The sequence below is a fragment of the Polyodon spathula genome, chromosome 2, assembly GCF_017654505.1.
Source record: "Polyodon spathula isolate WHYD16114869_AA chromosome 2, ASM1765450v1, whole genome shotgun sequence".
In the NCBI taxonomy this organism is placed as follows: Eukaryota; Metazoa; Chordata; class Actinopteri; order Acipenseriformes; family Polyodontidae; genus Polyodon; species Polyodon spathula.
In genome coordinates this window covers 35,913,806-35,985,894 of record NC_054535.1, presented here as the reverse complement: position 1 = coordinate 35,985,894, position 72,089 = coordinate 35,913,806, and the positions used below count along the sequence as shown (strand labels likewise).

Sequence of the window (72,089 nt, the reverse complement as noted above, 5' to 3'; positions counted from 1 at the left end):
AACGCTTGCTGCTGGAATCAGACCTGACACTACAGAAGGCCAAAACATTAACCTGCCACATCAAGTCAGCCATGGCAGAAGCGAAAACTATGGGCCAAGGTACTGCAACTGCAAACCAAGAGACTACAAGAAGCACTACAAAAGCAATGCAAATGAGAAATACACTCAGTGAACTCAAAACAAACACGGAAAATCCTGCTACAGATGTGGATCTCCACAATATACTGCAAACTACACTAGATGCCCTGCAAAAGATTCCCAATGCAACAACTGCAAAAAGAAAGGATATTTTGCTAAGATATGCCGGAGTGCTGTACACAAACAAGTACATGAAGTATCTGTGCCTGATCTTACTGTTTTGAGCGTGGACAATAATAATTACGAATGCATCGCTGATAAAATAATGTGTACAGTTAATGTTTCTGCTACATTGGCTCAGCAGTCTCCATACTGCGAGAATCTACCTACTTGCGATACGTCATAAATGTACCACTTACTGAACTGAAACTACGTCTTGTGAGTTACTTGAGGAACCAAATACCCGTGCTTGGTTGCCTACATGCAAAAGTGACTTGACAAATGCTACATAGTTGCCAAATTGTGCATAGCGTCTCACCTATCCTAGGTAGATACTTGTTTGCAGCAATGAAAATGCAAGTGATCAAAGGTCTCATTTCAACTACACTATGCATTACTGCCACACGGATGCCAGTTTCAGCAAACGCAAATGACAATACAAAGGACACATTGGGCTGTGCTAAGGGATTTATACATAAAATTAAAATTTGGCCTAATGTGACACCAATACAGCAGAAATTGTGATGCCTACCGTTCTCAGTGAGAGATACAGTCTCACAGGAACTTAAAAAGCTGGTACAGAATGATGTGATTGAACACATTGAATCCTCTGAATAAGTTTCACCGATTGTGGTAGAAGACTGGGGGGTATTTGTCTATGCGTGGACTTAAGAGAGTCCAATAAAGCAGTGGTGATTGACAGCCATCCAGTTCCACACATGGAAGAAGTGTTTGCCGAACTTCACGAAGAAAGGATGTTTTCTACGCTGGATTTACTGAGTGTGTACCACCAAGTGATGCTACACAAGGATGGCAGGGACTTCACGGCATTTATTACTCATGGACTGTTCTGTTTTAAACATGTGCCATATGGATTTGCATCAGTGCCCAGCTGTTTTCAAAGAATGATGTAAAACATCCTAAACAACCAGTCTGGAGTACAATGTTATCTAGATGACATCATTTGTTCAGAGATACCCTGGAAGCACACGAAAACCACCTATAGGTCGTACTTCATTGCATCAATGAGGCAGGGCTGAAACTGCACTTTGCTAACTGTCACTTCAGACAAACAGAACTGTCTTTCCTGGGACATGTAATTTCACGGATGGGACTGAAACCTGATCCAGAACATGTCGTTGCTGTTACACAGACATCCCCACCTAAAGATATGCACACTCTACGTTCTTTCATGGGACTCACCTCCTGGTATGCAAAGTTTATACCAAACTGTGCTTCGGCAGTGGAGCCCCTGAGAACACTGCTGCATGGAACCTCAAGTCTGTCCTGGTCAGCTGCTGCACAACACAGTTTCCACACTGTGAAAAACCTGATAGTAAATAGCCCAGCACTTACCTTGTTTGACTCTGAACTACCTAGTGTTTTAACTACTTACACCTCAGACTATGAACAGGGAGCTATACTTACCCAAAACCACAATGACAACATTGAAAAGACTTTTGCTTTTGTGTGGGCTGCAGAGAAATGGGTAACTTATATTTGGGGAAGAAAGTTCACACTACACACGGACCACAGTCCATTGACAACACTGTTCACAACAAAAGGACTGGGACAAGCAGGTATGCGCATCACCAGATGGTCAGCGAGACTGCTGTAATTCACTTGTGATATCGAGTACAAACCGGGAGCTGAAAATATACAGCTGATTACTTGTCTTGCCTGCCCTTACCTGCAACTAATGTTTCGACAGAGGATGACGTAGAAGTCATTGAGCTTACTACAGGTAGACTTGCTGCAGTTACAGGGGAGCAGTTTAAAGCTACTTGTTTTACCTGTCCAACACAAACACAATTGTTCGAGTTTCTGACTACCTGATGGCCAAACTATTTCTTCATAATTCAAACTGAACTGTCTTTGCAAACTGGATGCGTGATCGCGGTACTCATCGTCTTATTGTTCCAGCTGAACTGCAACCTAAACTCATTCACCTTGTGCACAATACTCACCAGGGGATCATCAGGACAAAACAAAGACTGCGTGACCTGTACTGGTGGCCTGGGATGGATGCTCAAGTCGAAGCAGCTATCAAATCTTGTGTTACTTGCCAGTCACATGACAAGACAGCAGTGACACATGTGCCGCCATTACAACCAGTGCCTTTCCCTAATTCAGCATGGGACATACTGGATATCGACAGTGTAGGACCATTTGAAAGTGCACCACTGGACTGTCATTTTGCCATCACTGATCGACTACTATAGTAAATGGCCAGAAGCTGTTTTTACTTCACAAGTCGCTTCTGCTACAGTGATTACATTCCTGTCTGCTGTCTTCAGCAGAGAAGGAAACCTGATGGAACTATTGTTATCGTATCCAACAACAGATCACAATTCATTTCACTGGAATTTGAAACTTTCCTACAAGAGAGAAATTGTGCTTTGGTCTGCTGCACCTGCATTGAAGTGAGCATACAAGGCAGGATAAAGAAGCCAAACCACTTTGACAGTGTGATCACTAGATGCAACCCACCGGATGCCAAGTACTCTGCCAATTGTCAAGAAGATGATTGCCAAGTCTTCTGCCCAGAAATGCAATTCACGTTGGATTTCTTGGTGAAGTGTGGTAAAGAACATACAGCTTGTCAATTAAGCTTTGAAAATTATTTATTCCAAATATCCCTTTAATAGTGTCGCCCAGTGGAGCTTGCTGTGGGCAACACAGCAGTGCCACACCCAAGATCTGGGTACAATTCTGCTCTTCTTCGTTGTGTTGCAACTCCAGAGACATGGCCTGCATCGGTAGTAAAAGATATCCAGTTCCTATTTAAGGACTCAGACAAATTTTATTAGCTCTTGTGTAATTGCATTGGAAGTAGTGTTTTCTAATTCTACCAAATCAAAAAATACTGTAGCTGGTTTCTCATTAAATGCACATCTAACACATACAATTAACGTTGATTTATGACTAACTGTTGTACATTTGTCAACAAGCACACTAAATTTAAGGTCTTTCTCTATTATATGTTTTACTAACTTTTTCTTCATTTCAGTTCCAATAAAATCACAGATCTCTGCACATGACTTCATTGACTGGAGCACTCTTCCCAAGTCAATTCAATTTCTTGTCTGAAGATCAACCAGAGTTGGCATGTCTGTGAATGGATGTTGAGTCTAAACCAATCTTATATGCAGTTCGAAATAGCTTGTTTGAAGTTTTTTCTTCATGTTAAACCTGCTGTTTCAGAACATGTGCCTCCAAAAGTCCCTCCTTGGTTTGCATCATGATATTTTCTGTGTCCTGGTGTGCTTGGCTCTCCCTGTGTTCCCACATCTTCTTTCTAAGTGCTGTTTGTTGGGCCTTCTTATTTTCTGAATTGGTAATGATCTTAACTTCAGCCCATTCGTTAATTATTCTGGAGCCCTGCATACATTGATGAAAACCTATCCTTCCTACGCTATTGCAGATGTCACATGCTGGTTTTCCATTATTGAATTTTGTGCCATGGGTTTTTTTTTTCTTTAAAATATTTTACCTGATCTTCTGTCCAACAACTTGGTAATTCTCTTGCTTCACTTCAAAACTCTGACTATTCTGCTATTCTCCTCTAACAACTGTTCCTGTCTGAATCTTTTATTTAAGGGTTCTTTCCCTGCTGCTGCTTCTGGGGCCACTTACTGACTCCACTTTTTGAATAACTGAGCAAAGATTTTAGCATTTCTGGATCATTTTCCATTTCCTATTGCTTTCTGTCAATTTCTTCAACACACTTGTGAATTTCTGGGTTTCTCTCTCTCTCTCTAGCTCTATAAGATATAAAAAAGTAAAACAAGTATATATTATAACATAATGCAATTTGAGTCTGTGCATTGGAAAATATAAATGCCTGCAATACAATCAGTGCTGTTAACACGTATGTAACTTTATGTTGACTTTTATTACACTTGAAAAGTACTGATACACTGCCGCATGAAAGGTGTTAGCCTGTATACATACAATAACAACAATAAATACAATATTAATATCAACATTTAAAAACTACTTTACTTTATAGGGTTGCAAACTTAACAAATGCAATTTCTAACTAAGAGACTGGACTTGTTTTGCTGTTCAGACACAGCTTGTTGAGCAGCATGGGGCAGGCAAACACAGAGCCTTAACATTCATATTAGAAAGCTTGAGCTGGCAATGGTTACTGTAGAAGGGTTTGGGAGCTGAGAAAAAGAGGAGCCAACACAGAGTGTGCTAAGGAAAGAGAGTGCCTAATCCAGTAGTACAGTTAAGAGGGGGACATCATAGGCCAGTGGGCTTTATTGTTTTGAAGGCATGGGTCATGGCTGACAGAGACTAATACCTGTAATAATAAACTTAGGACTACTGCAATCCCTGTCTCCTTCTGCTATCATTCTCACCAATTATTATTCAGTATTTATGTTGATATTTTACAGTAGTACTAAAAAATTATAATTAAAAACCTGACAGGCAATTGTTTAAAAAATATGGTTTCAGTTTGTATGGGTGACATATATTATATTAAACACTATGGTTTTAAAAGAACATCATTAAAAAAATTAATTAAAAAAATATATATTTTCTGTCATTTAGTCAAGAGAAAAAGATACAGTAATTTGTTATTCATTAACTTTGTACCAGTTATTTATTTATTTTATTTATTTTTATTTTTTTTTAATTATATACCGGCGGCTTTAGACTAAGGCCAATTGATTATCGTCATCAATCATGAATTTAATACTTCACAAAAGCAAAATGGCTTTCTTTTTTCCCCCCGTGGATGTCCTACAGCTGTCTGTGATACGTCTTTATTTCAGATATTTCTTTGATTAAAACAAATTAAGATAATTACTATTATATTTGACCCACTTCTTAGTAAGTTACTTTCTGTTGTGAAGAAATCTGCCTCGAGCTATATGTGGGTTCTGTTGGCAGGTGTTGGTTGAAAGGGCACCCTCTGTTACTTGGGCATCTCCAAGAGCACTCACTTCATCGACCAATGCACTCTGTTATTTAAAAAATCTGAAACAACCTTTTGACAGCGATATAGTAAATAAATAAATAGCAGAAAATGATTAAGATGTACAAAAGAATATATCCTGTGACAAAATCTTACACCTTACAATATATGTACACATTTGCAACAAATTAGATTTTTAAATTAAGAATGACAGTAAAAACACAGGTTAAAGCTATAATTGTACACAATGCATGTCTATAATTATTTCTGGTTCCACCACTGCCATTAAGAGAAAAAAAGTGATATCTGAAACAAAAACACATTGGAAATGTGAAAATACGGCAAGTCTGTACAGATTATAGAGCAGAGATAAAAAAAAAACAAAAAAAAAAAAAAAAAAAAAAAAAAAAACCTAGGTGTCATTTTTGATCTAGAACTCTCCTTTGAATCACACATTAAAAATGTTACAAAAAATTCCTTTTTTCATTTAAGAAACATAGCTAGACTGAGAGGTATGCTTTCCAAGCAGAATGCAGAGAGATTGAAGCATGCTTTTATATCTTCAAGGACTGATTAATGTAACAGCCTTTTTGCCGGTATTAGTAACAGTGTTGTATCTCAGCTGCAACTTGTACAGAATGCTGCTGCAAGAGTTTTAACTGGGAGTTTTAACTCATATCACCCCTGTGCTGGTGTCCTTGCATTGGCTCCCTGTTCGATTTAGGATAGATTTTAAGGTGATATTATTAACCTATAAGGCTCTAAATGGCTTAACTCCACCCTATTTAAAGGATCTTTTAAAACCATAGGTTCCTAATCATCCACTTCGATCACAGGATGCCAGGCTACTTTCCATACCAAGTATTCAAAAACAAAGCTCTGGTGGTAGATACTTCAGCTACATTGCACTGAAATTATGGAACGACTTGTCTAGTACTATAAAGAAAGCTCCTTCTGCCGATGCTTTTAAATCTTGTTTAAAAACACACTTGTATAGCTTGGCTTACGCAAGTTGTTAAAGTGATATTCTCTCGCTTCTGCATTCTTATTTGATTTGATTTAATTATTTATGTATGTTTTTGTATTGCTGTATTTATATATATATATATATATATATATATATATATATATATATATATATATATATATATGTATGTATTTATTACATTAAATATAGATGACTAATATTATTAAATACACATATAATAACGACTATAATATATATATTATTTATATATATAATATATATTTGTATTGGTTTTTATAGCTAGGCAAGGTTGTCCCAATGGTTTCTTGAAACTTGGCTTTTTTGAAATCTATAGTTCAAATTTACCGCACCGTGAATAACTGTCAATCAATCAATCTTTATTTTTGTATAGCGTGTTTAACGGGGGTCGCCACAAAACGCTTTACATAATAAAAAACACATACAAATATATATAATCAGCAAATAAAACACACATAGAAATCTATATAATAGGAGAAGCCAATTGACAACCTTCTGCCAGATTTGTGTAAGTGTCCAATTTGAAAAGCTGCTGGCAGGTACCATCCATAGTGTGATGTAATTTGACTGACAGCATGCTGGACATGCAAGGGTAGTTATCTTTCTTTGAATAAGACCTGTTATTCATACTAGAGGGTTTCCTTTAATGTATTCACCATGTTGCTTTATTACACTTTGCTATGATTCTACAAGGCCGCATACATTTGTTTTTCAAACATGTCTGACTACTGAACGGGATTTTCTTTTTAGTGTTGTGTCAGTTGTCTAAATTACATTACAGAAGATGCTCTAATAAAAAATACAGAATCTGATTTTAGGAAAGAAAGGGAAGTCACCACACATTACCTTGTCCTACATAACACAAAAGTAATGTGATGCACTAATTAAAGCCACTGTCAGAAATAATCACGCTCATAATGACAAGACTGGGTTTATTTAATCTCCTGTTGATTTACTATACACCGCCTGTATTTTTAATCTAATCCTAATTTCCATAAGTATCCAGATATTGGTCAGAAAACACCTCTTACTGGAATCTGGTAATAACCTATTGCTCTGAGGGGTCCCAGGGGACCAATGATAGAGAAGAAGCAAAGAAGTGATAGGAAGCACAGTGATAGTATATCTTCTGTATTGCCAATGACTAGCTCATGGAGATAATACTGCTGGAAATATAGCTCTGTAAATCACTACAGTATTGCAAATAACAAGATCTACTTATGTTTTAGGAAAAAAAAAAAAAAACTTATTAAAACACCAGGCGTAACAATATGAGTGCAATGTTTTAAAGTTCTGACTTCTCCTGTAAACAATTTTGTAAAACTTGAGGCAGGTCAAACTGTCTAAATGTATGTGGGGTCTGATAAGGGGCAGACAAGATTTCCCTTATCTAGTTCTCTTTGACTACTTCTATGTAACCAAACAATGGCAGACATCTTCCTACTACTCCCATGTAGAATGGGGTTAATACCTCATTTTATTAAAAGCTGACCTCTCCTGGTTTTAAGAACGCTTCAAAGAGGGTTTTACATCTTCGTGGATTGCACGGATTATAAGCGCTATTAAGAAAATCAGATTCAAGCACACAGACTGACCTTTGTGGGTTAGACAATTTGCTTTAGAAGGATAATAGCAGTGATATTAAGTCAAACGGTACTAATGCTAACAAAAACTATGTGTGAGTCGGGACGTTAACGTGTTGTAGTTCAAACTCACTCCAATGGCAAGCTGTTATTAGACCTACAGTCGTAGGTGCCTACTCCGTGGGGCTCCAAAGCTCAAGCACCCATTGGGAAAAATAAACAAGTGCTCAGTACCCATCCCACGACAGTTTTTTTTGTTTTATACTATAAAGGTTATTAATGTTCCGTCAAACTGTAGTGTGGTTGTTTCACAATCACAGCTATGGTAGCTGTTAAAAAGTAATTCACTGGAGAGTACCATTAGGTGGCGGCAGTGCCATGGCAAATTTTGCCCCCCTACCAAATTTTGCTCCCAGTGCAGTGAACATTTTTGGCGTTTTTATTGGTACTTAATCACCATGTTTATACTTGTGTTGCTTTTGTTATTAGGCATCTCTGGATGCTTTACTTTACATTAATATATGTGTGATTAAACGTATAACCTTTACAGTAATTAATGAAAAATACATAAAATAGTTAATTACAATTAATTCAACCATGTATATATATATATATATATATATGTGCATATGCATATTATGCTTTACATATTTATGTGTGGTTCAGTTATTATTTGTAATATTGTATTGAAAAACCTGAACCTAATTTGACTACATTTATTTTTTCAGACACACAACCAATGGTGCCGTTGTTTTTAACATGTATTAAAAGACTTTCGGTGCAATAGAAGAGGGTGCAGTAATAATGTTAATAAAGCTTTTACGAGGTAAGGAAATAGCATTGATTAGCAGTTAAAATATTCCACCTCAGACAATCATCTTTCCTGAAAAAGCAGTATGAGTGGGCTGAAAAAAGCAACAAGAGCCCCATCCCACTAGCATCACAAACCAGTGCAGCAGGACATGATGCTACAACTTTACTCCTGCCTGCAAGAAATGCAATAATCTACTTTTAATTTCAGCAGTACATTAAGCACTTTTTTACAGGCACAGTATCTCTCAAAAGAATATTTCTTAAATGTAGTTTCCCTCCCTTATATTTCTTCTTCTTATTCACAAAATTAATTGTTGAGTTATTCCTATGCATTAAACTACAACCATTAAGCTTTAACTTCTTCATTGTGTTTTTAACCACATCAAAAAGCCAAGTCTTGATCTCTTACAGCTAATTAGGAATTAAGGTTGTAAGACCATTACTTACACTAACAGAGACATCTGGTGGTGAATAATTTGCATTGTTGTAAATTCAGTCATATATCAAAAGTAATCCGTGAGTCACATGTTGAAATTATCTGGTGAAAAATAATTTGTAAAAGCTAATTACTATGGAATTTGCGGGTCAGTTTTAGCCTCAGCTTCATCATGGTTTAGTCTCAATAAAGAAACATGCAGTGACAGTGTACTATACAAATTATTAGTGGTGCTTTCAGGCAATACTATAGGATATTGTTTTGTTTTCAGAAAGAAGAAAGGCACCCATTATGTTTTAAAACCCTTGAATTGTATTTGTTACTTGTTAATGTATGACATTTTTTTTACTAACAGTCGAAGTTGATTGTGATTTGATCGGGCTGGACAAAAAAAAGGAATTTAAAGTGGTTGCAAATCAGGAATGGGCAAATCTACTTCCTATTCAGTCACCTTTCAGAAAATTCAAAATCAAAATCAGAACAATCCTTGTTGCAACTGGTGCCCCCATACCTTAATCAACAGTGTTCTGCTAAGTCAGGATTTTTTTTATTTTTTTTATTTTTTGGTCCAACCCCTTTTTCTTGTGGCATTTCTAACACATTACGCAGTTAATGAGTTTCTTCATAATGCATTTTAATTTAATCTATTTACCCAGCATTCACTACCATTGCCACTCTTCCTATGCTTCACATGAGCTGACTTTCTGTCTGAATTGATTTGCCACTTGATTTGGAAGAGCTGTGAGACTGTTTCAGGTGAGGGAAAAGAGCAAGGTTTTGCTTCCAGGGATAAACCAATGAACAAAAAGTAGGTCAGTGTTGAGGGAAGATGATGTTAAAGGTAAGAGATAAGCTTCAGTGATCCTTATTCTAAAAAAACAGCCTAAAGATACATGTGTAGTAATTTCTTTAAGGGCAGTAAATTGCAACAATATGTTGCTTTATTTCCTTGACTAGATTATGTACAGTCATGACTTCATTTATGTATTCCACACAGGTTGGGAAACCAGTTTGAAAAAACACTGCTGTAGTAAGATATTGTTTCATAATTGACATAATTTGTAGGATTTATCATGTAGAGACTACAGATTATTCTTTTGCATACCAAGCAAAGCTGTTAATCTTGATACTTTTTCCAGAACACTAAAAAGTTAACCTGAAGCACTATAGATAGGACACAATTACTGTACACAGGGATGAACAACCAATTCATCAGCCAGCATCAGCTGAGGAAGGGAGCTAAGGCACATGACACTACATTCCTAGCTGGCAGGGATTAACAAATCATACAACGAAAAACAAGACAAAATGTTATTCAGCTACATTTGGCATATGTATTAAGGTCATTGCACCAAAGGGCATATTGTTTTTATGTGAAAATTTAACTGTTTATGTAACAAACTAGTAGCAACCAAAACAGAAGGTTAATTGAAACACCTACATGTTGTAATTGTGTTCTTTATTCACATTTCCGTTGCTAATGTTTGTTTTCAAGTGGTTCGGGGTTTTGTTGATCCAATATGGCGCTATTATTTTTCTCTATTATCATCGACCTCAGTTAGCACTGATCTTGGACTTCCTGATGTTACCTTAGGTGAGGTAAACTAATGCTAATCAGCGGTCTGGTAAATTATATCGGCCTGGGACAGAACCTTCCCTACATCATGAGACAAAATGGCTTTTCTTAATTTGGCAGGTCCCACCTAATCAGATATTACGCAGAGCAGATTTGGCCATCAGAGTTTAAATGTAACATTGCCACACAGCTTGAATGAAATGAGGAAGTCTGTTCAGTGCTAGGCAGTTGAAATTCTCTACACAAGCTCAAAGCAACTTCAGATATACAGAAAGTGGTCTATTATCCATGCAGTTAATATAATCAGTTATATTTAATAAAATAGTCATTTTTTTTGTTTGTTTTATAATTTAAGTTAGAGTCTCTTAAACACGCTAATTTTTTATTGTGTTTAAAGAAACGTTAATGTGTAAGTGCAAAGCATGCATCACAGAAATATGCATCCAAAAGGAATTTGTATAGACTTGATTGGACTAAGGTATTGCAGTGCCCTAACAATGGTGTGTAATTAATTCAATAGTAAAACTGAACTGTATTTGTGTGACTCCTTCACCTCCAGGACAGGCCTGATCCTAATTATGTTTTTAGTCTTAGGTAATGAAGCTAATTAATTGGAAACAAGCATTCAAAGTACCATTTTACATTCCAAGTACCAGTTTACATTCAGCCTTGTTTATGTAGTACTGGAATGGGGAACTGGCCTAGTCAGGTGCCACCTTTGGGATTACATATGCCTGTCTTTGCCTCTGAGGCAAGAGCTGAATAATTGTATCATCTTCAATGCTGTGTGATTCTCTAGTTGCTGTGACTGAGCAGAAAACCTTAGTCTTTGCAGATTACAGTGAAATGTAGACAGCAGACATCACTTTTACAGCTTTTCTCACGTTGCATTTACTTAATCTCCTGGGCTTTCCACTGGTCAGAGTACAGTTACACTGCACTGATGAGCCCCAAACAGGGTGAAACATGTATGCAGTTGCTGTATAACTTTTAAAACGCTGTGAATGTAGAAGCCTTTTGGTGACATTCTCACGTCTCAATTAACTCTGCAATGAAATGGAATAAATTAGCCATAATTACCTTACAGTGATCATTTATCCACACTCCGTTCATCCGCAACTTCAATTATCTGCGGCTCCCTGACAACTACAGTACATTATTGCCAATGCAGACTTAATACCCACGTTGAACATAGATACACACATAAGGGTGCATGCATCAGTCCAACCTGTGATGCAATGCTAAGAGAGCAGCATTACAGATGCAAGGATTCATGTCTTGGTATGAACAGCAGAAGGAGTCTGTAAAATTAATTCTCCTGAGGCAGTTACTTAGTGAAGCCCAGTAAACATATTTTGCCTCACTGAAACAAGAGACTATGATGAATTTTATCAAGGTTCAAAAGAACGACTTGCAGCAGTTAATTGTTTAAGAAAGCTTTTAGGAAAAAAAAAACACTTCTGTTGGTACTTATTTTGTTGAAATGTAAGACAAGTTTAAATACATAGCAGGCTTGTTTTTTTAGTTATAAATTAAAAAAAAAAAAAAAAACATGTAATAAATACTATTTTATTTTTTGTTTGAAATCCCAGAAAACTAGAAACATTTAGCTATCATTATTTAATATTAATGAGTGGAATAAATTAGCGATAATACCTTGTGATATTTCTAGCTGCTAGCCACATGACTTAGTTTACAGGAAAATTGTGAGCTCTGATGGGCTGAATAGCTTACTCCCACTACTGTTCTTGTAGCTTTGTAGTTGTTTTTTTTTTTTTTGTAGTAGTAGTAGTAGTATATATTTTTTATTAGTATTTATTGTTTTTTTAGATTATAAAAAAGCTTGGGAAAAGGGGTTGGAGGTGTATCGCATTTTAAAAAGATTTTGCTTGGAGTATCACTGTTAAAGTAAACTTATTTTAAAACATTCTCCTGTCTTTGTAATATATTGTATTGCATACATCTCCAGTAAGTGCTAATTTCATTTACATTATTAGATTCTCTATTTTATTCATGCATTATAGTCACACGCAACTATGGTGTTCTCTTGCAGCTTGACATGGATTTAATTATTATTATTATTTTTCATTCAAATCGGCTTATTTCGGCTTGCCGCCTATTTGCCGTTTTCTGGACATTGCTGTCATGATAACGGATATATGTTGGCTTGTTTTCTTGTTGCCTAATTGCTGCTGTTGGTCCCACAGGGGCTTGTGTGCTGGGTTTACATATCCAGAAGTTACTTAGTTACATCTTGTAACAGAAATATAATGAGTTCTGGGTGGAAATCTCCCTCCTGACTTGTGAGGGCACTAAGTAGCGAAAGGGAAAGTCTTTGGACGGGCTAGCCTGACAGTTCATTTCTGGGTTGGGTTGGGTCGGTCAGCCTGAAAGAAGGTGAGACTCTGTTGCAGGAACGTATTTACCCAGAAGGTAAACGAGGTAGCAGCTGTAAGCAATAGAGACAGCTGCAATCACTTACCAATGGGTCATGAGTGATAGCATAAAGGGGCCGGCGAATCGTAAATCTTTTCTTTTGCTTGGTTTATATTGAGAAACTGGAAGGACCGTGTGAGATGCAGAGAAAGCATTGTAAAAGTATTTTGTGAGTGTTTGTTTGTTTTTTGTGTTGTTAGTAATTCTCTTTTTTGTTAAATCACCAGACGGCTAAACACGAATCCGGAGCTGTCGCTACGGGCCTGCACAGAACCGGATCAGCACTGCACTACAGTCACAGTTAACATTGTTATCACCACTTGTTCACAAATATAGCACGTATTATATTGTACTTCACCACAAACACTGAGAGCACTGACTTTGGACTTGTGATCGTGTGTATCTAATTGTATGTGTTTAGTACTGTGGTTATTTGGCACACTTAAAAAAGGAGTTTAAGTGTGCCAAAGTCTGACTGGAAATTACATTAGTAGATTCATGCAAGAAATGTGTAAGGGAGGCAGCACCTGTGTTGAAAACTGGAAGAAAATGGACGGCAAAGAAAACTATGGAAGATGCAAAGGCTGCCCTTCAAATCGTTGATATTATGGAGCAAGTTCAGCATGGAAGAGGGGGTCTTGGTCTCAGTTCAGCTTGTCCTACATGACACAAGGCAACACCAGCTCAACAGAGGAAGCTGGTAGTCAATGAGGTGCAACAGCAGGATGAGAGGATCAGGTGTGTGAAGGCTGTTTCCCATACCAAGCAGGTAGAATGGATGAGAGGGGAAAGTGTGGAACAACGCTACATTGGATGGCAAGACCTATGGACAATGATACACAGCAGGATCAGTTTCCTCATCAGATCAACATATGATGTTCTCCCATCACCACAGAACCTAAACTTCTGGGTCTCTGTCTTAGCCAAGGACGGTTTACTTGGCACCATGACCAGGTGCTGCGATGTTTGGCCTTAGCATTGGAAGACAAGCGTAACATGACAAATAAATTGCCACCAGTTCCATCAAGGCATTACACACAAAAGACAATATTCCTCCATCCAGGAGAGCAACCTCCAAGAAAAGTTGTAAAACCAAGCCTCGCCCAGGACAACTGGAAGCTGCTAGAGACTGGAAAATGCTGGCAGATGTTGGTCATTGGCTTATTTTTGCACCTGAGATTGCCACCACTAACCTTCAACCAGACATTGTCTTGTGGTCTGGATCAGCACACCTTGTTCATCTAGTAGAGTTAACAGTGCCATGGGAGGATGCTGTGGATACGGCGTTTGAGAGGAAGAAACTTTGGTATGCTCAACTAGCTGCTGTAGCGGAACAGCAAGGATGGATAGTCCGAGTTTACACAGTGCAGGTGGGTTGTCAAGGATTTGTGGCACACTTTACAACCCAGTTTCTCAGAGCTGTCGGGGTCAGTGTCGCACAGTGAAGAACTTATCTGAAGCAGCAGAAAGGAGCATGTGGTTGAAACGGGAAGATTCTGGCTGGAAATCTCAAGCACAATAGAAAGGAGTGCTGATGTACAGGTAAGTAAGCAGGGCTGAGTTGAGTGGGGGACGGAGGGGGGGTGAAGCTGGGACGCCAGAATCACTGTCGAGCCCTCTTGAGGTGTCACGGACTAGTCGACGAAACACAGAGGACGAAAGGTGCCCATTTGAACACCCCAGAGATATACCCTACATAGTTCAATCCAGACAGTTGTCATTCTGATGCGCTGGACAGAGCGCACTGTGGTTGATCCCCGGAGGCAGCATCACATCCGTTTTGTGTGTTGATGCACTCGGGAGGGAAAATAAGCTGATCCCTGGAGCCAGCATTACACTTCAGCGATCAACACCAGGCAGAAGGATATCTACATTATCAGATGGAAAGAAACGCAAATGAATGGAGATGCAGATGGATCACATTAGTTTACTGTAAAGCTACGTCTTAGTTGGTGCTTAACTTGGCAAGAGCCGAGTTCAAATCAGCATGAGGTTTTAACATCTACTCTCATGTAATGGAAATCATGTATCAGTGTCAAATAGAACATTCACCAACTTGTTATTTGCTTGTAGAAAAATTTGTTAAGTATGGACTAACAAACAAAGATGACAACTTACATTTGTTTTTATAAAATTAATAATTGCCATTGCTTTGTCTTTGTTGGCTCCCCATCTTTTCTGTGAAGGTTGAACACATGGTCTAGGCCTACATGTCAGGATTTTTAAATAATTTAATGCCAATTATATATAGTATATATTTCTTGAAAAATAAGTTCACTGCACTGCATTTACTTTTCCGTCTTCACAGCTAAAAGGCTTTTGTCTGAAATGTCCTAAAAAATAAATAAATAAATAAATATAATATATATATATATATATATATATATATATATATATATATATATATATATATATATATATATATATATATATATATAGTGCCTTGCAAAAGTATTCAGACCCCTGACCAATTCTCTCATATTACTGCATTACAAATGGTACATTTCATGGATTTTTTTTATTTTTAAACACTTGATATTTTATTTTTAAACACTGAATTCAGACCCCTGACCAATTCTCTCAATATATTACTGCATTACAAATGGTACATTGAAATTTCGTTCTGTTTGATATTTTATTTTTAAACACTGAAACTAAGAATCAATTATTGTAAGGTGACATTGGTTTTATGTTGGGAAATATTTTTAAGAAAAATAAAAAACTGAAATATGTTGCTTGCATAAGTATTCAACCCCTGTGCTGTGGAAGCTCCCAGTTTGCACCAATGAAAGAAATTACCCAAACGAGGACATAATTACCACTGGCCTCCACCTGTGAACCATTAAAGTTGCTGTCACATTTTCTGGATAAAAACCCCACTGTTGAAGGATCATTGGTAAGGCTGTGAAGCTGAAGGAAAATGAAGACCAAAGAGCAATCTACAGAAGTTAGAGATAAAGGAATACAAATGCATAGATTAGGGAAAGGGTACAAAATAATATCATAAGTGTTTGGATATCCCAGTGAATAGGTCTCTACCAACTTTGCACACCTAGATATATTTGACCATTCTTCTTTACAAAACTGTTCAAGCTTTGTCAAGTTCCTTGGGGAGCATTGATGGACAGCAATCTTCAAGTCATGCCACAACTTTTTGATTGAATTTAGGTCAGGGCTCAAGGACATTTACCTTTTTCTTCCTTAGCCACTCCAATGTAGCTTTGGCTGTGTGCTTTGTGTCGTTGTCATGCTGAAAGGTGAACTGCTGTCCCAGTTTCAGCTTTCTTGCAGAGGGCAGCAGGTTTTCCTCAAGGACTTCTCTGTAGTTTGCTCCATTCATTTTCCCTTTCATTTTCCCTATCCTGACAAGTGCCCCAGTCCCTGCCATTGAGAAACATCCCCATAACATGATGCTGCCACCATCATGTTTCACAGTAGGGATGGTATTCTTTGGATGATGCACTGTGTTGGGCTTGCACCAAACATAATGCTTTGCATTTAGGCCAAAAAGTTCAATTTTAGTTTAGTCAGGCCACATGGCTACAGAATCTTTTTGCATACTTCAAAACGGGATTCAAGGTGGGCTTTCTTGAGTAATGGCTTCCTTCTTGCTACCCTACCATACAGCCCAGATTTGTGGAGTGCTTGGGATGTTGTTGTCAAATGCACACTTTGACCAGTCTTGGCCATAAAAGTGTGTAGCTCTTGCAAAGTTGCCATTGGCCTCTTAGTAGACTTTCTTATCAGTCTCCTTCTTGTTCGGTCATCCAGTTTGGAGGGATGGCCTGATCTAGGTAGGGTCTTGGTGGTGCCATACACCTTCCACTTCTTAATAATCGTCTTGACCATGCTCCAAAGGATATTCAAGGTGTTTGATATTTTTTTAAACCCATCCCCTGATCTGTGCCTTTCAACAACTTTGTCCTGGAGTTCTTTTGAAAGCGCCTTGGTGCTCATGGTTGAGTCTTTGGTTTGAAATGCACTACCCAGCAGAAGTAACCTACAGGAACTGCTAAATTTATCCTGAAATCATGTGAATCACTACAATTTAATACAGATGGAGGCTACTTCACTTGGTGTGTGATTTTGAAGGCGATTGGTTACACCTGAGATAATTTAAGATTGTTATTACAAGGGGGGGTGGACACTTATCCAACCAAGCTATTTCAGTTTTTATTTTTAATTAATTTTCTACAAATTTCTAGAATATTTTTTACTTGAAAGTTGTGGGCTAGGATGTGTGTGTGTATGTGTGTGTGTATATGTGAGTAGTTTCTCGAGATTTACAGTATAATTTTTGTATTACTTTAGTATAAATACATGTTAATTTGGATTCATATGTTGTTTTTTTCTGACTTTATGTGAACGAAAAGACACACATTTGCCCGTTTTCTCATTGGAAATAGTGATATTTTGAAATATCACTGTCCTGGTCACAAAAGCAAAGTCTGTGGGGAATAATAGCCATTTTCTATACTTTTGAGGCATAAACAATTAGGAAATAACACTTACTACCCAGGAACATAGTGTTATTATGGAGCTAGAGCAGTCCTTTGATTTTAACTTGCTGTAAGTTTTTGCTACTTCATCTGTGATTTGCAACACTCTTTGTACCATTGGTGTACAAGTCAATTCATGTGTTATTCATCATCTGCCATCTTAGTAAATAATGTTTTTCAAACATAAAAAATATCAGAAAAAATCCTTTGAAATGAAAGTTTACTTTTAAAAAACCATTACATTTTCTTCCCTCTAAAACAAATTAAAAACATCTAGCTCTGGAAGGAAAACCTCTGATCTGGCAACATTGGGGAAGGGAGTGGCCAGCCATGGTAGTGGCGACACGAAAGGGATGCGTCTTCCCCTGTGATATTACCTTGTACGTACGAGATAATCCCATTCAAATTTTTCAACTTGCGATTCAGGGCTTCCTTGCTTTTGCAAATACAACCTATATCATAATATTGCAGACAGAAACAGACATCAACTGACTCGCTTCTTATATATATATATATATATATATATATATATATATATATATATATATATATATATATATATATATAAGTGAGCAGGGAGAGGGTTGCTTGCTTGCTGAAGAAAAAAACGTGCAAAAAAGCACATTTTGTTTAATTGTTTTGTTAATTGTTGTATTAGTAATTATCCCCTGCACCTGGCTGTCATTGTAAATTAGAGCCAGGTGCAGGGTATTTAAAGAAAGCAGCCAGTGTGTTCAGCATATATATATATATATATATATATATATATATATATATATATATATATATATATATATAAGCGGCTGGTAAGAATCCAAACAAATTTTATCTTCCAAAATAGATAGCTCTTTTATTTAATAAATAGAGTGAACAGCATACTAATGTGTGTGGCTCTTAGCTGACAGTCACAGTGCAACAGGAGAACACCCCTCCCCCCCGCTCCACGTCTGCCAATGGAGCGCACGCCCTCGATTTACATCATCAGCAGTGACAAGCAAGGGAAAGTCCAGCAGAGTGAGCACCGGCCTCCGCAACAATATACACTATATAAAATCTCATACAGATAAAATAATTTCTGATAGACATGGACATTTATTTATTGCCTTAGAATAAATGTAAAAAAATGTTTGTTCAGATAATTGCCCCAGCATTAATTTTTGTGCATTTTTTTTTTTTTTTTTACCTCTATCCTATTCAATAAAAACAATTAAACATCTTCAATGTTTACCTAAAATGCATTTATGGTTAATGTGCATTGAATTCACCTGAACAACACAAATATGACTGTGGGTTTACTTTTGGCATTTTCTAGATGTTGCCATTTTGCCCCTGGGACTACCTTTACCTGGCAAACTAACAAATGTGTATTAAAACAAAAAGCAACACAGTTACTGTTCTACATATACAGTACTAGCCTAGACTGGCTTAATATGCTTCCAACTGAATGTGTAACAGAAGCCACAGATTTTCCACTCATGTGACATTGTTGAACTAACAAATTAAAGCATAGCTGGTAACCCTGAACTGCCAAGTACCTGTAAGAATTCAACAGCTTTAAATCACTGTCGCATGACTGGAGTAATGAAATGTAATGCTCCCACTGTCTGCTCCACTCACAGACCTGCACTGCATTTAAAATCACTGTTCTTAGGCATCCATTAAAAATGGCATGTTTGAATAAAAAAGCGTATGTAGTGATATGAGAGACATTTTAAATGTGTATCAGTTTGATCTAGCACACCAGCAACAGCTGACATTGGTTATCTAACAAAAATTCTGCCACTAAAGATTTTGCTTATATAATGTAACTCACATTTCTCTAATTGCTAAGCGATAGTGCCCTTCAATGAAGGCTTTACCCTGTGGTAGTTGAGCGCAAGAATCAGATACATAACGAGAAAGAAAAAATGACTTCATTCAACAAATAACTTTCTACTTGTTGGAACTGCGCTATAATTTATCTGGGTGGTGCCAGATATATGATATCCTTTTCACACTTGCACACCCGAGCCGAGCTGAGCCAAGCCGGAACCAAGCCGAGCCTACCCAGTGCTGCTCGGGCGTGTTCGCACTACTTTTCAAACTAGAAGCTGCACTGTGGAACGTGACATTAAATTCAGTGGACACAGGTTCACAGAGGAGTGGTGTGGATTTATTTTGAGAATGGATCACAAGGTCATACTGTCTGAAATGATAAAGTCTACCAAAAGATTTCACAAGAATTGAGAAATATGGGACTAAACTGTAGCGACAATGCTTAATTTGTAAAGAAAGTGGTGCCGGGGCGCAAGCAATGACAATAAGACCGCCCTAAGAACCGCACATTCAAAATCATAACACGTTTAACACGAGTATTGTACGTACTAGTGTTAAATGTCTACATTCACGTATTCTGCATCATATACAAAGTAGTAGTATGTGCAGAAAATAATAATAATAATAATAAAGGCAACCGCAGGACAAACAATAAATTAAAGAAAGCCTTTATACATGTTTTGTTATGGTTTTGCATTTAAATGGTTTTAAAAAAAATTAAAAGGCATTCAAAGGACATCCAGAAGGATGACATTGATAAAAAAAAAATAAAAAATAAGAATACACGCCCCAACACAAGCATTGGCTTCCACGGTCTGCACTATCAGCGATGTGTATGCAAGAGAACCCGCTGGTAGATTACAAAAACAATGAATTAAACTTAGGTTAGGTAGTTGTTATATGTATGTTTTTTTTTTTTTTTTTTTTTTTTTTGTTCTTTGTTTTGGTTTAATATATCTGGCTAATGATCCTCTTGAAGTAGGCTACAATATATTTTTTTTTCATTAACAAGTTGTCGTTGTTCTTTGTTAAAATTAATCTTCAGCTTTCATATTTTGTTGTGTGCTACTCATTTAATCAAACCATGTAGTGTAAGAATTTGCTTGTATCGCTCATGACATTTTTCAAATTAAGTAAGCATATTTATGAATAAAAAATAGAGTTGCAGCCAGTGTCATCTTACTTAAAAGGCACTCAAGCTGAAATCGTAAAGTAATTTAAAGTAGGCTACAAACGTGGCTTTGGACTGTCTAATAATAATAACTTTAAAACATTACAAATAGTACTTTAAAAATGTCAGTGAACACTTCAGAAAAACAGATTTAAAGTAGGCCTATTAAAAACAAAATCAAAACGAAGCACATTTAAAGATATTTTTCTTTACAACTTGTTTTTATACGTGCACTGTTAATATACAGTATTTTTTTTAAATAACCATATCGGTCGTTGCAGGTCTGTGACCAAGCACTGCGTCGATTAAATTATAATATTGACTTTTTTATGCTGTCTGACTGCTTTATTGTTATGATCTTTAGGTCTTTTGTAATCCTGTTTTTTTTTGTTTGTTTTTGTTTTTTTTTTTTTTTTTTCACAACACTGTTTCGCGCTGTGGTTTAGTCCCGTATTTCTCAATTCCTGTGAAATCTTTCGGCAGACTTTATTGTTTCAGTCAGCACGTGTTAACCCCTTTGCTTAAAAGAACACCTTTTTGGCACTGATAGTGATTCATTCACAACTGATACAGTACTATTTTGTAACCTGATAACTCATCTTCAGACTTATGTTAAAATAGTTTTTTTAATCTTTTCAAAACTGACTTGTCATTGGGAGAGTGTCTTCAGGAACACTGATTGGTTTATTCAATCGTTCAATTTATCATTGCCTCGTTGTGTATTCTGATTTCCACAAGTTCACCTCATCACTACAAAATGGCACGTAAACAAACAAAAGGTGAAACGTGCTGCTGTTTCTCTTGCTACAAAAAGTTGTTCAAGCTCTTGAAAAAAATTGGAATCAGACACAAATCGCTAAGCAGTTTGGTGTTTCCCATTCTGGTGAGTTGCTTCACCCTCCTTCTCTCCTCTCTCAGACTCTGACTTCTCCTCCAGGGCCACCACGTCTGTCCTGCCCCCCCCCCCCAACTCACCACTTTCAAGCTGCTGCTCCTGCTTTACTCCACTTCATCTCCTCCCTTCTCAACACCTCTCTCCTCTATCCTCTGCTTTCAAACAAGCCTCTATACACCCCCCATCCTCAAAAAACCTACTTTTGACCCCACCACCATCCAGAACTACTGTTCTGTCTCCCTTTTACCCTTCCTCTCTAAAACTCTTGAGTGGCCAGTACACTACCAGCTCTCTGCTTTCCTGTCTAACCACTCTCTGCTCAACCCTCTCCAATCTGGTTTCCGCTCTGCTCACTCTACTGAAACTCCGCTCTCCTGTCTGTCACTAACTCGCTAAACACTGCCTATGCTGCCTCTCTCTCCTCTGTTCAAATTATCCTCGGTCTCTTTGCTGCCTTTGCCACTGTCGATCATTCTATTCTCCTATCCTCACTTGCTGACCTGGGAATCTCTGGCACTGCAACTCCCTCCTGGTCTGACTCCCTGCGTCCTCCACCCACCTGCTCTAGCTCATCCAGAACTCTGCTGCTCGTCTGTCTGTTCTCTCTGCCTTGCTTTTACCACGCTACTCCACTGCTCCGCTCACTCCCGATCACTGCTCGTCTCCTGATAAAGACTTGTGCTCGCCTACCAATGCCTTGACCAGACCCCCAGCTGACCTCTCCGCTCCTCCTGCACTAGTAGACTAGCTGTACCTCCTCTATGCTCCTCTACCTCCAGAGCTTGCTCCTTCTCCACCCTCACCCCAAAGTGATGACTAAAACAGAATACAGTACAAGCCAATTCCACTTAAAATGTTTACAAAATGTTTCTCCTCCACCACTCCACCTCTTTCATTGCAACTATAGTTACATCCCAAATTAGGTCGACATTTGTTCTTAAAAGCTTCTGGGTGGATGTTTTTGCTGAGTGAGGAGTTTCCTTCCTCCACAAACATTGTGTCATTCTCAAAGCCTTTAAAAATAAATAAATGAATAAATAAATAAAACAAGCACACAAATGTTTGCAATAAGATTTTACTTATGGTTAAGGTTTATAACCCCTTTTAACAGACCCAGAAACAGAAATTAAAGTTTTAAATAGCACTTTTGTATCATTTTATTATTACAGAAATCAAAGATAAATCAAAACCACAAAAACAAAAACCTAACTCACACAGGCTACTAACTAAACTCTGTTCTGTTCTTAAACTACCAAACTGGACAGCTAACCTGTTTACCAGTCATAAAACATTAACATTACAACACAAACCAAAAAGGTTTACACACTACCTTTTATTTAAACCACACAAGACTCTTCACACAAACTGAAGACTACTCTGAACAAACATTTCGTTGCAGTTATATATCTGCCTGCTAATCCCAGGCAGGTGACACTAATTAAATTAATAATTACACCTGCGGTTGTGAAAACACAGCCACACCCATATTTCTCTGGCAAGGACAGAAATTAACCCTATCCCTGCCAAACCCCAACACATTCCATCCAGGCAGAATTTATCACTGGTGTTCATTGTTAGTAATTGCCTAATCAGTAAGGTCAGTGTTATCATAAGCCCCAACAGAATTCACATGAATGTCTTCTAGGCATAAACATGTATTTTCCTATTGATGCATACTGTAGAGCATATCATATTTTATAACATAAGTTACAGATTTATATTACATCTAGATATAAATGTGTTTTACCCTTATAAAACCTGCAGAAACTTATATGAGGTGGAATATAGTTGCAGACAATAGTGGCACCGTACTCTTCATATAATTAAAGAAAACAAGTTAAATGCAAGCATTTAGTGAATTAGCCACTAATTAATATGACAGAGACCAAAATACATAGTTATGTGTTGATGACAAAAGTATTGGCATCTTTACATTAAAAGTCTGGAAACATTTTCTAGAACTTATTAAAAATATAAGTAATTGATTGAAACCATTACACAGTAATTAAGATACATTATAAAGCTAATAGCCAGAAGAAAATGTAATTCATTACAACATCTGTTCAAGAAGAACGTTTTGGTAACACATCAGGTGATCATCAAAGCAAAAGAGGTTGGATTCACATTTGAGAAAAGCACTGAGAAATGTGAAATACCGCAATCCACAATGAGAGCAATAATCAAGAAGTACAGCAGAAAAACATCGACTCAAAAGCTTGAAATAAGCGGACGTCCAAAGAAAATTACGGGTACAGCAGGTAGGAGAATCATCTGAACAGCATAATTTTTTTTTTTAAAAATTCAAAGATTTAGAAGCATCAGGTGTAGTAGTGCGCAAAAGAACTGTACAAAAGCACATGAACACAGAACAGTTGTATGTATGTAGACTTTGCGGCAAACCACTTTCAAAGAAAATTCAATAGAACGCTTCCAAAAAAATAGACCACAGTATGTTTACACAAAAAATTGAAATCCTTCAATGAAGAAAACCTTGTACCTATAGTTAAACATGGAGGTGGTTTGCTCATGATATGGAGGTGCTTTAGAAGTTAGGGACTGGAGACATTCATGTGATTGAAGATCAGATGAATGCAGCCATGTATCAAAACATTTTACAAAGTACAATGATAGCATCTGCTTGTAGGCCAATTGGCAGACAGTTCATCTTCAAACAAGACAACGACCCAGTGCACACAGCCAAGTCAACCGGAATTCTTGAAGAAAACTGAGTTAACAGTTCTGGAATGGCATTTGCAATCACCAGATGTCAATCCAATATAAATGCTTTGGACTGATCTGAAAAAAAGCTGTAGCCAAGCATTGTGTATCCAATCTGTTTGAGCTGAAGGAAGTATGCAAGACTGAATGGGCCCAGATTTCACTGAAAAGATGTAACACATTGGTTAAGAATTATCATAAATGACTGAAAGCCCTAATTAAACAAAAGGAGGACACATAAAATAAAAAAGAAGTGTGCCAATACTTTTGTCATGAACAAATGCTTTAAATATGTTTGTTTATTTGTTTGTTTAGGATTTTAAAGATTATTTATACAACTTTTGGATTTTGTTTTATTAAAACGTAGTTGCAGTTTACAAAATGCTTGTCCTTAATCTGTTGCCTTGAATTGTGGTATAATAGTGTAGGGTGCCAATACTTGTCTGCGACTGTAAGTCCTTTAAGCAGTGGTGTTGTTCTTTGTGCTCAGAAGTAATAAATAAAATATATTCAACCAATAATACACAAGTAAAAAAATCTTGCCATTTTTAATATACTTTTTTTTTTTTCACCTGCTGCATTCTCTAAAAGTTTGCAAGAAGGTTACAGCTCACATATTATTTCTATATAAAGTTTTGAAGTATCCCTGTGACATGCCTCTAACATCTGACTAGATTGCTCAGATCACTTTGTTAAGTATTTCGCATCAATCTGTGATTTTTCAAATCTGCACAATAACCAGTATATTAAAGTACAGTGTCTTTCAGGGAGTTGGATTGCATCTCATGCCACCCGTCTACATAGTATAACCAGAATGCTGGGCTTTCTTTTTCATTGATGTCAGTTGTAAAGTCTACTTGGCTTCACCACACTTGCATAGCTGATAGTCTGAGGGACTAATTAGAAAGGGGACATAACATGGAATTTACTTTACTTAAGGGATCAACAGTGATTATACTTATTGCTCTCTGCAAAGCACAAGGTAAGTCACTGTAGCTTTGTTGTTACATTTTTTTTCTGTGGTGGAAATATGTTCAAGGCAAATTTATAACACAAAGAATATATTATATACTGTACTATACTAAGTGCATATTTGATTCTGAATATTCAGGTTATTATTTACTTAGGATCTGTATTTACCTACCCCATTAAGCTGCATGACTGTTGTAGGTTTGCACATTTGGCAGAATACGACAATTCAGTTTACTAACTGACAGTTGTTGAAACTCAATATTGCGTGTGGCATTTGTGGGTTCTATTCATGAAAGGTAGAAACACACAGAATGATTTTTAAAACCTCAAGAATCTATCAAGTTTTTAACCAACAAAACAGGCTTTTAATGAAAATAACTTTATTCTATACTTGTTATATACAGAAAATGTTTCTGCTTCTGAAAATGTTTCTGAGGTATCTGCATCTATGGAATTGAATCTGACAACACTGATTCCTACACTTGAGAGGTCAAACAGCACAGAGTCCACCTCTCTGACAACACAAAGCCATTTGCTTTCGAGGTTTGCAGAAACTGAAACTCCACAACCAGGTGACATAAAACTGCAAGATTATTTTCAAGTTGTGTTAGCAATGCATTTAAAATGTTTGTCTGGTATTACAAAATCATTCTTCTGTTTACTCAAAATTCTGCCATCTTCTAATAAATGAGAATAGCAACAGAAACATAGATTTAAAAAATAAAGATTCTACAGATCCTCATGCCTATGTTAACTTCTTACTTTTATAATGTAACCCTTTTTTACATATAATCTTCAAAGCAAATTGGCAGGAAGTGCCTCTTACTGTTCCTGCTGCTAGTCGTAAAAGCATCCAGATAGTTTTTTGGTTTTTTACTCTATATTCTTACTATTAAAATCTTTTTGACTTGCATGTCATTGAAGAAGCTTTGAATGCCTCTGTAATTTTTTTCAGAAGTGTGAAATGTCTGCCCTCTCTCACAGATTTTACTCCAGCCCCACTTGATACCTACTTGCCATCTCAATCACAAGCTCCTGAGATCCTAAGTTCACATGAAGAAAATAATATCATGGGGAGAGAAATCAGTGAGGAGTCAAATTACTTCAATGAGATTATTACACCGGAAGATGAACTTTTGAACCCTTATGATGGAACGGTAGCTCCTACCATTGACAACTTTGTGGATGAAGTCCAAGCTACTGCCTCTGTTCTACCCCTTTCACACAAGGATGCAAACAACAGTGTTTCTTTGGAAAATCCAACTGATACCACAGGTAAATAAATCTAGATGTCATATAAGGTCATATGGTATTTTTGCATAAACTGATGACTGATGTTTATTTTCTTATTGCACCAGTAATGCAAGAATTGAGAGCAATTGGTTTGTATAATGTTTGCATTGACCTCAGCCTCCGACATCTCCATCAAAAATACTTGGTAACCTTTGTTTACCTTGTAAAATTTAATTTGTATAAATATTACGGGTATGCAGAGGAGAATATTCCCTTATGTTTAAAGTCTCTGTTTAAATAAACTCTTCTATTTAACATCATATCATAACCCTTCTGAATTATGTTAGTCTCAAAAAAGAACATTATCTTATACTACCATCTCTGCTGAAGACATCCTGGCCTGGCTTAAACACAGAATTACAATTTAAAGAGAGAAGCATTGTTCTGTGTTTTCATAAAATGGAACCCTTTTGGTGGTCTTTTATCAGGTTTCACCAGTTAAACTGAAAAATGGGAATGTTTCTGAACTGGTTATAAAAGCAATGTGATAATACTGTTACCAACTATTTCTTTTTATCTCCAGAGAAAATTGTTCTTGGTCTTGAGGCCTGGAAGATTGGAGTGATTTCTGCAGCAGTATTTTTGTTCCTGGAGACAATTGTTATCATTGTCTACTATTTGAAGTGCAAGAAAAGAAGAATCAGGTATGTTCCCAAGCTGTGGTCCTTGAATAAATCACATGTGGTCCTAAAAAAAAACATTAACCTACTGCATCCATCCATTTCAGTACAACATCCACAGGACAGGAGCAAGGGCTGCATGGAGAAAGAGCTTTAGGAATTGCAATAGGAGAGAAGTGCTTTGTGTCTTAGAAAAGTGGGAACCTAGAGTAGGAGAGAATGGGAAAAGATTTGGAAGGTTGGGCTCTGGCTTGCGGAGGACGTGGCCAGTGCGGCTGGGTCTCTGGTTGGGAGGTGAGCTTCACTTGCACCTAAAAGATGAGCCCCAGCTCCCCACAACTGCACCTCCAATGCAAAGGAAAGAACTATCTTTTATTATATATATATTCTATAATATATATATATATATATAGATATCTCCCTTATTAGCATAGATGATATATATATATATATATATATATATATATATATATATATATATATATATAGATAGATATATAGATAGATAGAGAGAGTTTTTTTATATATTATTTTTTTTAAGATGAAATTAAAGACTAATCTCGTTGCTAAATGGAAAGGAAACCTCTGGTTGTCCCGTCGGTGAGATGGTCCCTACTCTGGGAATGCTAACAATACCCGTTGGGCTAAATAGATATAAGGGTGAGAATAACGAAGGCAAATCTCCACTGTGGTGGAAGACCAGCGGCCCATTTTTTAAAAGTTTTGGATAACAACACTTTTGGCTGCTCAGGTTGCCTACCGATACGGCAGGAATGGGTGCGTATAAAATTGGAGGGGGGGGGGGGGGGGGGGGGGCAGACCAGCTTTGGAAAAGAATAAAGATAAGCAGAAAAACAGTTTTTGCTATGATAGCATGGCTAGCAATGATGAAAAAGGGGGTTGGAGGGTTTGCGATGGGAAAGATAGTTGGAGAAAGATGAATAAGTGGTAAGACAAGAGTTGAATTTAAAGAGCTGCAGGAATTGACCCTGGCAGAGCTGGTCAGTTTTGGAGATGCGTAGAAAGAGGTGATAGTAAGAATCGGGGATGGTAGAGTGGTCGCTTGAACGAAGATCTAAGGAGGGAAAACTAGAGGGAGAAGAGATGGAAAACTCAGAACAGCTGATAAAACCGAGAAGGCAGAAAGACAAAGGGATACCATAACTTGATCAGATGAGATAAGATGAAAGAGAATATTGGTAGTAATAGAGAGACAGGAGGGAGGAGGTGAACTCATGGCCACCCCACTGAGGAGATGGCAACAGCAGGGACAGACAAGAGCAGAAGGGAAGAAATATATAACAGGCGATAGTGGTATTGACTGTCAGCAAGAAACGCGTTGAAGGTACCCAGGGAGAGGTGTAAATTGTCTTTTGCAAGAACAAGGAAGACATAATGAAATACTGGTTGAAAGGTGAAGGGGAATTATACAGTATACTGTTTGCTTGCGGAAGGTCGTAAAGGCAGACCAGCCTGGTGGATGGAGCGACGGCTGCTGTGTTAGATTCTTGAGCCTTGCAGAAGCTTGTGAAGGCAGACAAGATGGATGCGTAGGAGCAGCGAGAACATAGGAAGAGCGAGGGCAGCAGGTATGTAATCTTGAGTGTATGTGAGGAAATTGTGAAGGGAATGAATTTAGTTTAATATCAGATCCCTGAATTGAAGAAGAGGCAAGGAAAACAGATGAGCTGAGGGAACCAAACATCTTATCCAGGACATCTTCAATAATATTGTGTCTAAGCTGTGGAGAGAAAGATCCAGTGGACCAGAGACTCAGAAGAGAAGCCAGATCTGGAAGCTGTAGCGACAGTAAAGATTGACATCTTAACAGTAGGGGCGGATGCTGTGCAGGTACAAGTGACAAGTGGTTGATGTGGCAGGTGAAAGCTGGATCTAACAGTGAATCCTGTTATTGGGCACGTCCGAGTGGTCAGAGACTGAAGAAACAGCATAGTTGAGAGGCTGAATAAGATGCTTGAATCTTTGATAGGTCGGAGAAATCAGGAGAAACAAAGGATCAGGTTACAAGGCAGACTGGAGATCTAAGTAGAAAGAGCAGGATCGGGAGCGTGCATAGTGGGGTGGGGTTGTCTTGTTTGTTGAACAGCTGAGATGGATTGGCAGTGCATAGTAAATAAAAAAATCTGATCACTCTGTGTTGGAACTTTCAGAAGCTTGTTAGTGGGTCAGTCTTTAAAGGAACCGTGAGCTTGAGAAGCGTTCTGGGGATAAAGGCGTTTAGAGCACCAGGAAGGATAAGTAGCATCAGCAGCCTGAGTGATCAGTGGGCATGGCAGGATTAGCAGAGATTGAGGCGGTGAGTCTGGTTGTGGCAAGAATAGATGGGTCCGTGCCAATGGGATTAATTGAAATGAAGGTTGTCCAGAATGAGAAATGCGGTCACCATTCAGGAATTGAGATTCAGCATTTGATTTCGGATTCCAAAAGGAAAGAAAACTTGCGGTAGGTGAGTAGCCATTTTTATATCTAAATTGATAATCTTAGATTTAAATGATTGAGTCAGAGTATGCAGGGCTATCAGGCACAGAGGGATCAATGGGGATTCAAGTGGCTGCTCCGGCGGTGTTGAGGGTAGATTGGTTAGTGCCATTTGTCAGCTGTGTAGCGATACACAAACTAAAAGAAACAGAGAATAAGGGCATGACTTTTAAATAAGGAGATTGATAGATACTATTGACAGGACAGCCCTAGCTCCTGCCCCCTGGACCACATTCAAGGTTATAATGAAATATGAATATTCCACATGACACATCAGCATCTGTCCAAACAAACTGGAGAAATGTTAGAAGTGTTCCATGGGTAAATGTTGCGAATCCCTTCCCCTAGGATTTAATTTTAATAATGGTGCTAACCTCTTATCCCCCCTGTTCCGCAGGCGGAGCATTGGTACTGCAATTACACATTATATTTCAAAAATCATCTGTAATATTATTACAAAAGCAAAACAGCAAAAAAACTGACTCAATATCAAAAACATTGTTTTCCGGTCAAACAGCGAAATAATTTTTCGAATTCGCCATTTCACCGCTGAGATATTCCCTTCGCAATGTATCTAGTACCTCACGGTTCAAAAACAACTCCATGTGCATTGTGCAGTGCATTTCGCTGCTCTGGCCTTACATGTATCTGTTGATGGTGAAATCTCAGTGATCACATTGTAGGGGAGGTCACAAGCTGTCCATTCATACTTGACTTTGTTTGTAGCCTAATCCATTGAAGAGTAATCGATGTGCGTACGTAAACAAGACACATATTTGCAAACGAGAGCGCAGTGTTATGCACATAGGATCAAGGTTTCTTACCGTTTTCTGATCATTTTCAATTTGTAAAATTTATAAAATCGAATGAAATGGTGAGCAGTGTTCCAAAGCATCCCAAAAGAAGTAGACTCAGTCTTTTTGAAGTTTTGGAGGAGATGGATAATAGTGAAAGTGATGGCGAAAATGAACTTTCTGGGTTGGAGAGAGCTAATTCAGCGTCTGTGAAGCAGCATTTGAAGATGGATTAGAGCCTATTCAGGATTTGTAAGTGTAATGGATCCACACTACATTTATTATTATTATTATTATTATTATTATTATTATTATTATTATTATTATTATTATTATTATGCGTGATTTTCAATATGCTTTTTTACTGTAAATGTTATTAGAAAATGCAACCATTTGGCTCTCAAGGGGCACACAGAAATAACATCATTGCACAGTAAAGAGCAACACCAGGTCTCATCTGTGCTGTGCTGCTGTATATGGTCCCTGGTCTTTACATTGCAATACAAGTTGCAAGAAGTAATTGTTGCTTCCCAGCCGTCTTTATTATTTTCTCATTGATGTTCATTGATTTAGGTTATTGCATGGGAGTGTTTAGCAAACTTTTTTTATATTTCCATGAATACAAGGAGGGATGCTACTCACCTAGAGACAGTGTAGGTTTCTTAGCCTTTCAAGATAAGCTGTCTGCCTGCTCCAACAATCACTCACTCAGTTCCTTTGTTTGCCACATGTCAATCAAAGTAAAGATGAAAGGAACTGAGGTGTTTTCAGTCTGGCAGCCTGATTTAGAGCAGCAAAGGTGTCTGCAATCTCATTATTATTTATTATTATTATTATTATTATTATTATTATTATTATTATTATTATTATTATTGTACACATTTAGCAGACGCCTTTATCCAATAATCAACATATGTTCACCTCTCAGCAGTGCTTGAATGAATGTAACCACTTTATTTTGGAAGAAAAAAAAATCTCATTATTTTGCTTCTTGACATTTACATACTTTCAAGCAAATAAGTAACAGATACATTCAGGTACTGAAAATTCAGAGCTACAAAAAAATCTCAGTAGCAACATTCTCCTGCACAAACACACAGTTATGTGAGAGCAATGTGCCTGACAGTTGTGGCATATGAACTATTAGTATTTGTCATGCATACTCATCATGGATACATTTCGGACACCCCAAAGCTCTCCAAAAAGGCCACCTTTTGAATGAAATATTGGACAAATAAGTAAAAAACAGGATTACAAAATCTAATTCATGTGGCAGTGTATAGCATGTGAGGTGCCAAAGGTAACCTCCCTTTTAGAACTTGCTCAAGAAAATAGTGTATGACTGGCCATAAAAATTTACACAATATTCATTTTTGGAGAGGTTTGGAGAGGTTTCGGTACCCTTGGGCCTAGCTTTGTAAAAACTCATGTAGAATTTGATCCCTTTAATCAATCAGTTTAAAATTGTTATCCAGTGTAATAGACATATTGGGGAAGCACTGGAAAAAAATCTGGCTCTTTTCATTTGCTACAAGGTGAAAAAATGACGATAGAATATAAACAAATGAAATGTGTTTCTTGTTTTTTATGTTTTTTTTTTTCTGGATATCTCCTGCCAGTGTGGTACTGAGTAAGACTTATATAAAATCTGAGGTTTTAGTCCTAATGGCCAGGGGGTTACCTTGAATTCAAGCCCTGAACCATGCCTGTGTTGTCTATACTTTGGAAGATAATGTGATTTATTTAAGATCATAGCCCTCCAGGCGGAAATTACCTGTGGGAGGCTGGGGGTTTAAGAGGTTAATATCCTTTTAGCTGCTTTAAAAATAAGAACCAAATAACAAAATCTATGTGTGCATTAATTTAATTATAACACTATATCAAATGTCAAAATACATCCATTATTTTAGCACTATTGTTGCTGGTTTTGCAATTTATTATAATTTATTTCTGCTTCAGTCATTACAGGCAAAAATATTGTTTAAAAAATAGAACAATTGTTAAAATAATTTTGATTTTTTTTTTGGTAGAAGGACTACGGCAGTCAAGGTCTGTGAAGATAGTGAGGCTGCTGAAACAATACATGGTGAATCAAATGAAAACACTCTCACTGGCATTGGCATGCCACTTAACCAGTAAGAACTATGTTTCGTAGCACTGTAACAAACCTTAGGCCCAAGTACTCACAGGTCCCTTACTCAAAAGGGCATCCATAATGCTTTTTCAGCCACTATGTACAAAAAAAAAAACTAAATTATAAATAATTTTGCAAAACCCAAAGAAAAGTGTCAAATTATTTACAACATACCAATACATTAAGTCTGATATAAACTAAAGTGTCAAACTATTTACACCTATAATATGTGTACGTAGTATAATACAGATAAGTACAACAGGCATTTTAAACAACACATTTATTTTACTTAATCACCCTGCTTATCTTAAAAATAGCACTGTAATGCTTTTGCAACCAAGGCTATATAGAGCGTTCAGTATCACAAAAAATAGAAACATGAATCTGTAAAAACATTACATTCTAATAACAGTAAGTACTAAATCTACATTTTGCAATGTAAAAATAGTATACTGAAAACAGTGGAATATTTAACATTTTACTAAATGGAGAATAAAATATCAGGCAATATTATTGTAAATTGAAACATTTTTTATTCTATAATTAAATGAAATGATGCGTTTATATAGCCTTGCCACAATTACCTATGTTGACTGATTGGGATAATATTATCTTTCAGATTAACTTTAAATAATACTGTGGAGATGTCAGAATCAAAAGGGAACCAGGAACTGGAACTGAACACAGAGATTCCACTGGATTCACCCTCTCTGGATATCAATCATCATGGCATGTCAAATAGTGTCAAGACTGTAGCTCTATAAAATGACATAATATCTGCTTTGCTGCATATTGATTTAGATATGTGTACCGTCTTATAAATATTTCAGTCATACGGTACTGTATATCTGTCTAACTAATATGAGTTGGCGAAATGATAAAGGTTTGTGATTTTGTATGTGAGACTCCAAGGGGTAGATTCAGTTCAGAAATACTGTACCACTTTATGACGCATATGTTATTTCTCTGTTTTATGCTGTTATTCAATCAAACCAGTCAGAGGAGGACACTAAACACACCACTGCACTAACCACCCCCCGGCTCAAATTTAAGCATATAGACACTATACACTATAAGTAATTGTTTACAATATATTGCAGTTAAATAAAAATAATGTTAACAGTTTTCATTGTCAGTTTATGGCCTTGGTACAGCAGTACGGCAGTAAGAATATCAGCGCCCCAAATGCGAGGAAAATTAGCTTCCAAACAGCTTTTAAAACACGTGAAACAGAAGTGAATTGTAATTGCTTGGTACTCAATTGTAAAGGTGAGTGAAGGGCAGCTTATCTTGTTTTGAAATCAACACATTAATGAATGGATTCATTTAATACCTGCCGATAAAGACTTCCTAAAGGCAATTATGAGTATGAGTATCAGCACACCTCTAGTATGTACACTTTATTTGATACAAATGTTTTGAGTACTAATAAAGGATGTTGAAACTAGTGTTAATCCTGGTTTGAAAGCTGGGATAGATATTTAGTTACAGGGGATGAAAACGTTTCTACTGTACCTCAGTCCTTAAATAAAAACTAATGTCCTAATATTACAATTTTATTATTTTTACTTGATAGGTATTTCCATTGTAACCTTGACTTTGTTTAGAACTGTGTAGCAACAATCCCAAAGGTAAAATTCTGTCCTGTATTGAGGCACAGTTAGGTGCAGATGCCATTTTCCAATTTGCATGGAGTAACTACCGTTACTAGCTTTATGAACACAAATGACAAAACATTATTAACAGCTTTATACTGATGCAATAATCAAACTAATTATGACTGACTTGCATATTATCTATTTGTTAAATAACATACAAAACTCTTTGTACGGTTCCACCTTACTGAACTTAACTCATTAATCCTGGAAAGTGCCTGGAGGTGCTCCTCATTCAAGTCACATTGCCCCAGATAGCACTTTGCCAAAATCCTTACAGAGTTCATGTTATTAAAAAATTACTTTGAATCTGATGGAGACTCAGTTAATTTATAATTCATCGGAATCCTCATCTACCTTTTAAAATTCCCTACAAATAAATGATCACTGTTCCATAAAAAAAAAAGTGTTTGCCCTTTGCTTGTCCTTTGCCAGTTGTGCAGTAAAATTTTAACCCCTTGGCACCTAACTTAGTGCAATTGCATAGCTGTCAGCATTGAGAGATGAAAATAAGAGGGGGGGGAGTAAGTGGGAAAAGAAAAGTAAAAGTTCAAGTTTTCCCCCAACAAATTGCTTTCAGACAACATTCCCTTTGTCCCTGTGGCTCTGATTTACATGTAGGGTTACATGTAGGCGGCCCTTTTTGCAGCAACCCTTTCGATTGGCAGTATTTGTCAGCTGGTTCAGGGTAGTTTATTCTGCAGGAAAGAAGAGCACACAGTGGAGTTATCCTTGCTCATCCTATTCTCAGTGACAATCTTCCTCACCATGCTAAATGTTCTCTCTGAAATAGCATTGCTGTGAGGGATGCAGAACAGTGCATTCATTAAAGAAGCCAAGTGACCGAACTTCTCATTCTTCCCTACAACTCCTCAGAATCTGTCTATTCTGTCTTCTTTTGGTCTGTGACCTATTTCCTCCCTTAGTCTGTCTAAATCCAATTTTAATTGTGGAAATATCTCTCCTAGCCTCCAAGCTGCAAATACAAATATCAAAACATATTAGCTGCTATAACTGCTTTCTAGACTAGCATAGTTAAGTATCTCACGTAACCAACTTGACATTTTTAGTATACAGGTAAAAATACCAATGTTACTATATTTAATGAAATAGAATATTTCTTAACACAATAATGGTACAACTGCATAGTCACTGTAGCTTGGCTTGGTAAGTTTTATGACTCCTTAGGAGACCAGACAATCAGATAGCATTTTGGAATATGAGTTTCGAAGAGTTCACACTACATTTGCCTGTGCCTTGGTCTAATCAACAAGCTATGAAGTATATCTTGTTAAGAATGTTCTGGAATCGGTGTTAACAACCCAATCACCACAGCAGGTCACACAGACAATAGTCTGAATTAAATATCTAGGAAATGCTTATATTAAATTGAATTTAACCATGAAATTCCTTGACAAGTGCTGGCTGTGGGCGACAGCTCCAGATCGTGCTAGTCATCTAGTCTATTGATCAATGAATAATAATAGAGTTTTAGACAGACAGGCAAAACAAACAAAACACTCATTGTTCTCTATAATAACACACAGGTCCTTCTGGTTTCAGCGTAACCACAAATAAAGGAACAGATCACCTTGCTATGTCTCCTTATATACTTTCAGCCATGATCCTTTAGTAAACGAGTGCAACTGCTCCTCCAATCCGCTGATGCCACATTGTTTTCCTTCCGGGTCAATTATTTTGTGTACCGTAGCTCCGCCCCCATTCTAGATGGCCGACTTCCGCCAAACCCTGGCAATGAATTGTTGGACCTCCAGTCCAGGCTACTCTGTTCCCTGAACACAGCACCCTCACAGGTCAGGAAGGAGATATAGCACCAATAATCATTTGATCTCTACCACACCGCCTCAGAGAATGCTCTCACTGTCCTGAAACACATCATGAAAATTATTTGTAATTAATGATAAACAACATGTTATTATAATTTTGAATATTACCATATTATTCAGAATATGCCTTTATCCAGGAGACTCACATTGTTGTACAAACACTAACATACATGCTCAATGCAAATTACCAGGGTTACAACATCAGTATGAATCATTTACATGTTACAGTGAATGAAATTGTCTAGATTTTTTACACACATATTCTAGAAGCCACCCACTGTAGTTCTATCAACTTTAAGCTCCATCCATTGGCATCTCTTTAAAATAAAGTTAAGTGTAGATGGATTAACCAAAGTGTCCTGGCTAAATTCCATTGTAGTTCTGACCTACATCTGTGTGAAATCAATTATCTCCTGAACTATGATTTTATAAATGAATATCTAAAACTTACACAAAGATTCTGGTGATTGTTGCAATAGGGATATGATCCCTATGTTCCAGCAAGTATGCCTGATGTTGATGTCAGCATCTGTCAGCTGATTCTCTGTCCCCTTGTACTTCATCTGTGTCACAGGGACATCCATGATGGATGTTGCTGGGAAAAAGTACCCCATGAGTTTCTTCATCATGTGGGTCTTCCCTGAATGCTGTTTATGGATAATTACTCTCTCTCTGACGACAAATGAAAGAAAAATATAAAATTCTTAGAATGTGGTACCATTTTAAGCATTAGCTCCTAAGTACAACAGGTTTTCAGTCTTATGTAATTGCATAACCAATATTATCAAGGGAATTTCCAGAAACAATTGAATTTAATAATGTACCCACCTGGAATGCAGTGTTAAATTCAGCCAGTGGTTTCAAAGCAGTGCTCAGGAAGAAGTAGAACTTCACTTACTTATTTGTCAGATGGCTAGTTTTCACCTTGCCATTCTTTTCAGCATCTTCATGGCTACTGAAATAAGCCTGAAGGGCTTCCCACTGACTGAGAACCCTCTGAATGCATGTCAAGAGACGGAGCCACCTGGTTCTACAATAACACAGCAACTTCAGGGTGTTGGAGTCCGTGAACTGCACAGATTCCCTGTAAATTTCACACCTCTTTGCATTGTAAAAAGCATAACATATTGTGCAACAGGTTTAAGTGGAATAATAATAATCAGTTAAGGTTTTACTGTCCAATGCCAGGTTCTTTAGCAATACATTCATGTGGAACATAATCACTGAATAATATATAAAAATAGAAAAATATTGAATAGTAAAGACACCTTTAGTAACCGATGAGAGAAACAAATTTTTTTTTTTAAGACAAAAAAAAAAAGTGTTATCTTTTGTCAAAGTTGACCAAAAAGTCTTCAATTGTCAGCTTGATCACTTTGACAAATGATCCTCTAGCAAACTTTGTGAGCTGGCAGATGCAGTCTAGATCCAGAACATGTGTCTGCATCCTCTGAACAGTGTTGTGCTTCCCTTTCATCATGCTGGCATTGTCGGAGCAGATTTTCCCTTGATATATATATTTTTGCTACAAGACAGTTCAACATGTATTTGCAATCAAGAAATGTGCCATTAGCCATGGAAAAAAATGTTTTACATAAGGACATCAATTGCTCTGCAACTGAAAAACATAACTAATATCAATTAGCTATTTTAGCGCAGCCTATATAAGTAAAAAATGCTTTCTAAATGAGTCCTCGTTATTTGTTTTTTAAAAAAACAAAAAACAAAAGCACAGTATGATAATACTATGTGACAGTGTACTTTTAAAAACACACTTCAAGACTGCCAATTACTGAAATCATATTTTAAGTGTCAATAGAAACAGTAAACCCTTGCTTACTTTTCACTATCTGTGTGGTTTTGGTCTTCCCGGTGGAACTTCTTCTGGCAATAGTGAAGTCTGGGAAGATAGCTCCCACAAATGTATTAAATTCCTCGCAGAAAGCAAAAGGGACATTTTGTTTAGAGACTAACATTGCAATTTTTGTCTCAGCATATGTTACCTTCTCCCCCTCCATTCTCCCATTGGCAATAAAAGTTGTGATGGTGCCATTTGTTTTCTGTGCTTCAATTGCCTTTTTGTGCTTCTGGGATTTCTCAAGCTGGACTACATCACCCAGCCACCATGCTCTACACTGAAATCAATTTTGCACACCTTGCAGAATGCGTGTCCTATCCCGATCGGACTTGGGACAAGAATGGAATGGTTTCGCTCCAAGTTGGCAGGTATCTGCATAAGTATGTTGTCTTTTTACTGCCTCAAGATGCCATTATTACTGTGAGAGTGTGAAAGTCCAAAAGCTTGAAAACAATGTGCAAAAATTAAGAACCAATGAGCATGTAGACAACCCCAAAAATGATATGTTCATTAAGTTCATTGGCTGAGCTTTAACTTGTACTTTCACTCGCGCTTGGCTTAAAAGCTGAGGTTTTGACATTTTGCTGTGAATATAATTTGTTTGAAATACTGGAGAAATACAGGAGAAATTATATTACAGGACCTGGCTGGAAGAAGGTGTCAAATTACAGGAGTCTCCCTTGAAATACAGGAGAATTGACAGCTATGCAATTGGCCAATAATAACAATAATGCCAGTAATGTAACATGTAGTCATTAAGACATTTATGTTTTAATGAATTAAAACAAAGCAACATCAGTGGTATAGTGTGACGGCAATGGCAACTCGTATATAACAGGTTTAAAGTGGATGTCTGCAGGAACCATGTGAAATCTATGCCTCATCTGTCACTGACACCCTACCTCATGATCCCTGTGGCACCATTAGCAAAGCAATATGAGAACAAATGTATTCTTTATGGGGGCAAAAAAAGCCTGGCCTTGGGCCCTGGGCTAAGAGGCGTCCTTCGATCAGTGACAGTCTTCCCACTGGATGCCTCTAGGCATCTGCATGTTTGCTGTGGGTTTTTTTTTTTTTCTGTATTTTTTTTGATCATATTGAGTTTTTAATTGACAGTCTGAACAACATGGGTGAGATTAACATTTGTGAGGACTTTTAAAAAAGCTGTCTTTCCACTGATGGTAGTCAAAACTCCTTGATTACCAAATGATGTTCAAAGAATCATATTGCGTTTTACCTAGACTGTATTATTTCATATATGTAGATATGATGTTTGCAAGCGGATCTGCACAAGTGTTCCAGGGGTCAATGATTCTGCTTTTCACTGTTACATTTGGTTTCAAATTGAAAGAAAACTAAATAGCTGTTTAAAAAACAGAGGCTATCTTATAAAAGTGTTTCTTAAAGCTGAGCAACTTCCCCATTGCTGTTTTTTGTATTCCTAAAGGTTTCAATGATAAACAAGCGATGGTCATGCGCGTACAGTCCTTTCTACTAGGCTTTTAATAGGTCATTAGAATTCTGGTCAACACGATGAACAATGAGATCATTCATTATGTCATGGCTTATGCCTAAATAAAGATGTCATGTGATGTTGTCAGTCATCACATTTCAGATGCAGTTTACGTAAGTGAATTTTTTTAAAAAAAAGCATATTTGGAAGACCCGGGACTGTGGATAAGTTTGTATATTTTGTATTGTTTTTGTTAGATTCCATTCCAAATCAACTGACTTTCATGTTGCTACACTTCTTAAGAGTGAAGGGCAAACACAACTGTTGTTGTATTGTTTGGTATATATAACTTTACACAAATAACAGCTATATCAATTAATTAATACAATAAAGAGCACACAAACTAAAACAGCATTGTGCTGGATCTCTCTTATTTACCATTTTACAGATAATGTGTATAATTAGGACAAGCCAGAAAGGCAAGTAATCTTTCCAATGATACATTTATATTAGAATGTATAACAATTCAGATATGGTAAAATGGGAGTATAAGTGAATGAACTAAAATGGAAATCAATTCAATGTTTTTTCTATTTTTTAATAAGTGCATTCTAAATGTGTGCAGCAATATGAATACATATATGTTAATAGAAGGTTGACTGAAAGGGACTTTGTAATTAAACAGTAATGAGTTAAAGTAGTGACCTTTTTTTTTTTTTTTTTTTACAAAATGACCTCTTAAAATACCCTCTGCATGCACCTCATGTTTAGCAGTTCTAAAAAAAAAAAAAAAAAAAAAAAAAAAAAGTATTATTTGACAAAACAAACAACACATTGTTTGGCATTTAGACTTAAGTGAAACAATGGTATAATGCCAAATTGTGTGGTTAACCCTGATTGAAGTCGCCTGCAAATATTTTGAGTTGTGGGAGGTTGCTCTGTCTCAGATAATTCCAGATCTTTTCAGAATGTTTGCACAAGCCTGCAGACATAAAAATGAAAACTCCCAAGTTCACATTGTGAATGAGATTAAGTGGTGGAGAATAAATCATAAAAGCATGGCATGATCAATTTTACCTGTCCTTTTGATGAACAATCAGCTGTGAAAACAACATATGATGTTTCAATGTTAAAATGAGACACACAGCTATAGTAAAAAGAGCAACCCTTCTGTGGCTTTCCTTACGTATGTAACAGGGTGTGTTGTATTTTTACTTTATTTTAGTTTATTTTTGAATTTAAGAAGTGCACATTTTGTATTCACTTGTATATTAGGTAGTCACTCAGCTTCATATATTTTCCCTAACTGGAAACTGATTTGGTAATTGCCTGCATTAAATAGTATTAAAAAAGCCCAAGTTTACATTGTAGGTGGCCATCCTTATGTGTGCTGAGCAGAAGAGAGAAATGGTCAGGTACTATAAGATGTTTGCAGAGTTATGTACAGTAGTATTACAGAATTCCAGTATCCATAAGCATGTATGACCCTCTTGTCATATCTTGTTTTATAGGTGTTATGTGCATATTGTTGTTCAAACACAAATACGCATTATGACAGGTAAATTAAACTGGGAATCCCACTTAAAAAATACTATAGTTCAAAAACACTGTAGTTTTCCTTAGTATACATAGGCTACTACTGTATATTATAGAACACTTTTTTTTGGAAAGGACTATAGTATATTTTTTATATTGAGCAACGCAGTTCCCTCTTTGTTAATCATAATTGTAAATGAATGCATAAAATAGCATTGCTATTATATACATACATATGTGTGTGTGTGTGTGTGTGTGTCAGTCAGTGGGTGGGTGCGCGCGCGCGTGTGTGTCAAACAAAAAGCTAGAGGATTCTAAGGGTACTTTTACAGCTGGCTAAAATGAGTACAACATAACAGACAAATAAACCTCACGTGAAAAATAATAGTAACCTGAATGAAAAGAATAGGAACACAGCAAACGTCCAGGTATCAACACAATCTGGATTGAAGCCGGGCCATTATAAAAGTGTTATTTATTTATTTATTTATTTTATTTTTGAGGGGGGGGTCATTTTATTTTTATTTATTTATTTATTTGTTTGTTTATTTATTTTTTAACTTGTAATATTTTGTGTTACACTATCAGTTGTTACGATGTTTCCTCCCCTCCCCACGTTGCAGCAAATGTGAGGTGATCACGAGGAGATCAGCAATCAAGGCAGTCACGCGTTAATTACGTATTTAAAGTCAGGATTTAATTAATCTGAAGAAAGAAAAACAGTGAGTCGGCTTCAGTTAGATCAGTGACAGAAGCAGTTTATGCAGCTGGGTGAGAAAACTTATTTTTTTGTTTGTTTGTTTAGTATAAAAACTATTGTTTTAGACAATTATTAAATTAGTTTAATTATGCAACGAAATAGTTGAACAACAATGTTTTGGAGTTATGCAAGGGAAATGTACAGAGCTTGTTTCTTTTGTATTCGGCTTTTATTGTGCGCATAGTACAAGCCATTAAAAGCGTGTCTTTCAATTAAAAAAATCTAAATCGTTTGTTTTCTCATCTAGATCATCTTCTTTCACCTCTCCTCCTGCTGCTGCTAGGAAAATTGCACATTTTTTTGTACAATGTCAATGCGGAGGTGTGCATTGTTTATTACTTTATGTGCGACGGTGGTGCGCTCACAGTTTCCAAGAGAATGCGTCGGTGTACAGGGTCTCCAGAGCGGGGAGTGCTGCCCATCGCTGAGTGGAGACCCAGGAGACATCTGCGGTTCCAGCGCCGGGCGGGGCCGGTGTGTGCAAGTGAACGCGGACGGGCGGCCCCATGGACCGCAGTATCCGCACGATGGACGGGATGACCGTGAGCAGTGGCCACTTGCTTTCTTCAACCGCACCTGCCAATGCAATGGGAACTTCTCTGGGTATAACTGTGGTCGGTGTAAGCACGGGCATGGCGGTGTGAACTGTGACCAACTTCTTGTTGTAGGTAAGGAAATGTTTCTGATGGGAATAGGTGGACCGTCAGAATATAAATACATGACACAGAAATGCATGGGAGGGGACTAGTTTTATTAAACTGCAGATAAACTAGACTTGTACATTTTTTGGTTTGTGTAGCATCATCATCTTGGCTGTTGATTTTGTTTTTGTTTTTTTGGACAAAGGACAGAATTGAAAAGTACAGTAAGTGGCATCCCTGCACTAAAACAATCTAACCAATCAGAATTCATTAAACGGAAACAGTGAATACCAGATAGGACTATTTGTATGGTATTGGTGATGTCTTGTATGGTGTCTTTTTTTTTTTTTTTTTTTTGACTGACTTAAGGTATATGAAAAAATAACCATATTTCCTGCTACAATTGTTTAATATGCCTGTATAGATTGGAATACATACAGTACGGTGTTCTCACCATGGTATGGAATACACACCGTACTATTCATTGATATACATTTCTTGTCATACTATTTATTGCGAGGACTATAAAAGTATTCCTCATGTTTTTTATATTTCTCTTTTGCTTTGTTTCATAGTGTAGAAAGCTGAGGTCAAAGTTTTGTTCATGGTGTTTCTACTACCACTGAAGTAGTCTTCCTGACTGGGATTTGCTTGAACATTCATTGTGTTTTGGGTCAATAGATACATTTGTTACAGTAACTCGCAAATAAACTAGCCCTAGATTTAGAAAACAATCTTGATTAAATGTCACCATGTTGCACAATCCAGTCAATAAAAATAATACATTCACCAACAATGTATACTTGTATATGCCAGGTATAATTATGCTATATCCTCAAACAACCAAGTTGACATGATACCTGCACGCTCACAGCCGTCTCTTCCTCTTTTATTCCAGTGAGGAGGAATGTTATGGAACTGAGCGAAGATGAGAAAAGACGTTTTGTGACTGCATTAGACCGTGCCAAGCGCACTGTGCAACCTGACTTTGTCATAGCGAGTAGACGTTACCCTGAGATTTTCGGACCAGATGGCAATACTCCACAGTTTGAAAATATTTCCATTTACAATTTTTTTGTGTGGTCTCATTATTACTCTGTCAGCAAAACATTCCTTGGTGCAGGGCAGCAGAGTTTTGGAGGTGTGGATTTTTCACACGAGGGGCCAGGCTTTCTCACCTGGCACAGGTATCACCTGCTGCAGCTTGAAAGGGATATGCAGGTAAGGTGAATACATTCATTCTGCTTTACATTGTTCAAATCAAACACTAGGTTTTTTTAATTTTTTTTTTTTCATTTATACAGTTGCTTCGCCACACTTGATTTTAGTGCTTTTTAAATTTTATTTTGTATTTCCAGTAACGCTGTCTTTTCAGTAAAATCATAATATTACTGTAAATGTTGGAGGAGTTTTTAGCATGCATTTCTCATTGGGTTGTTGGTTACTTTTGACGCTGACCAGTGTAACTTCACAGAGCAAATCACGGCTCAGGCAGCTCTTGATACAGACTGACTTGTATGTGTGCATTTGCACTTGTTAATCCTACTCCATGTTTGAACCATACAGGACATGCTGCAGGACCCGTCCTTTGGTCTCCCCTACTGGAACTTTGCCATTGGAGGGAACAACTGTGATATCTGCACAGATGACTTGCTTGGGGCCAGAAGCAACTTTGTAGCTAACGCAATCAGTCCAAACTCTGTCTTCTCTCAGTGGCGAATTCTTTGTGAAAGTGTTGAAGACTATGATACACTTGGGACTATATGTAACAGTAAGTACTTTTAGTTCTGTGATGTCTTTGCCTTAAATGTTGGAAGACTACATTGTATGTGAAAAGCCCCATTATGAGTGAACTGTCACTTGATATGGTGTCTGGTTTACACTGGTACTGTATCTGTTTAAATGTACAAGTTAGTACCTCCAGGATTCCGTGATCGTGGAAAAAATCACGGAATTTGATCTCTCTCTTTGTTTTGCAAAAAAAAAAAAAAAAAAAAAAAACCTCAAACATTTGCTCCATGCTATCACTGTACATGTCACTAGAGCGCATTCAAGCTATTTGTATAGTGAGAAGTGTAGCAGGGCTTCAGTACAAGCTTTAGTTCAGCCATGGAGAGATTCCTAAGGCCATCGATAAGCTCTGGAAACAAATCTAAATTAGCACAGAATACAAAGGCAAAACATAGGGCACAAGTGCAAGATGAAAGTCCAGTATTTCCAATAACTCGCCGTTATAGCTTCTGTGAAAATAGCAGAAGACTGTGACAACGACCATGGATAGACAAACGGTGGCTAATGAAGAACAAAATGAGCTAAGATTTATAATTACAAAGGATTTTATAGTTTGGTTGCAAGTTCAAAGCGAACCGTTGTTCTGTTACTCCTATGTGAAAGGTATAACAATTAGGACCTAGCTTGTCCTGAAAGATGTCATTCTAATTCTTATATGGAAATACAAGTTTTTTTTTTTTTTTTTGTACATGGTGTAGTAACAAGAATGCTCAAAGGAAGGAGGTGACGAACTATATTAGATATTGTCCAATTACTTCGGATGACAACATTTTTGTGAATCCTATTATTTTTTTCTATAAATCATTACTTTGTTTTGTGGGGTGTGATGTGGCTTTTCACAAAGAAACAAACAAAAGCTGGTTTCAACCTATCGGTGTCACCTGTTACAGTTTCCACACTGTTTCTATGTGCTGTCATGATGTGGATACGTTTTAAAGTCGCAACATTTTGGTGAGCAAATGTTTCTATAAATACCCTGTTACATTTGTACAAAAATGCTCCAAGCCTAGTACACATTTGTAAAACAGTACATTTATAAAATGTAGCAATGCTAATTAATCTCAGTACGCCACTACAGTCTTAGTCTGCTAGGCAAAGGTTGTTGTGGTTATTGTTATTACTAATGTGATTAAATAGGGTTGGCCATAACTGTGTTTGGAGAATTGTTACATATAATTAAAAAAAAAACAAAAAAAAAAAAAACATCCAAATCAGTGCTGTAAGTTAACAAAAAAAAGTTACTCATGCTAAACGGCTTGCTTTGCATGCTCGCCTGCCAAATGTTTTTAATTGCTTCAGTATTCTTAATACATCACTCCGATGTGATATTTATCATTTCTCACTGACAAAATTGAAAGCTGGATCAAGAAGCTGTCCTTGTGGTACGATCGTGTAAACCATGGCAGCCTCTAAGCATTTGTAATTTTTTTCACTGTTGGCTGTAAAATATTGTGAAGTCATTTTTATTGCTACAAGTAGAGGGTCACGATGCATCAAAGTTTGAGAACCACTGCTCTGTGATAAGATGGCATTTCTGTTCATCTTTGAGTAGAGCGGTTTATTTATTTTTATTTATTTTTTTTAAACTAAGGTGTTTTAGTTCAGTAGTTGTGGGCACAGTTTGTTAAAGTTGCAGTTTATCTGGTCATTTCAAGCAATGGAAAAAATCCTGGTCTTATGTACTTGCTCTTAAAATGGATTCAAGAATCTTGAACAATGAATTGTTGATTGCTACAATAAGTTTTATGGGATGGTAATTTGTGTGTGGGTGTTTTTTTTTTTTCAAATCATGGTTTATTTTATGTGCAACCAGAGTCCCCTTTAGTGGATCAAGATTAACTATGAAGGAGAGACTAGAAACTTACAAAGGTGTACCAGTGTCTTAAGAAATAAGTTGATCAAGCTCTAGAATTTAAAGGGGAGGTTCCATTGTTTCAAATATCTAGGAGCTTAGGCAGGGAAATAAGTTGATCAGATATTAACAAACAATACATTTTAAATTAGTTTTGTAATTTAGAATTTATATATGAATAGATCTGATGGCTTTTACAGTATGACTGTAGATAAGCGAGTGTGAATGTTGCTGTATATCGGATATATTGGCCTAACAAAAAAAGTTAAATTTAATTTTGTAAGTATAATTTATATTAACTAGATCAAATGTATTTGACAGTATGACACTAGATAAGGGAATGTGAATATCGCTGTAATACATGAGCAACAAATACATAATTTAAAATGAAATTTCTAAGTAGTCTGTGATATTAATGTGTGTAACAAACGTTAACTAGCAAAATGTGTTACATATTCATTTTGCATTTCTTGAGTTCTTGTTTTGGGAAGTACTACTGTATGGGTAGGTATGTAAGTGATTTTTCCAAAAGTTAAGCATGAGTTTGTTATGGAAAAAATTGAGCTCCATGCTGCGATTTACTAACTAGGCCACGGCACACAAATCACATGATGTACTATACAGTATTTGTATTATGCGCTTTGTTTCATTTGTTTACATACAGTACTTTGTGTATAATTAGGACAGAAAACAAACAGGAGACTGGTTATCGCCATGCATGTATTTCAATTACAAATTTGGGAAGAAACAATATATTAATTGGTTACAAACTAAAGAGTTCACGTCTTTGCTAAACGTGGTAAATACCTGTAGTTCAATACTGACGTAGATAGCTATTGTAAGAAAGAAATCATGCAGTATATGTAGGCTACTGTATATAGGCATGGTTTTTAAAAAAGGTAAATTCTTGTAGTGCAACAACCATGTAAGACACATAACGAGCAATCGTATCCACCTAGGCATATGTTTTTCATTTCTGTATTTGTCCTATCTACAGAGGATTTGATCGGGTCATTTTTATAACATAGTACAAGTCTTATCCCTTAGTAATGCTGTATATCGCTGCAAGGAATACAATTGTGTGTGTGTGTGTGTGTGTGTGTGGTGTGGGGGGGGGGGGGGGGGGGGGGGGGACCTTCCGTCTGGCTATTTGTGGTTAATTTTCTTCACCTTATCCTAATTTTAAAAACACAACCCTAAACCTAGAACCTTTTTTTAAATAAACATAATTGTATGTGTAACAAATGTTAATGCTTAAGACATGCAGACAAAACAATGTCCTATATATATAATTTTTTTTATTTTTTTTTTAAACTGGCAGTGGTAGGCCTACGTTTTGCCACATTTGAAACTAAGTTACAGCTATACTAATATTTCAAGTAAAAATACAACCTTGTCATACTAATATTATGGATGCAGTGTGTCATTAGATTTATATTATTGAAACATTTTAATTTTGATTAAAGATTGACAACATTTTGACATGTAAAATAATTTAATATGTAAGTAAATGTCCAGGATGACACCTAAACTACATCCTGATTGACAACGATGTTATCGAAACCTAAAAAGACAGGGGTTTAAAACAATTTGCCACATACTCGTCGATCACACGGTCAGATAAAAATAAAAACCCATGCAGTGAACCTCCCCTTTAATCAAACTGTTGCCCCGCCTTAGTTTTGCCTACTTTTGCATTACTGTGCTTGCGTGATCAACTTATTTCCTACAACACTGGTACACCCCTCATCAATGTGATACAATCGTGATGTATAATATTTGTGCTCGAAGCTGCATCTTTTAATTTTTGGTAAACAAATGTCCGTGCATGACAGACTAAATATGTGGAAAGTGTATTTTATTTAAAGGGTATTTAGTGTGACGGAGTAACTACAGTACCGATAAAAATCAAATAGTTTAAACTGATTCTTTTATTAAACTATTTGCATCCCTAATAAAGTCTCTCCTAAAACTGACATTAATTATGAATAAATATTTCACAAAAAATCAGTTAGAATGTATCCCATATATAAATAACACGGCTTGGAAAAGTAACAACCTCTGATTGGTTAAACAGCATCACATGCACCATGCGTATAGCACAGCTTGCACACTAAGCTGCTCCACACTAAATAAATCGCTACGCACAGCTACATTCTAAATTCCATGACAAACTGCCATTTTATTTGTTATTAGTTACAAAACCACTACCAAAAATGAGTGGATTTTCACTTATTTCCTTTAATATTTGTGGATGAAACGCTACGTAACTGGTACAGCACCAATTTTCTGAAACTACAGCATGGGCTGGTTATTGTAGTTCAAGAAAAATGTGGACATTCATTTTATGGAAATAAGCTCTACTAAATACATACTTTAACAGTAGAAATTAACATTTCTGTTGACAGCGAATTTTAAACCAGCAATAATGTATTCCTGTCAGTCAGGAAAACTCTTAGAAAAGCGGGTAACGACAAGGCCAGACACCACCACCCCGAATTACTGGTGTGGGTTTGGAGTGTCTGTGGGAAACTTAGGTACTGTCCCCCGACACCACAGTCGGATCGGTGTGTGAAATTTGGTTTGATCGTCAATTTAATCTGGCATGACTTGGACGTGAGGGTGTCTGACAACTAATAAAAACATATTTTGAGATCCAAAAGGATGAAAACATGCTAGAATAGTGTGCCTTGCATATGAGTTCACAAACTCACTTCAAGATCGGGCTTCAGCATCCATCGCAGCTGCTCTGCTTACTTCCTTAGTGTCATTTGAAACTCCTCACATCATCACACTTTGTATTCAGTCCTCTAGTTTCTAGTGAGGTGGCACTTTCGATGCAGTAATTCACAATAAATAAACATGTGCAATTTACTTTTAATGAGCAAACAACGAATTCAATTTGGGACTATTGCACTACGGATATATACACAAGTTTCTGGTTTTGTCTTAATTTAAATGTGTTTTTAATTATTTTTTTTCCCACAAATGTAAGGTAGCCATGTTATAAATGGTGTAAATCACTTTGGGCCGTGCGGTTGCTATGACTATAGGAAGTGTACTTGTCAAGTGTGCATTTTGAACAGCAGTGTGATCTATATCTGTATAATAATGGCACTTTTGTTTTTCTTTTTTAGTTTGTTTCTTTTAAGGCAGTTGTCTGGGAGTAAAATAACACATTTTTGCTCCAACAGACACAGAGGGAGGTCCTATTCAAAGAAATCCAGGTGGGAATGTTGCCAGGCCCATGGTGCAGCGCCTCCCTGAACCACAAGATGTCTCTGCATGTTTAGAAGTTGGCCAGTTTGACACACCGCCTTTCTATTCCACTTCATCAGAGAGCTTCCGAAACACTGTTGAGGGTGAATTGTGCATAACCACACAATTGAGACTCTTTGTTTTTTATTTATTTTTGTTTCCCCCTGTTACACAAGTTATTGTGAACGTTGACTTTTTCTGCATGCAACTAGATACCTATGGAATACCTGAGCTGTGCACTGCCTAGTGTGGCCATGTTTGGTGTGTGCTCAGGAATATTTTTGTTTTTATACCAAAGTGTTGTTTTTTTGTGCCGAAAGCAATAGAATTGTGAAACACTGAATAAAAAAACTTTTTTTTATTAAAGAGAATATTAAGAGGTGTGTTGTGTAGTTGCTTCATGTGGCTAATATGTATTCTGATGGATGGTTATTTGTGTGCTTTTCAGGATACAGTACACCATCTGGGAATTATGATCCACTGGTCCGCAGCTTGCATAACCTGGCTCACCTGTTTCTGAATGGAACTGGAGGACAAACCCATGTGTCGCCCAATGATCCCATCTTTGTCTTGTTGCATACTTTTACTGATGCAATTTTCGATGAGTGGTTGAGACGGCATAATCCTGGTATTGTAATCTCCTTTTAAAATCTATATTAACCAAGCCAATTCTCTTGTGATTTTTATCTAGGTTTATGTAAGCATGTCGTGGTTTTTAACTGCATTCCATTGCAGTTTCCTTGTATTAATTTCCCAGTACAATTAGTCTTGCCTCCCCCTACCACCTGCAGTAAGACGCAGAGCTCTTTCCCTTATTCCACAGCATTTGAAAAAGTGAGTTGGCCTATGCAGACGTGTTTTGGTGCTATAGTAAATTAGATTTATATGGATTTCCACACAAGAGGTGGAGCCTGAACCCCCATAGTTTGTGTTGGAGGCCAGGAACTTGCTGAATCTTAAAGGTAATTGGTCTTTTGCCACAGTAACCCAAATCTTTCTCAGTAACTAAATGCTGGCTTGGTTTCAGATGTGACGGCTTACCCTTTGGAAAACGCTCCAATTGGTCACAACAGGCAGTATAACATGGTTCCGTTTTGGCCTCCAGTAACCAATGTTGAGATGTTTGTAACTTCTGATAACCTTGGGTACTCGTATGAGGTTAGGTGGCCAGGTAAGTCTATTAGTAAGACTGGCAGTAACTTCCTTTTTTAATTGAATTCCTTTAGAGTTGTGTGAAGTATGTTTGTTATGTTCAAATCTAAATGCTACACATTTTCAGCAATTTTATTTTTAAATTGGTATTTGTAATCCTTTTTGCATTGTATGCTGCCCCCTTTCCAGCATTTTAGCCCCGAGTTAGAAAAATCATCTTTAATCTAAACTGTCTGAGTAAGTATACAGTGCCTATAGAAAGTCTACACCCCCTTTCAAAATGTTCACCTTCTGTGGCCTTATATCCTGGAATTAAAATGCATTAAAAGTATTGTGTGTTTATCATTTATCTACACATCCTACCCTATAACTTCCAAGTGAAAAAAATATTCTAGAAATTTTTAGATAATTAAAAATAGAAACTGAAATAGCTTGGTTGGGTAAGTGTCCACCTCCCTTTTGTAATCTCAATCCTAAATTAGCTTGGGTATAACCAATTACCTTCAAAATCACACACCAAGTGAAGTGGCCTCCACCTGTGTTACATTGTAGTGATTCACGTGATTTCAGGATAAATTCAGCAGTTCCTGTAGGTTCCCTCTGCTGGGCAGTGCATTTCAAAGCAAAGGCTCAACCATGAGCACCAAGGCGCTTTCAAAAGACCTCCGGGACAAAGTTGTTGAAAGGCACAGATCAGGGGATAGGTATAAAAAAAATATCAAAAGCTTTGAATATCCCCTGAAGCATAGTAAAGACGATTATTAAGAAATGAAAGGTGTATGGCACCACCAAGACCCTGCCTAGATCAGACCGTCCCTCCAAACTGGATGACCGAGGAAGGAGGAGACTGATCAGAGAGGCTACCAAGAGGCCAATGGCAACTTTGCAAGCGCTACAGGCTTTAATGGCCAATACTGGTCAAACTGTGCATGTGACATCAATATCCCAAGCACTCCACAAATCTGGGCTGTATGGTAGGATGCAAAGAAGGAAGCCATTACTCAAGAAAGCCCACCTTGAATCCCATTTTGAAGTATGCAAAAAAAAAAAAAAAAAAAAAAAAAAACTAGCCATGTGGCAAAATTTTGTGGTCTGCCGAAACTAAAATGGAACTTTTTGGCCTAAATGCAAAGCGTTATGTTTGGTGCAAACCCAACACACTGGATCACCCAAAGAACACCATCCCTACTGTGAAGCATGGTGGTGGCAGCATCATGTTATGGGGATGTTTCTCATCGGTAAGGACTGGGGCACTTGTTAGGATAGAAGGGAAAAGAAATAGAGCAAAGTACAGAGAAGTCCTTGAGGAAAACCTGCTGCCCTCTGCAAGAAAGCTGAAACTGGGACAGAAGTTCCTTTCAGCATGAAAACGACCCAAAACACACAACCAAAGCTACACTAGAGTGGAGTAGAGTACAAAAAGGTAACTGTCCTTGAGTGGCCCAGTCAGAGCCCCAACCTAAATCCAATCGAAAATTTGTGGCATGACTTGAAGATTGCTGTCCATCAACGCTCCCCAAGGAACTTGACAGAGCTTGAACAGTTTTGTAAAGAATGGTCAAATATTGCCAAATGTAGGTGTGCAAAGCTGGTAGAGACCTATCCCAACAGACTCACGCTGTAATTGCTGTCAAAGGTGCTTCCACCAAGTATTAACTCAGGGGGGTGGAAACTTATCCAATTATGATCTTTGTTTTGTATTATATAATATATATTTTCTCTAAATAAAAACTGTTTTCTCCTTTACAGTGTGGAGTATGGTGTGTAGATAAGTTGGGGGGGGGGCACCACCTCAACCTCAACCTCAACCTCAACCTCTTTCTCATTTAAATATATGAAACTCTGAGGCACTGACACAAGAAAATGTGAAAAACGTTCAAGGGGGTGTAAACTTTCTATAGTCACTGTATGTTCTCCATGGAACAGCTCCAAGAGGCTTCTGGTTGACTTCTTTAAATCTTTGTCTACAGCTCGCACGTATACCATGACTGAGATTATAACCATCGCAATTATAGCAGCGCTGGTTTTGATTGCAGTCATTTTTGCTGCTACGACATGTGCTGTGCGCGCAAGAAAGTACAGCCATGGTAAAAATGAAGCTCGACAACCCCTACTGGCAGAACACTATCGACGCTACTCTGAGGATCATGAAAGAATTCAAGAAAAAACACAGTCTGTTGTGTAAGAGGGGAGGGGGGGGGGGCAAAACACTGAAAGGACAGAGTTGCTTTTCACTCTGCATTTAAATATATTTATAATATTTGATGTGTGTGTATACAGTGTTTCTGACTCTTCTCCCAATAAAGGCCTACCAGTTTTGTCATATGAATTTGTTTTCCATGCTTTTTCTATGTTCCACATAGAGTAATATTTAAAGGTAAGCATTTCACAAAGTAAATTCACACATACAGTACGTTTTGTGTAAAAATTGTTGTCAGTTTATTTACCGCATCCATCAAAGCTCTTTAAACACCAGCCTTTAACCAAGCAGATACTCTACAGCTTGTATCTGTACCGCCCACAGGCATGAGCCCCTTGGAAAATTGGCTGATGGTAGTGAAAACAGTGTCAAGTTAAGTGCACAGTAAGGTAAAAACAAAGTGGTTTGGACTTGTTACTTAAACATTCTCAAGTGGATAGTCTCTAAATGTATCTAGGGGTTTGCTTTTTAGTTGGTAAGAATAAGATGGAGATATATCTAGTGTGTGTACTAGTTGTAAATTGGGAAGGTTTAGTTATTTACTTTACAATAATAAAGCCCATTAGTGTTAAACAGTTGTAATCTCCACTGACTGTACTTACACAGTATCGTTACAATAGTTCTTTTCACTTTTAAATGGATTTGGCTGGCATCTTAAGTACTTCTAACCTTGGTTCTTACTCCTAAAGGAGTGTTTGAGGGCTATTTCCAAAAAAAATCAGCCTGAAGACTTTCAGCTTTCAAATTACATTATGCAATTAACTGAGACAAGAACATCATCTATCTATTACTCGGACAAGTACATGTGTGGGCTTACTTGTAATTTAGGCAAATTAAACTTGTACATCCTGTAATTAGCCTTCACCTCCTGAAGTTTCTGAACAGTAGTTTCTGACGCACATTCTTGAAACTGGTAGTCCTGAAGTTGGTTGAGGTGTTTTTGAAACCTGTAACCCTTTACTGTGTAACCATAGTAACACATAGCAAAGCATATCTAATGAATGTTAAAGCATTCAGACACAAAAATACAATTACCACATTAAAGTAATTTTTTTTTTTAATCTTTACAAATACATGTACCAAAATGTCAGTAGTATCAGTAGTATCAGTCAAGCATGTGAAGCTTATACTGCCTGCAAGAGAATCCTCTGTACCACCTTTTTTCTTAGTCTCCTGTTTTGGGGCAAAGCAGGAAATATTCTTCCTTGGGTCAAGGACTACAGTCCATCCAAAATACTTTCAGCTTGGAATATTTCCCAGCAAACATGTGAGCTCTCATGTAATGAGCAATGTTAATGATAACTCAATAGTTTGAAATGATTAAAATCTATGCCCAAATTAGCTTACATTGCTCACAACATGCTGCAGTCTATGAAGTAAAGCAACATGAAACTGGTATGGTAAAATTAAGATACTGTATATGAAAGGAACAAAATAAGTCTCTTACTACAATTGAATGAAGGCAAGAACCTATTTTGAGTACAACATGTTGCTTTATCTCCTTTCAAGAATGGCAGCACAACACCATTCACCATTACCTGTATGGTGGCAAGTTGTCCATTTGAAATCCCAGCTTCCTCAATTCCACAGCTGGGTTTATTATGTTTCATTCAAGGCTATTAGTAATAAAGGACACAATCTTCAGGGAAAAGTACAGGGAAAGTTTATTTAGTGTGACATGAGCCAACGTACACCACAACATGCTCTGTATAGGCTGGGTTACAACAGGCAAGTGACCCCATGAAAAGCCCATGTAAATGTAAAATATAGAAAGCACTGAGCCCAGCAGGTGTTAGACAGACCTCTACAGATTTAGAGAACCATTCTGATCTCAGATGAGTCTCACTTCCAGCAATTCAATTCAAATAGGTGCATTTTGGGTATGGAGGGCTGGAGATGAATGCAGAACGATTGTTTAAAGGTCAACAGTATGTGTTCAACAGATTTTGTGTTCATTGATTGGCGTCTCCTGTCTCAATTCAGCATATTATTTTGCTATCCTTCAGAACCATCTCATGCCATTGTTACATTGCACCTTCTGCAGGAAGATAGCACCACATGCCATACATGCAGAATCACCTCTACCTGGAAGAAACAAGAGGGGCTGCAGCTTCTTCACTGGACTCATCAGTCCTGAAATGAACCGCATCAAATATGTCTGGGAACAATTCAGTAAACAACTGCGAAAAAACTTGACCATTACTTGCCAATGCGAATGAACTGCAGTCCAAACTCATCGAACTTTGGCAAAATCTGGACTACAAAAGATTTAGAAGTGAGTAGTTTTTCGAGATTTACGATTATACAGTATAATCGTAAATCTCGAAAAACTACTCACTTCTAAATCTTTTGTAGTCATTTTTGTATTACTTTTGTATAAATACATGTTAATTTGGATTCATATGTTTTTTTTTTCTGACTTTATGTGAACAAAAAGACACAAAAGCGCCCGTTTTCTCATTGGAAATAGTGATATTTTGAAATTTACCTGTCTTGGTCACAAAAGCAAAGTTTGTGGGGAATAATAGCCATTTTCTATACTTTTGAGGCATAAGCAATTAGGAAATAACACTTATTACCCAGGAACAAAAATTGTGTTACATAGTGTAATACAGAATCTCATTGATTAAATGCTTGCAGGGTTTTAGGCCCTGCACGATGCAACAGGCCAAGCTACCAAATACTGATGTGTTTGTTTCTGCTTAGTTTTGTGCTTATGTTGTGTTGCAGTTTGGTAAATGGCACCTCTGTTTCAAGACGGCTTATTTTAATATGGCAGAAGACTTTATGTATTAATAATAATGTTTGACAGTCATTTTCCTAATTAAAGTTGAAACTGCAGGCTCGTCCTACACTGTAAAAATATGTCTGTAAATTCAACAGTAAAATAATGGTAAACAGTGAAGGGAAATTAAAATTAAACAGCAAATTACCTTCATACAAAGAACATGAAAACGTTTATTTTTACAGAACATTTGCTTAAAAGAAACAGTTTTTTACATTAAAAAAGTAAAAACAGATATTTTCCATTGTTTTAACAGATCACATTTCTTTTAAAAAACATGACGGTTAAATACAGTAGATATTACATATAATTACGTTAAAACTGGAATCCCAGAATCCATTGCAGGGCTGATTGCAAAGAGTCATGTTTTAACAGTGTTATTTGTGTTATTGTGTGTTAAATGTGCTGTGCGGTTGCACAATTATATGTAAATGTACATGTCCTTTGTATTCCCTCACCATTTTATGTGTTTTGTTCATATTTTGTGTGGTCACTATCTTGTGGTAGGTCAGATCTTGGAGTGGGCCACCCCTCTATTCTCAAAATTTTTATCTCTGTTATTTGTTGAGTTTAATGCTGGCAGTATTGTGGTATACTGAGGTAAATTCAAGCCATGAGCATTGCTGGTTGAAACTTGCTGTAAGTGCAGGAGTGGAAATGCTGCTGCTGTGGCATCTCCATAATGCATGTAAACTGTTTTTAGTAAGAGTTAATTTACTAATGGTTTTTGTGGTATTTTACTGTAAATGTATGGTTATTACATTTCTAAAAATAAGAGATTATCCTAATGTATGCAAAAACATGAAGTATTATGAGACTATTTTTATATGGTATATTACTGGCAACACAGCTGCCAGTTTTTATCGTAAAAACAACAGTTTTTTTTTTTTTTTTTTTTTTTACAGTGTATCACATTTTAAGTTTAACCATGACCAATAAGGGTCAAACTCATCATATTGTGCAAACTGCCAACAGGAAAAATATAATTGCATTTCTGGTCCTGTATTTATGGAACTAGAACATATCGTGTCATCAATCACAGACAACAATCTGGGAAACAATAATCTGGGAAAAACTACTTAAGCCAATCCATGTAAAGAAAAGTACTTGTACGTTCTCTGTCAAACTTTTTTCCAGTAGTTAATATTCATCAAACAAGAGAACAGATGGTTTATATGGTTTTAGTATTTTTGCATGTGCAAATTGTAACTTGATTTTTGCTTAATAAAACAGTACCATTTCCACTTCAGGTTTAATTGGTAAAATTAAACAAGTCTGAATGGTAGTCTAATTGGTTCCATTAACAATTTAAAACATGGGTTTGACTTAAACCAAAGTTTATTCTGCCATCATTTTGTTTTTATCCAGGCCAGGTTGGAATAAAGATGGGATGGAAGGGCCAACAACTTTAATTTAGTTAAGCACATTTATCGCTAGGAAAACAGTGTTTTATTGAATGAACATTTTTTTATATGTGTTACTTCATGCAATTCTGTCTTTAAAACAAGCAATACCATGAGAGAAAATATTAGAATATTAATACAATCATTATACAATTAAAAACAGTTATCCAGCTGGCATTTCCTAGACATTATAATCAGAGGCCCATTTGCACAGGTTGTTATACATTCCATAAGTATAACCTTTAATTAGGAAGTCAGGCTACGCAAGTGTGTGCTTGCAATTGAAACATCTTTGTATTGCGAAAACAATCATTTACAATTTACAATTTGGGCATCACACATGACCAAATAGGTTTGATACAGGTTTGAAGTATTTCAACAAAAATGAAGGAAGAAGGTCTGACTGTCTGAGTAAGGTGTAAAACTATATGAAGGCATGTTTAAACGTTAATAACTGTAACATAATAACTGCTAATACAACGTATGAACCTAACTGGAAGTTTCGATCATCAGCATTTAATATTGAAAAACAAAATACTTAAAAGAAAAGAGAGAAACTACAGTTAGTCCTACTATGCCTAATTGAAGTTTTACAAGATGAAACAGCGACATACAATCTTATGTTTTCACAGAATATACCCTCCTACATGTGGTTTACTGTGAACTCCAGACCAGAACCTTTCACAAAGGCAATACATCTTTTTTTCCATTATGTCATGAGTGCTATTTCCTCAAAAATGACTTCAAATTACTGTGGCTTGTTGACATTTTATAGTATGACAGCATGTCTGTGTTCTTTTAAAACAAATACAACATGTATGAATGCAGTTTCCAGCATTTATAACTAACTAAAAATTCTGTTAGATGATTAGGAACTGCAACCTGGTCTCAACAAGTTAGGCACATGCACAGAACACATTCTTTGTTAATTTACATATCTGTCAACCTAAACTAGCACAACACATTGCCCCTGTAAATCCCAAACCCAGAGTAAAAGTAATGTTTAAAGCAATGTAATTTTGTGTTCACACATTGGCAAACTATTTTACTCATTTATTTTGAACAAAAAAATATTTTTCACTGATGAACTTTCAGCTGAAAAAAATTAAAAATACACAATGGTCCTTCAAAAAAACCCAGAAAACAACACGCATACAGTACTTTACATATACACATATAGTCAGCTGATTGACATTCAAAGGTATGACCAAAAAAAAAAAAAAAAAAAACATTTGTTGAAACCCTTGTATGTATGTGGACAAGTTTTGGATGAGATTTGTATAAACCAGGACGGTAATCAGTAAGAGTTTAAGCTCTTTTTATCCTGGTCACCAGCAGGCGACCCAAAGTGGCAAAGGTTTTCAACAGGGTTCAAACTGTAAAGCAAAGCCTTTGGGACCCAGCTTTTTCTCATTTAAGATGCATTAGGACCTGGCTGATTCTGGCGTTCTGCTGGTATTACAAGATACGGATAGGCAAATTATCTTATTGTCAGTGGTTCTCATGAACAATACAATGCTTTCTGCTACAAAATTTAACCACTAACAACAGTAAACAGGTGGTCATCAGTATGTCAGCACGCAATTTCTTCTTCTTCTTCTTCTTCTTCTTCTTCTTCTTCTTCTTCTTCTTCTTCTTCTTCTTCTTATTATTATACAATTTGTTAATGTCTATCTTGCACTTTTAGTTCTGTTTGTGTGCAATATCTCCTTTCTCCAGCAGGTGGAAGTGCACTCTTGTACTATTGTGCTCAATGAATGACAACTTCACTATGCTGTACTTTAACTTAAACAAGGGGAATTCAACACAATTTAATATGGGAAAGTGGACAATTCTGATGGGTTAATGTCCTAGTTTTAAGGACCCCAATTGTAACAATATAAAAATACGCACAGATTTTGTAGAACTATAATTTGTCTATGTTGTTTGCAATGTTTCTGAAGGTACAATTTCATAAATTACAGTAACCAGTATTTAAATTTTAAATTTTTTTTTTTGCGACATGAAACATGATGGAAATTATAAGTTTGCTCTTAGTTATATTACGGTAAATGGGCGTGTCCTGCTGGTCCACCTGCCTGTAGTGTTTAACACAGATCAGGAAGCGCAATGAGTTGTCTGCTGCTGCATGTTGAAGCAAGCAAGCTCTGTCCCCAAACATAGACGGTTTATTTCAGCTGTAACATCAGCAGCAACAGTCACAGATGTAAAACCAACAATAGCTCAGTTAAGGGACAAACACCTGGCGCTCTCCAGGGTCTCCAGCAAGGTGAAGCAGCCAGATTTTAAATTTCATGTCTTTGTTTTATTGCGCGTTTTGTTTATTTATTTTAAATCCAGCTGGATAAAATAAACGTGTTTTTTTTTTTTTCCTTTATGCTGATGTTAAATGTGTTATGTTTACTATTACAGTAAACTATTGATCTGCAACAAGTACTTAATATTTAATCTGCTCTAGTGTTTGAAGGGTGGTCATTTTGTGATGACACATATTGAACAGCATTCAAAGCCACAACGCAACGTTATTATTATTATTGAAAGAGTTGAGTTTTGTTTTTATTATTATTTTTTGAAAGAGCTGATTTTTTTTTTTTTTTCTCAACGATGGAAGATTACGTTTTACCAGATTTTAAGGACATCGAGACAAAGGTGGGGCGCAGAGTTCCTGAAAGTCTTGTCAGATCATTCAAAGAGCGTCAAGAGACAAGGGACGAAATACCTGCTTTATCAACTACCTTAGTGAACGTGTCTGAATCGAGTGCACTGAAAAGCCTGGGGACCAAGATGCAAGTTTTAAAGCAAGAGATGGTAAGTAATAATTCTTCTTCAAGCGCTAAACCAATTTCTTGTCCTTGGCAAAATCCAGCAATTTACAGCAGCAGAAAGTTTGTCATGTACTTTGAACAGTCTTGCCATAAAATACAATTACAACTGTCAGTATTTCCATTTAGCAAAAGAGTATACAAAGCAGTTTTATTGAGTTTGTTACTGTAATATAATGCCAATGGTGTCTCAGCCTAACAGAACCATATTTCTTGTTCAGTGTCTATGGTACTGTGGTCTAGTTTTGCTATTGGGTTGTTATTTTAGTATTGTCTGAACAGTTAGAATAAGTTGCATAAATGTTGTAATTAAATGTTCATTTAATAAGTACACAATAGGGTCTGGGTTGATAGATGTTCTACAAATTACCCAAGTGGGGATAGTTGTGTATAAAAACAATTGAGAATAAGATGTAAATGCCCTAAACCCTTAATTTACTCGGATACAAGATGAAGGACTGCTTATATTCACAGGTAAGAGAAAGTTAACACAAACATAAAAAACTGTGATACATTAACAAGAACAGTAAACATGTTTCAAGGTTAGATTTCAGCATTTTGCTTTGTAGTCAATTAGAAGTGTAGTGACCTATGACATCATTGACAGATTATGTAAGTGTTATGCAGACCTGATTAAGCAAGGTAACCCAAGCTGATTCAATATGTGAGGATTGTATTTGCTGAACCTTGCAATTTGAAGTGATACCAGTAATATATTGTGTATCTGTTAAAACTTAAAGGCCTAAAAAAGAGACATTTAAGTTTCAGTTTTGTTCAGAATTGTATGTTGTTTTTCTTTTTTTATAGAAATGAAGAAATTGATTGTCCAAGCTGGTCTGTTCATTTGAATCAAAACGTTGGCTTACGAGCAATCACTTACAGTGTTTGAGGGTGTTGGGTTAATCAGTGGGTTGGCAGTGACATTCTGATGGAGATTTTCACCGTTCAGTTGCAGATTTGATTCCTGCTGTAAGGTGTAATCATTTGAAATCATTTAGTACATTTTATAAAAGCAATATAAATTACAGTATACAGATGTAAGCTTGGAAAATAGCAGAAACATATGGTCAAGTGATGCAAACAGTAAATGTCCTTGTCTGGGAAACCTTATTTTAAAGGTAGCCCACTTCCTGTGACTACCACATTTTTCGAGACTGTGAAACATGGCGGTAATGTATGGTTGTAGTTTGGATGCCCTGTTTTATTAATTCAGTCTCATTTACTGTTAGTCACATTTGTCAGTTTAACATTGCAAAAAGAATGGGAAGAGGAAACAAATGATGCACAGGAAACACACTATCCTTATAACCTGATTGCTTATTTTAATTTTCCACAGTAGTAGTATCCTAACCTAGACTGAATGTCAGTAATTTTTAAGCATGTTAATCAGAAAACATGCAATACATATTTCTGTTGAACAGATTGTACCTTCCTGCAATTGGTACTGATGTCAGCTAACTTTGACTACAGGATTAGTTGAAAAACCTCTACAGGACAAGGGATTAAAGTTTGTTGCTCTACCATTGTGGAATTAAGATTTCACTGTAACAATATTTGTATTGTAACTCTTATCTGTAACACAAACTGGACCAGAGAAGGTTAGATTATTGAACTGCTACGTTCGGTGTCATGGTTTGCAATTCAAGTAACAGCCCTAGACTAGACTGGCCTCGTCTTTTATGATGTACAGTAAGTCCTTGCATGAATAAATTAAATGTAGTTTTTATTAACTGTTGGCAAACTTTGTATATTATCAGGCCTGTAGATTAAAAAGTACTAAAACCTTAAACTCAGCTGTGTTGTAGTCCACAATAAGTTTTGCATGTCTTCTCATTGACTGGTAATGTAAAATTAATTAGACATCAGTCATTTTTGATGCAGACACCTGCAAACATAACATTTTTTTTTGTTGTTCTTTTTTTTTTTTTTTTTTTTTTTTAGATGTCTCCTCATTAGCAAGATTGCCATGGTTGTGACAATGTTTATATCTAGTATCTAGTATCTTTTTTTTTTTTTTTTTTTTTTTTAAATCTGTATGCTCTTGCCAAAGAAATTCAACTGCCCTAACAATAAGATAAAAGAAGGAATAATATGAAAGCAGTCTTTTGCTAAATTCTAATGATACAGTGCCTCTGGGAATTTTGGTAATGTATTTTCAAGGACTGAAAACTTCAGCTGGTGCATATTCACTGCCACAATATTGGTTATTCATTGTGGGCACCTGGAAGACTTCTGTGCTTATCCTGTGTCAACCCATATCATTTATAATATTGCATATTCAACTTTTAGGTCTCCCCTTCCAGTATGCAGTGCAACCCCTAGTGCTCATGTGTTCATTTTACTCTACCATAATCATTTTTCTAAGTCAAACACCATTGATAATGCATTTCCTGAACTGTAACCTGAAATGCTTTCCTTGATGGGATTACACAAATGTTGTTCAAAATTAGAAACCACTGTGGTACTAAAATAGACAACACATATACAGTAAGAGGGCTGATAGTAGGTGTTCAGTTGACAGGTGTGACAGCACCTGTCAGATTAAAGAATGGGCTCTCGCTAAAACAAAATAAAGACTTTGCAAAACTCCCGTGAGACACTGGCAGCAATTTGTCATGATTTTTCCAGTATATTAAGTGTAATACGATCTGGGCAATTCATTAATGGTATTAAATTGTTAAGGCTGGCCTTTTTTTTCATTGTCATGCATGACTATTCCAATATAACTTTATATCCATAAAGTCTGTTTAGTATATTTTTATATGCTGTCCTAGTGCTACAGTAACATCAAAGCCTGGATGCTACTTGGTTGATTTTGTAAAGACTGAGGCGGATGTTGTTTGACTCCCATCCTTTTTTTGATTTTGTGTCTTAAAGACTCAATTTAAATTGTTGTTTAGAAACTTTGAAAGGCTTTGGATTTTCTTGTATAATGTGTCAGACTCATTCCTTTGTCTCAGTACAACATTATTGCCTAGGGCTGTTCCCAAAGTTAGTTTCTTTCTGTTGCAGCTTGTTCAGAATGTCAGTGCATTACCCCTATTTAACCTAAGCCATACAGTAGGTTAACAGTCAAATTAGAAGAGCTTTTTGAATTCTATAACTTGCCTAAGAATAACTGTTAATGGCCTTTGTGTCTGTGTACTGTTGTTAGTTCTACACAACATGTTGCTGCCTTGGAATCCACTTAAGTATTTTTACTGTCTCAGACCCAGGAAAGAGATGTCATGAATAATATGTTGCCAACATACTGTAGAGCATAAGTTACCACACATGTCTGGATTTGTGTCTGTTACATCTTGTTACTGTTTGGGCCTTCAAACAAGAATGAATAAAGGCTATTTATTAGAATGTATTCAATTTGTCTGAGAACAGTGACAAGAATGGATATATTGTGAAATGCAGTAGTGAACAGATTTAACACGTGCAAATACTGACTTGGACTACATTCATAAGAGAACACTGAACACATTATAAGCTGAACTGGCATATCATGAGCTAGTAGAAGTAGGGCTCTGTGTCACTAAGCCAGGACATTGTATTGAGCACATCGCCCACCATTTCCCTTCTGATTTTTGACACCAGCAGCTGTTTTCTGCCACTGGCCATTTGTCTAAATGTTGTCCATGTATTGACAGGTCAGCTCTGTTCGGGATGTTATTGTGTGTGTTAACAGAATGTAAAACGTGATTAGAACAACCACAAATTCCTGGTTGAGTCAATAGGAAGACATCTAACACGCAGTGGCATGCCGGTTTTATTTAGCAGTTAATGTCAGATCTCCATATAGAATATATTGCATATTGGAGCCAAAGAACAAAACATTATTTCAATTTATTTAGGCTCAAAAGTCAAATTGTCACAGGTGGTGCAAAGTTATTCTGAAGCCACACATGAGAATACAGTAACACACTTCGCTTCCCTCAGTGTTCCCTCCAAAAGAGCTTATCTTGTATGAAATGTAGTAACTATCCTTCCTCAACGGTCTGCTTGAAGATTATTGGTTAAATTACTCAATGAATTTGTATAACATAACTTATTGCTGGATTTTATTGCATTCAATGTGATGGCGCTCAACAGTGTCAGATCTAAATACTGCTGTCATTTAAGCTAATTAAAATATAACTTTAGGGGGTCCCTGAGTGGCTCACCTGGAAATGGCATGGTCGCATGGTTTGCACAGTGATTATTACAGCCAGGGGCGCACAGGTTCATGTCCTGGTGGTGCAAAGTCACCGGTCTTTGCTGGGGATTCCGGAGGGAGTGTCACATTAGCCTTGGCACTCCTGTATGCTAGGGAGACAAAACCAGAAGGGATTGTTTCTCCTCAACATTCCACAGCCGACCCTACTGGCCAAGCGCCTGGAGAGCTCGCTGAAACACCTGTAGGGCTGGCCATTGTTCTTCAGAGGCTGGTAGCTTGCTGACATCCACTCTCGATTTCCTGGGTGTAAAAGAGGAAACTGGTTTGGCTGTGGGATCAGAGGATGCCCACTGAACCTTCAGTTCTCCTGAGCTGAGTGGGGAATTGCAGCATTGAGGGGGAAAAAATAATTGGATATTCTAAATTGGGAAGAAAATCCAGGGGCTCTAAAATATTACATACAGTAGATGCTACTTATTAACAACCACACGGTTCGCAGAAAAAAGTTGTCACTAACCGAAAATTAGCAATAAGCGAAAAGCCCCCGTTTTCACATGTATTTACATGGAATAAATATATATATACTGTAGTTGTACAAATGTGACATTGAAATATGTGTTTTAAATGTTAGTGTTAAAAAATGAACATGAGAAACATGAAATACCCAAACATAGAACTGTTTACGATATGTGTATGTTAAACAAACAAAAAAAGGGAGTAGGCTTAAATAGTACTACACAACAATGTACTATAATTGTCCTTAGAATGAGTAAAGCAAACAAAAAATATGTGTTATACTTACAATCAATTCTAAATAACACACTTTTAACATAAGAAATTGTCCAGCGTTATCTGCTTTTTACAGTGTACCACCTCCCGTGTAAGTGAATGTTTTGCCGTTCTAGAAAGAGTGCAAAGAAGAGCGACCAGAATTATTTCGGGTTTAAAAAGCATGTCATGTGCAGACAGGCTAAAATAATTGAATCTATTCAGTCTTGAAAAAAGAAGACTACGTGGCGACCTAATTCAAGCATTCAGAATTCTAAAAGGTATTGACAATGTCGAGCCAAGGGACTTTTTCGACCTGAAAAAAGAAACAAGGACCAGGGGTCACAAATGGAGATTAGACAAAGGGGCATTCAGAACAGAAAATAGGAGGCACTTTTTTACACACAGAATTGTGAGGGTCTGGAACCAACTCCCCAGTAATGTTGTTGAAGCTGGCATCCTTCAAGAAGCTGCTTGATGAGATTCTGGGATCAATAAGCTACTAACAACCAAACGAGCAAGATGGGCCAAATGGCCTCCTCTCATTTGTAAACTTTGTTATGTTCTTATATACTTTGGGCAGCCACAGAGCATTATAGCTCATTGATCCAGAGCAGAAGTTGCTCCTGGTTTTCTAAAAGTATTTGTCAGAATCTGGAGGTACATATCTAGCAAGAGACAATGCAGGTATGAAAAAGAGAAGAAGATACAATCTAATAAATGTGCAACATTTTAGAACTACGTTGCATTATTTACAAAAATAATATACAAAGTTCTATACTGCACCTATACTTGTGCCAAAATAGGATAGTATAATGGTACCAATAGTATACTAAAACCAGACAATTTTGGCACAAGTATACTTGCAGTGTGTTACTTTTTTGTAAGGGGTGATATTGGATTCTGATCCAAACTTCTTTACAAATTAAATAACAAATGTGCACACATTATATATTAAAATGTGCAAGTGTCGTCTATTAAACACATAAGTCAAATACTTAATACAGTACACCCTCGCTATAACAACCCTGTTTGGGTCCAAAGCCTTTTGTTCGCTATAGTAAAAAGACAATCCAAAATGAACAATATAAGCTGCTGGAGTAAGTTAAGGAGGTCACCTTGGATAAAGGCATTAGCTAAACTATTAATAATATTAGTACTGTTTTTTTTTTCTTTGATTTTCTTTATTATTACAGTATTTGTCCCTACTAGCACTAATAATAATAATAATAATAATAATAATAATAATAATAATAATAATAATAATAATAATAATAATGAGATTGTGAATAAAAGTAGAATTACAAGTACAGTACCTATTGGTGGCATGCTGCATCCAGTATTCTGGCTATATCCTATTCATTGAAGAACACACAAACAATGTATACAACACCCCAGAAATCACTCAAGCATTACCATTGAAACACATTGATCCCTGTAAAGGTGTTTTACCAGGATGATCTGTGAGCGGAATCTCAATTGGGAAACCCCTATTTGATTAAAGCACAGAACGTTATGTTGTTAGAGTAAACGTCGGGCTAACGATTTTGCAAGCCCTGCAGCCTCACTTGAACATTTCACCCACTTGTGTTTTTAATCAGAACTGGACAACTGCTTTGATTTAGTCTTTAGCAAAATTGTATCATAATCTGTGGGATAAATGGAGATACCAGATTTAATATTTTATATGAGAATTCATAAATGTACTGTAAGAAAGTTGCTGCTGCTGCCCTGGACACCTTTTGAAATTAAGGTTTTTCATTGCAATTGGGTTTTCCTGATAAAATATTTTACAAATAAACCTGCACTTGAATTTAAACCCAATACATTCTGTGAGATTTTTAATAACTGCAAAGCAGATAAGACCTCTATTTTGACACAGTAACTGCTGCAGCAAGATGGTTGAAACATCCATACTTGGTTTGAGTGCTGGCCTCGTGGGAAAAGAACTCCCTGCTGTGTCACGAAGACCACTTCAACACAGATGGTGTTCCTTAGACGTCCCTGATATTTAAAGATATCAAAACATCTGTCATCATTTGTCTACATCTACAGCTGCAGGCTAAAAGATCCGCCTTTCCCCAAAACAATTCAGAAACGTTTGTGTCCCCTATGCCACAAACTCGCAGAGGTGGTTCAAAATCAGCCAGTACAGTAGCACAGTCTCCAATAGCTATGAACCGTTAACACACACATATATAATGTCTGTATAAGAGAAGTTTAAAAGTCACATTTTCTTTATAAGCAATTTAAAAAGATATATAAGAATTGTATTGTATCCTAACATGTTTTCAGAGTAAGGTATAATAATTACAAACCAAGGGATTTTAATGACTGAAAGTTGTTATAACCTGCAAGGTCAGTAGTGCATCTTTTAATATATTTTGTACTTTGATTTTGACGAGTGCTTCATGTACAGTGAATTGAAAACGTGCATCTGGAGTTGAACGTATGATTAATCTGCAATAAAATCTAATTACCGGCAACTGCATCTGCTTTTAGACTGACAAGTATTTAGGCACATGCTAACTAAGATGAAAGATCTCAAGTCTGACTGACTGCCATTCTTGTATTTCATTAGTTGAACTCTTAACAAAAGGGCCTGGAGGATTACTCACAAAGGGCCATATTAACTTTTTTGAAAAAGAGGAATGTTTTTTTTTTTTTATTGAAAGGTTCAATTAATAATGCATAATGCACCTTATTTGTTTCTTGCTAGTTCTGTAACATAAGCAGTTTTTTTATTTTTTTTATTAAACAAAAACAAAAACAAAAACAAAAATACCCACAGTGGTCAAATGCTTCAGAATATAGCGAAATGGCTTTGTACATTTTTTATTAAAGTTTTTTTTTTTTTTTTTTTTTTGTATATTTGATCAAAATTACAAGGTGTGAGCAGAACAGGTCAATAATTTCTACCCCCAATTCATCAACATCTTGCATTCTAAACAAATAACTGGTTTCCTAGATCCTGATTAGCACAAATCTTTCACAACCTTACCTTAAGTAAGAGAGACAGGATCTGTGAAACCAGTATATGGACTGTCACCATGTGTAATCAGAACCACCTCTGGGAGCAGCATTCCCTTTTGTTTGTGATCTAATGCACTAGGAATGTGTCTGTGCTTACAGTCTTGTCTCGCAATTGCCAGTGTCAAGAATCTTTTATGGCAGTAGACAGTTTGCCCATGTAAATTGATATTTACATCACTGTTCATTTTACAAAGACAGCTGGAGTGGAGTCAAAGCGCCCCCCCCCCCCCCCCCCCCCCCCCCCCCCCCCCCCCCCCCCCCCCCCAGGGTTTTAATGCCCAATGGATATATACAATGATAGTAATGATTTAGTTAAATTATTATTTTTTTTTTAATGCTTAACTTAATTTGTGTGAAGATGAAAGGCAGTGATGCAGCTCAGGTGGTGGAGTCGAGACATATAACAGTATATCTATATATATGATCTGTATATCATATACCTGTTCTTCTTTAATTGTCTTTATTTTTAATTGTTTTCAGTACTAACTGGATGACGTACCATACTGAGGATAACCTTAGAAATATTAAAAATTGAGTTTTTTTAAGTTTTGGGCCTTGCTGACTTTGTGTTTTTTCTCATTCAAATGACAGGCTCATCTCAGGGCGATAGACATCAAGCTGATGCACCAGTTGCTCTCAATTAATGAAGGCATTGAGTCAATCAAGTGGATGATGGAGGAGAAGGGTGCCATAGCAAGCAGAGAGAGCAGCTTAGCCGGCAGTCTGTACAGTCTGTCAGAGAGCCAGGACACATCTCTCCGAGGGAGCTGCAACAGCTTACAGGATGGCAGTGACGGACTCGATGGCATCTCAGTTGGCAGCTATCTTGATACCTTGGTGGACGACATTCCAGGCCATACTTCCCCATCAGATCTAGATCACTTCTCAGACGGACCAATAATAGATTCTTTCGAAAGGCCTTCTTTGTATAAAAACACTAAAATCGATTCTGATGAGTACTACTGTTTTGGGATGTGAAGAAGTTGAAATAAAGATAACAAACATATGCTAACTCTCATCTTATTCTGTTTTTTTTTTAATGTTTAGTGCTCTTGCTGCTCGTTTTGTTTATTTACGGTCTGTAACAGGGACCAGCCTTTATATGTACATGATGTATTATACAAAGACGAGCCATTGACCTGTTTTGTTTAATTCCTTTTGTTTCAGTCCTCTGTGCCCAGCTAATTAAGCTGATGCGTGGGTGTTTTTCCATTTGCAATGCTGGTTTCAAATGCAGTTGTGAAGGAAACCAATGTTTATGCCAACATACTGTACTGCATTTTAAAACATGATGTCTGACTTTCTGAAAGTCTGTTTCACTGCCTTGTTCTTTTCAGTTTAACAGTGTATTTGTGGTTGTGGCTTCAAAGCATGTTAGTCAGTAGGAGAAGCTGCTGGTTAGTTAATGGCAGAAACCGAGATCTCAAAGGGGTGGGGCAAATACACACTGAAGGCGAAATGGGCAAGGAAGTGCATGTCCTACCAGATATCATGTTTTAAATAAAACGCATACTCTTCCGAAAACTGCACATTTTAGAACATGTAGCAAATGTGAATAGTGCAGACATTTACAGATGTGCTAGACTGTCTTCCAACTTGGGTTGTAAATAATCTTTTATAAAATCCTTTGAAAGGAGCAGATGTAACCATTTGCAAGTGGATATTGTCATTCAGATTGATTGTCTGTCATTATGAATACTGATTATCGTATTTATTTTTAAATTCTGGGAAACTAAGTGGGGAGCAGTGTGCAAAAATTCAATCTTAACTATTGTCTGTGAAGACGTCAGTTATACTTAAAGCTTGTGATTTTCGGTTTTAACTGATAAGATGATAAAACAAAAAAAATTTAATTGTTGTATAGCCAATAAACACTGGAAAAAAACCAGAAAAACAGTGGAAATAGTTACTCAATTCACGTTGACCGCTTCTTTTCCACTAAAAAGTAAAACCTACTCCAAAAAACAAACAAAAAAAACCTTTCCCAGTGCACTGGACAATGTCCCGCCTTCCTGACTTGTATCTGTCATTGATTCACTCTGAATACTTTAAACCCACCCCAACTACTGAGTGGCAGCACATTCCTACATATCTATTTGAAATTTTGCTTGTGATAATTAAAACATGATTACAATTAGGAATGTAGGCTTGTCGCGGGATTGTGGCGAAATGTTAAAAAAAAGTACCTACACAACCCCCCCCCCCCAGAAGAATGTGCTTGTGACCATAGGGATTTCATTGTGGAAGACAGCAATGGAAAGAAGGTACAACTCAAGCGTGCAAATACTGTCGAGTTACTACTATACACATTTTGACAGAAAAAACTGCCAAAGCATTTTGGAAAGTAACCAAAAACAATAATTTCATACAGTATATAAAAAGGGAAATAAGCACAGAAACATGAAATTAATAAAAAATGAAAAACAGAAGCTATAATTATACTGTAGGTTTATTTTTGTTAATCCAATTATTTGTATTTATTGTTTTGATTTATTATATAATAGCATGTAATGGTTAGTTGGGGGTTTTTTTTGTTTTGTTTTAATAAACACCATGCCTTTTGTAAACAATAAATAATATATGAATTGCCGAATTTTGTAAAATAACTTTTGTCTACATTTAAAACATTTTTGAAAAAAAAAATATTACAAGATTGTTTAAAAAGAAAAGACAGACAGACGAACACCTTAACATCTTCCATGTGGTAACCAAGGCACACATTAGTCTATTACTGTTCAATGAAAAATGGCTTATTTATAAAATCTAAAAGTAAACAAATACTTAGTTTCCAGCAGGCAAGACAGGATGCTAACCTGGTTAAAAATTAGATTTAAAATATTGGTTATAACTCTAATAACAGATCTTTCAATTAGCACGTAAACCAGTGAAAGATAATTACAAAGTAAAGCAAATGCAAAGTATTGGTTATTTACATCTGTCTACATTAAAGAGTCCTTATGAATAAATGCTTTGAGAAAGGTGTAAAACACTTTAATCAACATATTTTAATCTTGTTGTTTTCTATAATTGTTCACCAGAGCATTAATTGGATATCTTAATTTAAGTCCCAATTCATATGGAATTCTAGGAAAAGTCTACTGCAATGGTTCCTAACCTTTTTCAATGTAGGAACCACTTTGGTGTTTGGATTCTTCCCACAGACCAATTGCCATGCATTTTTTCACAAGAGCATTTTGAAACTAAATTGTGAAGTAAAGTATTTATATAACGTATCTAACTTAATGAGATTAACTTAGTGAAAACTATTTATTTTTTCACATTCGGAATGTCTGTCTCGGTTTTGCTGGTTTAAGAGTTTTGTTTGACAAAACCTGATAAATAGTGCACTGGGGCTTAGGTCATCTTCAAATCTAGTAAATGTAAATGCCAGTCCTGGTCCCCGCAACAGTTAGTTCGTCTAGCAAAAATACCTATCCATTTCTAAAGCTGTGAAAAAGTATTTGCCCCCTGTCTGATTTTCTGTATTTTTGCATATATTTGACACTGAATGTTATCAGATCTTCAACCAAAATCTAATATTAGATAAAAACAGACCCTGAAAGAACAAATAACACACAATTTTGAAACTTAATTCATTTATTTGTTTAAGTTATGCAACACCCAATGCCCCCGTGTGAAAAAGTAATCGCCCCCTTAGACTCAATGACTGGTTACCCCACCTTTAGCAGCAATAACTGCAACCAAACACTTCCTGTAGTTATTGATCAGTCTCTTACAGTGCCGTGGAGGAATTTTGCTGCTTCAGCTCGTGATATTTGTGGGTTTTCAAGCATAAACTGCTTGTTTCAAGTCCTGCCACAACATCTCAATGGGGTTAAGGTCTGGACTTTGACTAAGCAATTCCAAAACTTTAAATTTCCTGTTCTTCAACCATTCTGATCTAGACTTGCTTGTGTGAGGCCTGCAGATCCCTGGATGTTGTACTTTGTGACTTCCTGGACGATTTTACACCTTGCTCTTGGAGAGATTTTGGCAAGATGTCGACTCCTGGGAAGATTCACTACTGTCCCAAACTTTCTCCATTAGGACAATATGGCTCTGACTGTGGTTTGGTGGAGCCCCAGAGCCTTACAAATGACTTTGTAACTCTTTTCAGACTGATAGGCATCAACAACTTTATTTTAATTTTTTCCGGAGGTCTTCAGGAATTTCTTTTGATCGTGGCATGGTGTGCTCACAACTTCACTCTGATGGTAAGGGCCAAAGTAAGTCAGATTCATTTTGGGCAGGGCTGGCCCAAATCAGGCCTGATTGTTAACCAAAGTATTCAAACAGCTGACCCTAACTATCACTTTAATTGGGTTGCGTTAACTAGGGGGCAATAACTTCTTGACACCTGAACATTGCATGTTTGATTACCTTGCACACCAAACAAATGAAGGAAGCGCCAAACTTTGGTGTCGTTTTTTCTCTCAGACTCCCTCTATACTACTATAACCCACAGAAAGATCTGACCAAATTGTGCAAAAATGCAGAAAATCAGACAGGGCAAATACTTTTTCACGGCACTGTACATATAAAAAAAACACTGGAATACAAAGACGAGGTGGGTGGGAAGCAATTAGAAAAGAAAATTATTGGAGAGTTTACAGGATGTTACTTTTCACTGGAAACGGGATTGCT

At 36.7% G+C, this 72,089-nt stretch overlaps 3 protein-coding genes across 4 annotated transcripts; all 3 read left to right on the top strand.

Moving 5' to 3' along the window:
• Positions 1-24,967: 24,967 nt before the first annotated feature.
• On the top strand, positions 24,968-34,461 carry si:dkeyp-118a3.2. Its single transcript, XM_041221052.1, has 6 exons — positions 24,968-25,157; positions 25,552-25,719; positions 26,132-26,422; positions 26,964-27,084; positions 32,384-32,488; positions 33,107-34,461. Exons 1-6 carry the CDS (start codon positions 25,094-25,096, stop codon positions 33,249-33,251), a joined length of 894 nt encoding a protein of 297 aa, XP_041076986.1. The 5' UTR covers positions 24,968-25,093; the 3' UTR covers positions 33,252-34,461.
• Positions 34,462-41,517: 7,056 nt separating this feature from the next.
• On the top strand, positions 41,518-54,758 carry LOC121295911 (5,6-dihydroxyindole-2-carboxylic acid oxidase-like). Of its 2 annotated transcripts, XM_041221032.1 has the most exons (9): positions 41,518-41,607; positions 41,844-42,264; positions 43,136-43,458; positions 43,804-44,008; positions 49,075-49,242; positions 49,587-49,766; positions 50,166-50,309; positions 52,261-52,471; positions 54,535-54,758. In XM_041221032.1, exons 2-9 carry the CDS (start codon positions 41,904-41,906, stop codon positions 54,707-54,709), a joined length of 1,767 nt encoding a protein of 588 aa, XP_041076966.1. In that variant the 5' UTR covers positions 41,518-41,607; positions 41,844-41,903; the 3' UTR covers positions 54,710-54,758. The 2 variants fall into 2 exon arrangements, with proteins under 2 accessions (XP_041076966.1, XP_041076976.1); XM_041221042.1 differs by lacking the exon at positions 54,535-54,758 and having other exon boundaries at positions 52,261-52,475.
• Positions 54,759-58,778: 4,020 nt separating this feature from the next.
• Positions 58,779-69,440, top strand: LOC121295901 (leucine rich adaptor protein 1-like). Its single transcript, XM_041221024.1, has 2 exons — positions 58,779-59,486; positions 68,037-69,440. Exons 1-2 carry the CDS (start codon positions 59,283-59,285, stop codon positions 68,421-68,423), a joined length of 591 nt encoding a protein of 196 aa, XP_041076958.1. The 5' UTR covers positions 58,779-59,282; the 3' UTR covers positions 68,424-69,440.
• The last annotated feature ends 2,649 nt before the right edge of the window (positions 69,441-72,089 follow it).

Bases quoted from the DNA above. Each gene is read 5' to 3' on its own strand.
- si:dkeyp-118a3.2 (XM_041221052.1), top strand. From the start codon at position 25,094: ATGGAATTTACTTTACTTAAGGGATCAACAGTGATTATACTTATTGCT. The intron at 26,423-26,963 runs GTAAATAAATCT...TTTTATCTCCAG, and splicing joins AAATCCAACTGATACCACAG to AGAAAATTGTTCTTGGTCTT. The intron at 32,489-33,106 runs GTAAGAACTATG...ATTATCTTTCAG, and splicing joins ATTGGCATGCCACTTAACCA to ATTAACTTTAAATAATACTG.
- LOC121295901 (XM_041221024.1), top strand. From the start codon at position 59,283: ATGGAAGATTACGTTTTACCAGATTTTAAGGACATCGAGACAAAGGTG. The intron at 59,487-68,036 runs GTAAGTAATAAT...TTCAAATGACAG, and splicing joins AAGTTTTAAAGCAAGAGATG to GCTCATCTCAGGGCGATAGA.
- LOC121295911 (XM_041221032.1), top strand. From the start codon at position 41,904: ATGTCAATGCGGAGGTGTGCATTGTTTATTACTTTATGTGCGACGGTG. The intron at 44,009-49,074 runs GTAAGTACTTTT...TTGCTCCAACAG, and splicing joins ACTTGGGACTATATGTAACA to ACACAGAGGGAGGTCCTATT. The intron at 49,767-50,165 runs GTATTGTAATCT...GCTTGGTTTCAG, and splicing joins GTTGAGACGGCATAATCCTG to ATGTGACGGCTTACCCTTTG.